Below are 60,948 nucleotides of genomic sequence, written 5' to 3'. Positions count from 1 at the left end.
TCAGTGTTCTCTCTTTGGTGATGATTTTGTACTTGAGCAGAAAAGTATGACAGCTACTTTTTTGTTTGTTTATTTGTTTTGTTTTGCATGGCTCCTTGGTGCTTCTGCATTTGTGCATTTGTGGGATGGTGGACTGGTTTAGTTTGGCTCTCCAGATGAAAACTTCCTTGATTTTCCATCTCGAATGAAACAAACTTCTTCAAAGTGACAGACTGAAAACTATAGCCCACCCATGTTTAATCATTAATAGTGAGCCCTTCCATGAACTTAGGTCCTGATTTTGGAGTTTGGAATCTGACCTTTCCCCTATAGATAAACACTGTTGCGGCAGATTCTGAGAAGGGTCACTTCCTTGCTGGCTGCCACCAGGAGAGTCTGCTTCTCAGTGACTCCTGGGAAGTGGATGCAGTAGAGGGTAGCCAGGCAGCATGATCATCTTAGCTGTGTTCTTCCTCTGCTTCTTCTCCTCATACTCTGCCTCTGTTAAAGGTAAGTGTATGCTGCCTTCTCCTAAACTTGAATCTCTCTCTCTCTCTCTCTCTCTCTCTCTCTCTCTCTCTCTCTCTCTCTCTGTGTGTGTGTGTGTGTGTGTGTGTGTGTGTGTGTGTGTGTACACACTGGAAGAGTTTCTAACTACACACTTTTTGAAAATATATAAGGTTGGAATATCTGGGGCTAAGTGACTAAGTGGACATGAAAAAACTTAATTTCTGGCTCTATTTTACAAGAGTGGAGGTCTCTTTTCGTTTCAGCCCGCCATCCCTCAGACCAGTGTGTTTCTAGCTTCAGTTTTCCATTTCTGGAAAAGGAGTGAGATATTGTTACCTGCTGCTGGTGAACACACAGAAGGCAGTGCCTTCATTTGAATTGTAAAATAGGATTTATAAAACCCAGTCCCAAAATTTCCTCCTAGTTGCTTAGCAATGGGACACCAAGAAAGTCAGACCCAATGGGGGGTGGGGAAGGGCATTTGATTGCCAAAGAATTATGAATGAAATGGTAAAGCATGTATGGAATTCTGCTGGCATTCAAAAAGAATAGAATAATCTAAGTCAGTGAATGAAAGAAAATAAAACAGTGTGATATGGATTTAAGAAATAAGACATCTTTAGAAATAGTGTTACTAGTTAACAGTTTCTGTTTTAAGATGAAAATCACTTAAAAATATATGAATTGATAACATCAGAAAAAAACAAGAGGAGAGCATTTCACAAGGAATGGTTTCAATGTCATGTTTCAAATGTATTGATATGAATTCTTCTATGAATCCACCAGCTTATAGAATCTTTGGGCTGCGGATTGTTGTCTCGTATAAAGATGTCACTCTTTATAATTCATAAAAAGATACACTGTTAAAAGCACCTGGTCTAAAGGTACCCTGTTATGGTAGGGGGTCTCTTCTAGTGGTGTGCACTGTGAATGAGTGACATAATGTGATCACACACGAACTTCTAAAATCTGTTTGTAATCACTGTGACTTGTGACATAAAGTGAATGTGAAATTTCTACATGGAAAAGGAATAGCCATTACTACAGCAAGATATAGAGGGTTAAAATTCAGTTATTTCACCAGGGCAAAAAGATTCTTAAACTAAAGGGGATACTTTCAGCACTTTCAAAAAGCGTTAGTGTTTAAGATACAACCCTTCCTTAGGTGAAAAACAAAAACTTGTACATCATATTTGACTTGAAATTGTTAGAAGGCAGTGTTTTATTGTTTGTCTAATATGATGTAAACAGTATACTAACCCAATATCATGATTATTTTGAAAAAATGGAGATATAGTAATTACTGTAGCATCTTTTTAAATTTCATTCTGTAAATGAAAAACAGCAAACACACACACACACACACACACACCACCACCACCACCACCACCAGAAGACAGGCATGCCACCTGCGCATAGGAAAAATGTGGCTTAGAACATGACAGCTTGTTGTGTACAAACTGAATGACAAATCCCAGTTTTTAGAACCCAAAGCTTATGCAATTGAGAGGCTATCTTTGATAAAACACCACGGAAGTATCTTATGTTTCCAAAGGTTACTGAGGAAAGATAAGGAACGTGCACAGATTGCTAGGGCCTCTTTCAAAGTCTTCCAAGGACCTGGGCAAGTGAGGGGCCCAGGGCTTAGGCTTCTCTACACAAGTTCCTTCATTTCAGTTCAAAGACTTTCTTATACTAAATATCACAAACATACAATACAGGGCACAATACAGGACTCAGTTCTCTTCATCTACCTGAAGTAACCTTCGGTAGTAGAGGACCGTGATTTGATGGCAGATTCTTTGCCCTCACAGTAATTGATATTTAACAAGCAAATGACATGAGGTGGCTCTCCCTTCCTACTAACCATAGGATGATGGGTAATATGGAGGGCAGTAATTTATTGAGTGTGGACTCCAAAGCCCCAAGTTTCCCTTGGCTGTTACTGATTGTAGCTGGTAATAGTGGAGCTGTTCTCAGCGCTGACTTGCTTTTTTTTTTATTTTTATGTAGGGCTTTTACTTTCTATTTGTTTTGTCTTTACCTCATATTAGCTTCTTCATTGCTGGTCTCTTCTCAGTCCCTGACCCCATCCTTATTTTTAATCCATTTGCACATCCCATCTCTCCTTCTGCCTTCCACTTTTCTGTCAGATTCTCAAACTCTTTAATTTCTTCCCTTATCTCCAGAACACATCTCCTGGAGCCTCACTCTAACTCACCTCTGCTTTGCCTCCTTGCTTAAGCCAAGGAGCAATGCCATTACAGCGCCTCGACCTTTGGAACAAAATGCCATCATGTCCACTCTAAAGAGCGGTAGCTAAAAAAGTAACCCTGGAGCACAACTAGCCATTTGGACCATCTGAAACTCAGCAGCTGATGAACAGGACAGACCCTTGAGGCCTGTTGAAAGAGGTAGGAGAAGCCAAGGGAGATCAGGGCCCTTCCTGCTCTGGGCATCATGGTCCTGGTGCAGTCAAGAGCTGATCTGGCCTGTGCTCCTTGTTACTGGTAAAGGAAAGGCTAAAAAACATCAGCATAAAGTCATAAAGTTACTTTTGAAAGCTGTGGACTTTAAGAAATAGTCCCTCCTACACATTTTACATAATGATTTTCATCAGAAGGCTCCTTCACGTAGTCCATAAACTCAGATTTCCTAAAACCCAAACTTCAGAGTCCATAAAGTCAGTCTTTGTCAGCAATCATGTACTGCTCATCTTTTGCAATTGCTGCGAGGATGTGATAAGACAGCATGCGCCCTATATGGAATTGTATAGAACACACACACACACACACACACACACACACACACACACACATAGGTCCAAAATATCCTACCTGGCAACAAAGTAGTTGAACTGCTGCAGAGCACCCATTTAGAAATCAGAAGAGGTGGAGAAAGGAGAGGCTGAGAGAGTTATAGACTGTGTCTCCTTCAAGGTCTTCGAACTCCATCTTCCTTCTATATGTCGTGCCCCAGGCTGGGCTGACTTGGGGTTTGAACTTTGTTTTGTGTGGTGCCAGTTCTCCTTCATCTGTCACCTGCCTCTTCCGGATGCCTACCGAAACCGTGTCCTCCCTTTGAACCTGTGTCAGATCATGGACCTAGAATGAGGTCAGAAACTTCTTTCAGCTTCCCACCTCAGCCCTATGGACTTGTCCCTGAGTCTCCCTGTGCCGAGGCACCTGTTTAACCTCACCTTCCTCTGCTGTGTCCTTTATGTAGTCGATTCCATTTCTTTCTCCTCTGTGTCCACAGGAACCCTCTTCAGGGCCTTTGCACTTACTGCTCCTTGTGAGAATGGAGTGGGAGGAGCAGAGTATGACTCTTGCTACAGATGTACACGAGGCCAGCCTAAAGCTGACCTTGCCTCACAGAGGTCTACCCATGCCTTTCCTATTAAACTTACCTCCATTAGCCTGTCTGTCATTCTATGGTATTTGCTCATACACTTATTATATCTTATTTTCTAGCTCCTCGTCACATAAGTATTAGCTCTATAAGGGGAGAAAATTTGTCTCCTTGTTTATTAGCATGGCAGTTGACCTAGAAAATTGACCATGTCCTGAGAGTTTCTCAGAGCATCATTGTTAAAGAAAAGAATGAATTCCTGGCTCCTTTCCTAGGAATGAAAGAGAAATCAATCTAAAATTTTAGAGGTTTATGGTAAAAGTAAGAGCATGACCTTTAGGACCAGATAGCTATAGTTCCCATCACGTCACCATTATTAATTGCCTAAGTAATCCTGGGCAAATGGTGTCATCTCTGTGCCCTTCAGTTTCTCATCTAATGAAGAAATAGTAATGCCCATCTCAGAGCCAGATGTGGTGGTGCAAAATTGTACTTCAAGCACTTGGAGCAAAAGGCAAGAGAAAGAAGGGTTCCAGGCCAGCCTGGGCTACATTGTGAGACCCTGTCTCAAGAAAGACAGACAAACAACAACAGAACAAGACTGAGCTGATTAGATTCTTTTGAAGGTCAGCACACATACTCTAGAGGCAACATGTCTTGGTCTCTTTTTCCTGGAGACTGTGCAGTTGTTGCTAGGGGTGGGTGGGCAGATGTAGACCAGGCTGGCCTCGTACTCACAAAGATATACCTGCCTCTGTTTCCCAAGTGCTGGGATTGAAGGCGTGCACCAGTACACCTGGCTATGTACATATTTCTTAAGGGGAAAGTAAGTTATGACTCCCTGCTAGAGTTCACTGGCAAGGTGACCCCATGACACCAAGTAAGAGCACACACACTGAATCCTTCTTGACTACATCCAGTGAGTGACACACAGAAAACATACAAAACCAGCTTCTGTGATCATAACCTTTGTGTGTCTTGGGAATGAGTTAAACTGAGTTGGAGACTGTGTGAACTTCTCCTTTGTGGGTTTTTGTTTTTTGTTTTGGCTCCCAATAGTGACTTCAATGCTATTTGATATTAAACCCCCTGTCCAGATTTAAGCTAATCTTAAGATTTTATGTAATTAGTTGTCTTTTTTTTTCAGGCACAGTTAATTTAAACCTACTTATAGGTGACTCTTTGATGTTCCAATTTTCTTTAAAATATTATTATACAGTAATATATCTGTGTTTATTTATTTATTTACTTACTTACTTACTTTTGGGTTTTTGAGACATGCTCTTACATCGTAGCTTAGGTTGGCATGGAACTCACTATTCCAGGCTTGCCTGGAATCATTATATTGCCCAGACTACCCTCAACCTCATGGGTGTCTTCTTGTCTCAGCCTTCAAAGTGCTGTGATTATAAGTATGAACCACCACAACCACCACTGAAATGTTCTTTGGATGTTTGCTAATTAAGCTTATGGAGAAAACTACAAAGAAAAAACATTCTTTAAATGCAACAAGTATGCCAAATGAAAGAATGGCCTTTTTGATGACTAACATTTTTTGACACTCAGCTGTTGGAATTAAAAAATGTATTAATTATGGTGCTGTAAAGATGGAATGGTGATTTGGTTAAAAGCACTTGTTGCTCTTCCAGAGGACCTGGGATTGGTTCCCAGCATCCACATGGAAACTTACAACTGTATTTAGCTCCAGTTCCAGGAAATCCAGTGCCCTCTTCTGGCTCCCTTGGGTACTGCATGCATTTGGTGTACATACAATGCAGGCAAAACACCCATACACATAAAATTTTAAGTAATTACAAAAGATCTTACTGAATTTGTAAAGCAATTCCTGTCAAGACCACTGCTTCAACTTTTAGTCAAGTGATTGAAAGCAACATGACTGTTGCTTTAAAAACTGTCTTATGTTCAACCCAGGCAATATGAAGATGACTTGATAGTTGATAAAAAAAAAAATGGTTTTCTGAAATGGAAGTTTGTTTGTATGTTCATCAGTAAACTTACTTATGTGTGGTTTTTAAGCCCATGATTTTAGTCGCTGGAGAAGCACGTCCTCTGTGGTTCAGCAGGTGCTTGTTAAGCTCCACTGAGCCTCAGTGAACTGGAGAATGCAGTGGTGGTAAGACAGTATGTTCTCAGGCCTGACAAGAGCCTGATGATCGCAACTTGACCTGTGCCTGTCTTTTAATGCAGGTCACACAACTGGTCTCTCATTAAATAATGAACGGCTGTACAAGCTCACGTACTCCACCGAAGTGTTTCTTGATGGGGGCAAAGGGAAACTTCAGGACAGCGTGGGCTACAAGATCTCATCTGATGTGGATGTTGTGTTACTGTGGAGGAACCCTGATGGTGATGATGACCAGCTGATCCAAGTCACGGTGCGCATTTCCTGTCAAAATGAAACAACACTACACTAAGGCTCGATGTTAGAAACGCAGCATCCAGCAGCACTTGTTTTGTGCTATTGGGTATACTTGGCTTGTTATCTTTCACAAAAACAAGTGAAGCATCCATAATTTTGAAGTTGTTGCTAATCAATAGTGAGTTTTCTCCAAATTGTTGAAGCAGGCTGAGTAACTGAAGTCTGACCTCCAGTTCTATATATCATCTTAATATGAATGGGGACATTGTATTGGAATCTATTCAAAATGTCCTGGGAAGAAGGGATTTGCAATGCATGTCATGCAAGGAACCATGGAGACTGAAATGGAGATACATTAGGAGAGGCCTCATTTAACGGGTAGAATTACTAATGAGGGACAGGGCCTCTTATAGAAGGAACCAAGTATTCCACAGAATGACAGTGTTTGGTCGGCCATGATGATTTAGATTTGTGAGACTTTTTCTAATGTTGATATATTGTAATCCTACTTTCCAAGAACCTAACAGCAATGGATTCCTTTTAAAGTTAATTGCTCTTCTTCAGGTTGCTGTCAGATAGGTGCACTGGAACAAGTACATGGAACAAATAGCTTTTTTTTTTTTTTTTTTTTCTGTGTAGGGTTTCTCTGTGTAGCTTTGCGCTTTTCCTGGAACTCACTTTGTAACCCAAGATGGCCTTGAACTCACAGAGATCCGCCTGCCTCTGGCTCCCGAGTGCTGGGCTTAAAGGCGTGCGCCATCACTGCCCAGCACAAATAGCTTTTTATAGTAAGATGTGTTGCAGCCCCATTGACAACTTGCTGCCATTTCTTTGGGTGTTTCTAGTGGTGGTTGTATTTTCAAAGTTGGATCAGGACATCACCATGCATTCCTCTGAGTCATTATCACTAGAACAGCAAACTTCCCTGCAGAAAACATTGCCTGCCTCCTTGTTCTGTAATTCTGCTGCTGGCCTTCACTTTACAAACACAGGAGGCAGAATGGGCAGGGAATGTTTTCAGACATGTTACAGACAGGGAAAGGAGGAGGTAAACAGCCACTGTTTAAAACCAGTGAGAAAAGTGCCCGTGACACAAAAGAGCCAAATTCAAGGCACATGTGTTATAACTCAAGGTCACAGATTTAAGTGTTCTCACCTCTGACTAGTTAAACTAGCTATGTTAAACACCTTCCATTTTAAAGTCAATGACAGGTGACACTTGTAGCTTAGTTAAAGCACCTGTGGAGTAATGTGAGCGACAAGTCCTGTGAATCAACGTTTGAAGAAATGACAACCTCAGTTGGTCTCCTTTACCACTTTCTTTTTAGGAGACAGATGTGGGAATTTTTTCCTAGTTGTGTTCTTTTCTTGACTTAGATAACAACCGTCAACGTTGAAAATGTGAACCAACAGAGAGGAGAGAAGAGCATCTTCAAAGGCAAAACTGCACCAAAGATCCTAGGAAAGGACAACCTGGAGGCGCTGCAGAGACCCATGCTCCTTCACATGGTCCGGGGGAAGGTGAGGCTTCGGCTTTCTTCCTGTTTCCTGCTCTGCCCCCTTTCAGTGGGTAGTGCTCTGAGAGACTCATTGTTACCACCTGTTTTCAGTGGAATCATTTCAAGAACTGAGGGGCGAAGGCTGCTGAATAAATGTCTCCAAAGGAAATCAAACCATGCTCTGAATTTTCTTTCCCACCCAGCTTCTCTCTCTCTCTCTCCCTCTCTCTCTCTCTCTCTCTCTCTCTCTCTCTCTCTCAAGTCTTTGTAATAGAATGGCTTCTGGGTAAGAAACACTGCGTTTAAAGTGCATCTCTTATTAGCTATTAAACTAGGAAGGATTACAGAACTATTGTAACACAGAAAATCATTGCAGCTGGTTAGGTAAGTTCAGGAAAGTAGACAGATTAGAATGAAAGGTAAGAGTTTAGGTAAATAATATTAATGTGTGAGGGAATCTGTCTGGGCAAAGCACAAAACTGACATCTTCCTGTGTCATGTTGAAGGCACGGCAGCTTTCAAAATATTTAGACATTCTTTAGAAATATGACGTGGAAAAGCACTAAACATAGCAAAATGATGAACGAATATTGTAATATCCATCTAGAAGTCCAGTAAGGAAATTCTGTATGCTTTCAGAAGTTTTCCTTATGATTTAAGTCTAACCCATTTTATGGTCCTACTGTGTTGGAACTGAGAAGCAGTTGTGAACAACAAATGATCAGGCACTCCATATTCCAGTTTAGGAAGGTGAGGGCATCTTATTCACAATGGAAGGTGTGAGCTCAAGTTTAGGCATGAGGTAGATTGGGAGAGTTACAGTTGTCATTTTACATGTCTCCAAGGTTCAACCTTCTACCTCAAAATAATGATGAGAAGTACTTTAATGTAAAAATGCAGAAACCTCTGCAAACCAGGATGCACATTTGTTATGAGGTACTCAAAGATGAAGGGCTCAGAGGCAGGCGTGTGCCACATCATATAAGAAGGGCTTGGAGGCACATAAACTCCAAACCCCAATCTCTCAGAATGCCTTTCTCTTTCTCCACCTCTCAGAATCTTTCCCTCAATTCAAGCTTTGTTCCCATATCCTGCTTTCTTTTGTAACATTCACACCCTCTTGGTCAGCTGGAAACAGCCATGTGACTTCACCACACTCTTGGTGCTTTGGAACCCACGCATGGCCTTCCCATTTCTCTTTTCGCCATCCATACTCATTGCTAAGTTACAGCTTCCGGCAGAGAAAGTGCCCAATCCTGTTATATTCCAGCCCCTCCACTCTCCATGTCTTTCTTCCCCTTCCCCAAAGTGTCTCCACCTTGTGCTGACTGGTGTGTCCATAAAGCTTTTCCTAACATCCTCCAAGCCCACCACCCCTTGAGGTTATTTCTGTTCAAGTTTGTCACAGTGCGTTGTAATTCTGTCTTCTGTCCACAGTGCAGCGGGTTTCTCATGAGCAGCGTCACATCTTTCTCTTAGTGCACTCAGCAGCTTGACTATTGTGAAAATTCAATGAATGTTTGTAGAGTAAAAGGATGACCACCAAGGTTGATGAGAGGCTAAGAGAGCCAGTCTTGGCTTATGATTCAGTTAGTGATAAGTAAAGGGAACACAGTGCCTTTGGCGTGCTGAGCTCTGCCTGACCACTGCCACAAACATTGTCCCCTGTGCCAGTCACAGACCTAGCAGGTTGCTGCTGTGTTATACTCCTGTGGCAGATGAGGAGCTGCCGTTCTGAGAAGTTAAGAAGATTTCCAAAGGCTACAGAGCTGACAGGTCACGAAGTTGACATTTGAAGCAGAGTCTGTGCCACTTCTGTGTGCCACTGTTCTCTCTTCGACTTCCTGGGTCGCCTTGGAGAACTCTCTATTTTATTTTTCACCGTATGTATTCACTCACTTGATTTGCATATGGCTCAACTTTATTAGCACAAAACACAGTTATTTTCTTCTCTGGACCTCCAAAGTGGCAAGCTTCTTGAGTCCATTAAATATTAATTGCACTTATGGTCTTGACCAGAGCCTATCATTTCACAGTGCCTTTGCCAGAAGCTGAGTGCAAAGTCTTGCAGCACACACACACACACACACACACACACACACACACACACACACGTAAGAACTCAGTGCCTTCACTGTTCAAAGGCTGCATGAAGCTGCCACATCACTATTTTGGTGACATCAATGTGCCAGCCCAATGGGATGTGAGGATTTGCTGTAGCCACGGGTTAAAGTACATCATTATATATCTCTCAATTGTACAATAAAGTACTTGGGAAAGGCTTGACACTGTGGACTAAGAAGTCGAAAGGAATTTCCGGCCACATCGATGTTAGAAAGGTCATTGTCATTTCATTCCAAGGAGAGCAGCTGCACAGGCAGGGGATGTGCTGATGGACAGCTTTCTTAGAGGACATTTCTGCCCTAGGCCAAATCTACACAAGACTTCTGCTATTTCAAGAGAATCTTTTTGTTTTCCAGAGCCCCCTTTCTCTTCTCCTCATTTACAATGCCCATATTTACATTAGGAAAGAACCCAACAGAATACTTAGCTGCACGTGCATTGTGCATTTTCTGTTTCCCACAATCACTCATTGACTATATGGAAGTGCTTGGGTACCATCTGATTTTGTCCACATGCAACAAAGTTGGGGAACATGGCAGTTACCTGTTAAGTTCATTAACACTGACAAATGAAAGTTACCTGTTTGGTTCTGGTTGTCTGTATTGATAAAATTAAGTTTGCCTCTCATTTTGCCTTGTTTCCTGGTGTGAATCTGCTATCTAAACCTGGCTCTTCAGCTCCTGCTCACACACTGACCCTGCAAAGGAGCTGTGGGTGCTACCTGTAAAAATCCCCTATGTCTCTTCATTTGCTTCTGTCCCATACTGTACTTCTTAACTATGCTCTGTCTTATAGGAAATATCAAAGATAAAATGGTGAATCCCTGTTTGCAGAGATCAGTTCAACTTATTTTTGTTGTTTAGGCAAGGATGTAAATTTGAACTTCTGTTACTGAGTCCATGAATTACAGGGGCATCTTCTTCCTAAGGGAAAGCACAGTTCCCAGGAAAATGGCCCCAGATTTCATCACAGGATGCTGGTTCTCCTTCCTGGCAGTCTGCCTAGCCTCACTCTCAGTTTGAGCTCCTTGTGTGGAAAGCTTAGCTTACTGTTCTCTGGACTCTGATGACTCTGGATTCAGATCGGAGGCCTGAGCATTTGGGTATTTAGAATTCATTTCAGAACTAAATGAAGTTATCGTCAGCTTTATCGCCTGAACACCATAAAACGTATTCAGTTCCTCTTGTGAAATAGTGAATTTAAGATTACTTCTATGACAGTCACATGGGTCAAACTTCAAAGTTCCAGTTTATTAAGATTATCATTGTTCAGTAATTTGACGTTTGAAAATGGATAAGGATGTCATCTTTACTTTGGGTCAGATTGGTCTGTCCTAGAAATGAACAGTTTCAGCTTCTGAAATAACAGCCATGCAAAGGACAAAACAAAAGGTGTGTCTACTTTTCTAGTTGTAGGAAAACAATAAATATCAATGGAAAAAGCCAAACATTTTTGGTTATGTCTTTCAGTTTATGCTTTTCAGATTACTGACTTTGACTGTTCCTGCTAAAGGAAGGAAATCCAGTTTATAGTATAGAGCATCAGAGAGCCAGCTTGGATCTGAGAAGTTACCAGTGGTTTGTTTGAGAATATGATCCCTGGATTTTCAGACAGTGAGGTCACTGTCACAGGTCCCTTTTAACCAGCACAAAAAACACTGTTCCAACACTGAAGGTTTATGCAGTGGAGTGACTAAAACTGATCGTAGATACAGTAGCCAGAAAACCTGTCACTAGGCAGAGTATGTCTAGGAAGTAAAAATAGAGAGTTGAGGCACTTAGAAAGCTGATTCAGGCACAATATTATCTCCTAAGAAGACATGAGAAATTTTTAGGTAGGCTGAATTATTCAGATTGGTATTAATTAAATTCACCATATTACTGAACTTTAAATTCTATGTTTGTTTGGTTTTTGAGAAATAGGAAAGCATTGGGAATTTGGGTGGCAGAAATGTTCTGCCCCAGCTTGTGTAGACCATAGTAATTTTTACAGAGAAGGCATGTCTGTCCTCTGCTTCTAAACCGTGTGATGTGCTTAAAGTCAATCCAAGGTGAAAACAATAAGCTGCCCCCTAAACACTTCTCTTTGCTTTTTATGCTGTTTCTTAAAGATGGGCTGACTCATTAAAATGATAAAAGATGCAGTGCCAATAAGTGCCAAGGATAAAACAGAGCCAAGTCACTTCCTCCTCTTACCAAATCACTCTTCTCATTTCAACCCTTCCCTGCCTTCTAGTGAGAACCATGACCAGTAGTCATGGGCAGGCTGTGCAGTCCAGACAAGCCTGCCAGTCCTCCAGCCTCTGCACTTCTACCCAGAGCAGCAGCGATGCTCAGGGAACACTTGGGCCAGCTGGGTTCTATTCATGGACGAACCTGGGCGTTGTCAGAGCCATTTCGGGAATCTGAACTGCCACTTGTGGTGACTGTCATTCCCTTCTTTCTTTCATTAGTTTGTATTTCAAGCAGAATTATAAGAGAAAAGTGTGTGATGTGAACGAAAGGAATGCTCTAGTTTTTTTTCCTTGCACAGCCCTGGTTTTCACAGAAATTCCCGATTCTGTAATGACCATCATGTTCTGAACCATCATTTTCGGCTCCTGAGTCTCACTTCCTGATGGCCTAGCTTCTTAGAAATCACAGCTTTGCTGACAATATCTCACACAATCAGTAGAGGTGAGAACCCGGCCCTACAGATCTGATAAACAATGTACCATTACTTCATTTTTATTTCTCGTTCCCTTTAGGTCAAAGAGTTCTACTCCTATGAAAATGAGCCCGTGGGCATAGAAAATCTCAAGAGAGGCTTGGCTAGCTTATTCCAGATGCAGTTAAGCTCCGGAACCACCAACGAGGTACTTAGTGATGAGTCTAAGAATTCAGCATCTTGGTGAGGGGAAGGGTGCTCACCTGTAATCTCAGCTACTTGGGAGCTAAGACCAGATTTTAGGCAACGGTCTGCCCAGACCATATAATAACCTTATGACACCCTGGATAACTTAATGAAAACCACCAGATCTCCACCATTCTTATAAAAGCTGGATATATACACTTGTATGCTAGTATCCTGTACAGCAGAGATAGGTGGATTCTGAGAGTTCATTGGCCAGCCCTGCTGACCCAAACCATGAGCTTAAAGTTCAGTGAGAGAACTGGTCTCAAGGGAATAAGGCAAAAAGTGATGGAGGAAAACACCTTATGCCCTCTATGTATGGCCTACGTTCATGCATATGGATGTGTACACACATACACACAGATGTACATACATGCACACAGGTGTGCACACATGCATTTATCACATACATGTACATAACACACACATACCTCCCAAGCAATAATAAAATATAAGAAGGGCTGGGGATATGGGTCAGTAGCAGAGAACTTGTTGAACATTCATGAGGCCCAGTTCAAGCCCCAACACTACAAAATAAATAATTAGACCAATAAATAAGTCAGTCAGCATCTTGTCAATAGGCATATCAAAATTGTTTGTAAGAATTTCTGCCTGTTGAAAGTCCACAGAAAATTAAAAGCACTGTTCTGTTTTAGAAAAGTTGACTTAAGTTAGGTAGTCAGATCTCATTTACATATGAAATTATTTATTAATTAAAAACAATTAAGGAATTATAACCAATTATATTAAAGGGACTTTGGGTAATTGATAGATATACAGAAAACTTTGGGGATCCAATGGCTATTAGATGTCTCTGTCCTGCTTCCTTGTGGGGAGCACATTAAAAATATGTTCCCTGGATTTATCTCAAGGATGCTGGAATTGTAGATAAGCAAAGAGCTGCGTATCTGCAGTTTAATAATCTCAGATATTTGAAATGCAGTGTCAGTGTGCAGAATCACTACTTTACCCCACGTCCCCTGATTCAGTAAAGAAATTGAAATGAGTTAGAGAATTAATGGGTCTCCAGCTATCAAGTCTGACCAAGCTGTCCACCATTTTCCTGGTTTTAGTTCATCCAGCCCATGAGTGGAGGGCCGAGGGAGTGCGGCTGGACTGCTTGCTAACACAGCAGCAGGTGTGGTGCCAGCTTGGGGCCAAGGGGAAAGCTTGGAGGAGTGGAGCAGAGCCTGTACTGGGGTGCTTTTGTCTAAACTCAGTTTTTTATTATGAATGGCAATGAATTTAGTTAATCCCACCAGTTTCAAGAATTTATGCCCATATTTCTTTGTTAAAATCACACACCATCTTGCTATAGCCTTTTAAAACACCTCCCCCTCCCTAGATAATTACCCATATGACCAGAGATTTCAGTTATGGTCAGGCAGTTTGTCCAAATCCTAAACTCAGAGAGAAGTAGGAATTGCCCATGGTTCCTGGGACAGCTGAGGAGGTGTTTTAAGACTCAATGAAAGAAAGTGAGAGTCAGCGTCCTGTAGGAGCCTTTGAGGATTTCTGTCCTTTTGTTTTGTCCTCCTGGGGTGGGGTGGGGTTCTGCCATGGCATATTAGGAGCCCAGGAATCAAGCCTCTTTCTGGGAGAATGCAGATGGTCCACACGACATCCCAAGTATTATGCTCTTACTTCCTGCTCCAGGTAGATATCTCTGGGGATTGTAAAGTGACCTACCAGGCTCAGCAAGACAAAGTGATCAAAATGAAGTCCCTGGATACATGCAAAATCGAGAGGTCTGGGTTTACAACACTGAATCAGGTATGTATGGCAGAAAGATACTGCTTTCTCTGGGGCATAGAGATTTAAATTGTAGAAAAGAACAAAGCAATGTAACTTGAAGACATTTATCATTTTTAATTTAGGTTATATTTTCACACGTGCCAAATGAATGGATATTTAAATGTGTTGTGGGTGTGGGTGATGGGCAATGGTGTCAAAGAGGCACTCTTGAAAATCGAGAGGGAGCTGCTATTTGACTCAATTAAAGATTAAGAATAATTACTTTCTACTTATCTATCTATTCATTTACTTATACAGGTGTTGGGTGTCAGTTCAAAAGCTACATCTGTCACTACCTATAAGATAGAGGACAGCTTTGTCACAGCTGTGCATGCAGAAGAGACAAGGGCTTTTGCCTTAAACTTCCTACAAAGCATTGCAGGAACAATAGTATCAAAGTAAGACAATGCCAGAATTCTTATTTTCCTCCATATATTATTATGTTCAACTTTTTCTTCTATACATTATATTGTATGTGACTTGTAAATAGGTGTGTGAGTGTGTGTATGCATGCATACATGGATTCTTTATTTCAACTGAATTCCTTGAAAAAAATGAGTTCAACCTGTTCACCTTCATTTTTCACACAATCTAGATATGTATACAAAATACTAGTTTTTCCTATCTTTTGATAGCAGACAAATTTCTAGGAGAGCATATAAGAAAAAAATCACTACTGAGACCATTTTCTGGAAATTAAGCTTTGCCGACCATGTTGGCTAACAGATGACACGTGATTGATTGCCTTGAACATGATTTTCAGAAAGCAGGTCTAAACTCAGAAGGGCTGACATCCCATGTCTTGTTCAGCATCCAGGCAAATTTTCTCTCGGCATGATATTTTGAAAGTCTAGACTTAAACTTCCAAGCCTTTGAATAAGACAGTTACACCAGAAAAATTACATAATTTTGTTGGGGTTTAAGGTATCCTTGGAGACTCTGCAGCTCGAGTGTAGATGGAGTGAGTTAGTTGGTTATTTTCTTGCTGAAATAATTGCAGCTTTTGTATTATTTCCTCTCTTTCATGTACATACATCCATTCTTATAATGTGCTGTTACCATTTGGTGTCACACAGGCAGAAACTGGAGCTGAAGACGACTGAAGCCGGTCCGAGGATGGTACCTGGGAAGCAAGTTGTGGGTGTAATTAAAGCACTTGATTCCAAGTACACAGCCATTCCCATAGTGGGGCAGGTCCTCCAGCAAGCCTGCAAAGGATGCCCTTCTGTAAGTGTGAGCAAACTCGGCACTGATGCTGGATTGTTTGCCCATCATGCCTCCCTCCCTCCCTTCCTCCCTCCCTCCTTCCCTCCCTCCCTCCCTCCTTCCCTCCCTCCCTTCCTCCTTCCTCCCTTCCTCCTGTCCTTCCTTCCTCCTGTCCTTCCTTCCTTCCTTCCTTCCTTCCTTCCTTCCTCCTGTCCTTCCTTCCTTCCTTCCTTCCTTCCTTCCTTCCTTCCTTCCTTCCTTCTTCCTTTCCCTCTCTCCTCCCTTCTTCCCTTTCTTCCTTCCTTTCTTCTCTATTTCCCTCCCTCCCTCCCTTCCTCCCTTCCTTCCCCCCCTCTCTCTTTTTCTGCAGCAAAACACCAGCTAATTCTATAAAGGAATCAATCATTTTACTACAGATAGCAGGTGATTTACCACACCCTTGAATTAACAGTCACGGATAGATTTTAACATCCTATGCGATGAGGTTTAAAAAAAAAATACTGAAGCGGGGAAATTAAGTTATTGGCTTGTTCCAAAGCTGAAAGATGCCACTGGCTAGAATTATTGTATTTTCAAAACCATTGTATTATAACTATAATGTGTGAGAAAATGACCTTTTTCTCAATACTGCCCATTAAGCATAGATACAGTCTCTATACAGTTCAGATCCCAATAACAGCATGACACTGGATTTCACACAAACAATACTTTACAAAGAGTAGGGAGCTCAAACTATTTGAAATGTTGATTTTCAGTGAGATTCAAGTAAGTTAGAAAATGGGTGCAACTCTGCAGTAGATCTCACTTTGCCCCTCCCAAATACCAGATACCCTGCTGTTAATTAAAGTTCTGCACACCTTCACTAGTGTGCAGATGTAATTATAAACAGTCATTGGGGGAGCTACACATCCCAACATCGGTTGGCTATTGTCCCAGGTCCTTCAAGTTCAGCACTAGCAGACAAAACGGTACTGTAGAGGCATGGCCTCCAGGGGAAGCAGGATGCTGTATTTGGTTCTAGCTTCATACAACATATGAGATGATCTGGGTGACCATTGTATTGTGGAGAATAGCTCCCTTTGCAAATTGTGAGCTCAGAATGAAGTGGGGCTACACTGTACCTGTGTTTTGCAGCTGGCGGAGCACTGGCAGTCTATCAGAACACACCTGGAGCCTGAAAACTTGTCCAATGCCAAGGCTGTCAGCAGCTTCCTGGCCTTCATTCAGCACCTCAGGACTGCAAAGAGAGAAGAGATCCTCCAGATTCTGAAATCAGAGAAGAAGGAAGTGCTGTAAGCCCCCATTGTAGCTTGGGGTCATCTGTCAGGAAAATCTTCTTACACTGTTACTGTCTTTTAATTATTTTTAAATTGATTTACTTTATGTGTTTGAACACTGCTACAAGTATGTATGCACATCATTGCATGCCTGCTGCCCCTGGAGGTCAGAAGAGGGTATTGGATCTCCTGGAACTGGAGTCACAGGTTGTTGTGAGCTGCCATGTGGGTGCTGGGAATCGAACCTGGTTCTTCCGCAGAAGCAGCAGTGCCCTAAACCACTGAGCTGTCTCTCCAACCCTGTTTTTTGTTATATAAGAAGGACCCCTTTCAATCTCTATCCTGCCTCCTTCTGCTGGTCTGCACTCTCTAACTGCTGTGCCACAGGTCAGTAACAATGCTCACTGGTCCAGAAGTACACCAGTTTCACACTGATTCTCATGACCATTGTTTTGTGTCCATGAGTCTAAATTAGTACAGGCTCGAGTTTATAATCATGCTCTAGAATGGGGGTTGCCCGTGCTTCTGTGGAATTGTGTTCTCAAGCTATTAATCAATTTTGTTTGTTTGATATGTTTTGAGACAAAAATTTGCTCTGTAGTCCAGGCTATCCTGAAATTTACTATGTAGCCCAGGTTGGCCTTGAACCTGGGTTGATCCTCCTGCCTCAGCCTCCTTAGTGTTAGGATTTCGGGACTGAGCCACTATGAGTGTGAGCTCAGTATGTAGTATTTATATTCATATTCATTCATATATTTATTAGTGTGAAAAATCAGTTAAAATTTTTATCATGCCCAGACTGAACTAACCAATGATATTTTTATGATTAGTTTCTAAGTAGAATCTCTCCATGGAAGACAATAACACATTTGTTGTGAATAAAATAGAGCTATACCATGATTTTTTTTTTTAATTTTTAAAGGGAAAAAACTTCTCTCTTACATATGAAGTTAAAATAGTTATCCATTTTCTATCAATAATGGTGCTTTAGTTAAACTAGGCATTTAAGAAATGTGTATATTTACAAATCTAATTAGAGAAAAGTATTCAATTTGGGACTTCAGATTCTATGTATTACTCATATAGAAAATATTTTGAGCTTAGTTTATGATTTTATTTACATAATTTTAACTTAGAAATCTTGAAATTGTATTTTGTTAGGCAAGTACAGTGTAGTAATTTGTACATTCTGAGAAAAGAGAGCAAGAATTAGAGATGTCTTTAAGCAGAATGGAGAGGTCTTTACGAGAATGTATCATTCATATTTTTGTTCAAAGGAAAACTGTACTTCTTTAGAAAGCTCACATCAATGAGTGAGTGAGAGATTTGTGGTAATGTCATTGTAAGCCCCGATGTCTGACGTGACCCCTGGTTTACAGCCCTCAGCTGGTGGATGCAGTCACTTCCGCCCAGACTCCAGACTCACTGGAAGCCATCCTGGACTTTGTGGATTTCAAAAGTGACAGCAGCATTGTTCTCCAGGAGAGGTTCCTCTATGCTTGTGGATTTGCCTCCCACCCTGACGAAGAGCTGCTTCGAGCCCTCCTTGTGAGTCAGGGATACCGGGAAAATAGTGACCACGGGCTGCTGAAATCAAAAAGGATAAATAAAAAGCTGCTGCTTCTTCTTCTTCTTCTTCTTCTTCTTCTTCTTCTTCTTCTTCTTCTTCTTCTTCTTCTTCTTCTTCTTCCTCCTCCTCCTCCTCCTCCTCCTCCTCCTCCTCCTCCTCCTCCTCCTCTTCTTTTTTGGTTTTTCAAAACAGGGTTTCTCTGTATAGCTTTGGAGCCTGTCCTGGAACTTGCTCTGTAGACCAGGCTGACTTCAAACTCACAGAGATCCACCTGCCTCTGCCTCCTGAGTACTGGGGTTAAAGGTGTGTGCCACCAACACCCAGCTATAACAAAAAGCTTCTTAAGCATAAGCAGGCTTTAAAAGTGGATCCAATCAGAGAGGAGGCCAAAGAGAGAGCCCTCCTAGTACTCACATTCAGAGGTCGCTGGCCTCTTTTCTGTGCATTAATCACTAACAGCACAGCAAATCTTCTCACTTAGGGTCTTTGCAGGCCCAGTGACCAGAAAAACAATGCTTTATGACAGCCTGAAGATTATGGCCACCTATCTTATCATGTGGTAAAGAAGAAAACACTGGAGTGGGGAGTCTATGTGATGCTTCAATAAACAATTAGAGTTACTCTGACTTCAAAAATCTTCATGTTGTTTCTACATACACATTGGTGTCTCTGGTTCATATAGACTAGACTAACCTAAATAATCAAATCCCTGAACCCCGAAGGGTTCACAGATGGAGTAGATCACTTGGGATCAGGCATCCTAGTAATCCTTCATGCAAAACTAGACAACATGTTTCTAAGTGTCTCAAAAACAAAATTCTGAGTTTGTTGTCTAGAAACACAAAATCATTTCCCTAGGTGTTTGTTACTTTGTTAACTGAAAGCGTCCCTTTGGAATGCTGAGGTGTTCTGATAATCTATTATTTGATCCCTGCTTGGCCACAGAGTAAGTTCAAAAGTTCGTTTGCAAGCAATGACATCAGAGAAACAGTTATGATCATCATTGGAGCTCTTGTCAGGAAGCTGTGTCAGAATGAAGGATGCAAGCTCAAAGTAAGTGCCACTGTCTCATGTCACTGCTGTCCAGACTGCCCAGTGCACTGCCATGCTGCCAATGCTGCCACTTCGCAGCCCCCAACCCGCTCCCCATTTCCTTTGTGCCTGGCAATCATTCCCATCTCACTTACCTTACAGTTCAATAAAGCTTTCTTGTTGATTTCTGTCTCTCACTGGGGTGTAAGCTCCACACAGTGATGAATCCTTGTTTTTCAATACCAGTTGCTTAAATGATTCCTAGTATATAGATTGTACTCCATAAATACTGTCTAGAAAGCAAATCACCCATTAATCTTCCTCCTAATACACATTTGTTGATAGTCTTCTATGTATGTATTTAGGCATTTTTTTGTCTTTGTTTTTATTTGTCGTAGACAAATTGTGTGTGTGTGTGTGTGTGTGTGTGTGTGTGTTTGTGTGCACGTGTATGTATGGTGGAGCTCAAACTCATGGCTTTGCACATGCTACTATTGAATTTCATCTGCAGCCTCGCCTACTTTTGAAATAGGGTCTCACTATGTAGCTCAAGCTTGCCTTGAATTCGCCAAAGTGGGCATCAGACTCATACCCTCCTACCTCAGACTCCCAGGTGCTGGGATTACGGTGTGTTTTCATACTCTGCCTCCCCCTGTACTTTTTTTCTAGATATTTTGCAGTTTCAGATCTCAAGTTTAAATCCTTAATTGATTTTGAGCTAATTCTTGTACAGGAGTTAGTTAAGGATACACTTTCATCCTGTTGTATGTGAATGTACATTATCTCAGCCATATTGAAGACACTGTTTTCCCCTATTGTATGTTCTTGGCATTTTTGTGGAAAAAATCATTTGACCATTGCTGTGTGGGCTTATTTATCCCAGGTTGATCCCATAGGCTATCTTTTTTTTTTTTTTTATAAATTTATGCCAACACTATGCCATTTTTGTGACTGTGGCTTAGTACTGTATTTTAAAATACAGTAATGTGATGTCTCTATCTTTGTTCATTTTACTCAGTAGCTGTGGCCATTTCATGTCTTTTTTATTCTATACACATTTTAGAACTATATTTTTTAGTTCTCTGAAGAATGTCATTGATATGTTTATATGTTTTCATTGAATATACTTTGGATCTTATACATATTTAATTCTTCCAACATGGGATATCCTTTTACTTATTAGTGATATCCTCAGCTATTTCAATCACCATTTTCTAGTGTTCAGTATACAGTGTCTCACTTCCTGGGTTATAAGTATGCTAAGTGTTTTTTGATGCTATTATAAAAGAGCTGTTTTTGTAACTTCTTTTTCAGACACTACATTGTTAACATTTGGAAATGCTACTGATTTTGTTGGTTGACATGTGTCCCGCCACATTCCTAAATCCATGTATCAGTTCCAATAGTGAGATAGTGGAGTTTGTAGACCTTCTATGTGTAAAGCCATGTGAAACAGGTGGTTTCACATATTTATTTTCCTACTTAATGGCTGTTATTTCTATTTCTTGGCTAATTATTTTGGCTAGGACTTTAAGTATAAGATAGATAGTGCCTACTAAGCATTCTTGTCTTGTTCCTACTTGTAGAGAAGCCTTCCACTTTTCCCTGTGTAATGTGTTAGTTATGAATTTACCACACATGGCTTTTATCACATGGGACATTCCTTGGACACCTAATTTGTAGAGAGTTACCAGAATAGAATGTAACACTTTGTCTGATGTCTCTTCTTCATCTGTTGAGATGACCATATTGTTTTGGCCTTCACTCTGCTGATATGGTCAGTTACATTTGTTGATCTGCATATGCAAAACAGTGGCTGAGTTCATTACTGGGATGAATCTCACTCAATCATGTAGAATATGTATGTTGGCATTTTAGTGTACTCTTGCTGATTTGAAATGTTAGTTTATTTTATGTGCATGCATGTTTTGCCTGCATGTATGTAATTGCACTGCATTTGTGCCTGGTACCTGTGAAGACCAGAAGAAAGGGTTGATGCTCTGGAATTGGAGCTACCAATGATTGTGAGCTGCCATGTGGCTCTGAGAATTGAACCAAGGTCCTCTGCAAGAGCATCAAGTGCTTTTTAAGTGCCGAGCCGTCTCTCCTCCTCCCTGCTGCTGTTACTTTGTTAGAAGTTTCCAGTCTATGTTCAGCAATGAAATCAGTTTCTGGTCTTTTGGTAGTGTCTTGGCTCTGGCTCTGGTATGGGGCCATGCTTTGCCCAGTGGCAGTGGTATTTTTCTCTTGTCGTTGGTTCTTTGTGAGAGTTTGAGGAGGCCTGTCTTTAAATGTGACGCCATCTGGTCGTGGGCCGTTCCTTAATTGCACAGTCAGTCTTGCTCATTACCGGTGTCTTCACACTACTGAGTTTTTCATCATTTAGTCATGTTTGTTTGTTTCGAGTAGCTGGCTGTGGCCCTAAGTTGCCTAGTCGTCTGTGTACCACGTGCTCCTCACGGCTGACTCTGGGGACCTTTTGTGTTGTCTCATCAGTGATGGCGTCTCATCTTTCATTTTTGATTTTGCCTATTTGAGTCCTTTATCTTCTTTTCTTATTCTAGCATGAGGTCTGTTGATTTTGGTTATGTTTTTAGAAACTCAGATTTTATTTTCATTGATGTTTTTTGCGTGATTTTCTACTTCATTTATTTCTTGTCTGGTTTTTCTTATTTTCTCCCTTCTGCCAATCTCGTTTCTTTTGTTCTTAACAGCAGTTATTTGAAACATAACATGTTGTTTATTTGAGATCCCTTTTGATGTCAGCAAGTATGCTGTAAGCTTTGTTCTCAGGGCTGTTTTTACTGCAACCAGGAAGTATGTTGTATTTCCATTTTCATTTACCTGAAGGTGTATTTTAAGTTTCTCTTTGACCCAAAAGTTTTTCAGGAAGATATTGTTTAATTTCCACATATTTGTTAATTTTCCTTGATTTCTTTCTCTTATTTGACTTCTAGTTTCACATAATTGTGGCTGAAAAATATTTGATATGGTTTCAGTCTTCTTAAACTTGTTAAAACTTACAGTGTACCTGATATGGTGCTGCATACCTTTAATCTCAGCACTTGGGAGGCAGAGGGACCTGGAGCTCTCTGGTCTACATAGTGAGCTCCAGGCCAGCCAAGGTTACATGGTGAGACCCTGCTCACCCCTCAAAAGCCCCCAAACAACAACAAAAAAGCCCCCAAAGTTGTAGTATAACCTAAAATATGATGTAGCCTGCTAATTTTCTCTATATCCTTCAGAAGAAAATCTACTGTGTAGGTATTGGATGTGATGTTCAGCATATGACTTGGAGGTGCTTGCCCCAAGTGGAGTTCATGTCAGATGCTTCCTTGTTGACTTTGTCTGGGTGACCTGTAAAGTCTGTGTGTTTCTTGGGTTGCAGTATATCTCCTTTCAGATCTCAGATGCTCACATATGTATGTCTGTAATTCTTACTGTTCCCTTGATGACTCAACCCTTTACCACAATTGAGTGATCTTCTTCACGTCTTTTGAGTGGTGTCCTTAGAGGCTATGGAACTCTACAACTTCCTTCTTGATTGGAACTTTTTCTGCGATGTGCAATCTTCATATGTGAGCTTTGGTGATAGGAATTTACTTGCTGCTAATCACCTAGAACTTTGTATCTTAATCATATTTGTGAAAGCATCTTTGCTTGCCTGAGTAGGCTAGCAAATATCTCATCTGTTACATTAAAAAAAGAGAAAATAACTCACTTTGTAAGCATAACTAAATATGGAGAACCAAGTAGATTAAAATCTAGCAATATCCATTAAAAGCCTGTTTTCCTGTTTTACAAGATTAAAATGCTGAATATTATATACAGCCCCATTTCCCTCATTCTTATTATGAGCAAGGTTTCAGTCCCCATTTTCTTCTGCTAAAGAAAGACATCACTGGGTTGGGGATTTAGCTCAGTGGTAGAGCGCTCGCCTAGTAAGTACAAGGTCCTGGGTTCGATCCTCAGCTCAGAAAAAAAGAAAAAGAAAAGAGAAAGACATCACTGTGTTGTTTTTTCTTCCAAATGCTTGTTATTAAAAACAATAGAGAATCATTCTTGAGACTCCACAGGGTGCAGCCAAAGATAGACTGTGTGATAAGCATCCGAGAAAGGATCACTAACAACAGGGATGTTAAAATTTGACAGAAATCAAATTTAGCATCACATCTAATATATTAGACAATGACAAATCTCTACATTTACAATTCCAATAATTATTAAATGGCTGATTTTTTAAAATCAATTTCTGTGTTGAATATCACATTGTGGCAAAGAAAAAAAAATCCACATATAAAAGCACCCAGTCAGCATTATTTAGTGAGCATGAACTTCATATTTTACAATGCATGTGCAGTAACCATGTATTCATCACAGCATGGCCAATCACCCAGCAGCCACATTATATTGAGTACAAAAAATCATGGAGAAATGACTCAGATAAGCAGGAGGGTACATATAGATCATGTGCAAATATTGCTTTATTTTATCTAAGAGTCTTAAGCACCCATGAACCGTGCTATCACCAGGAGGTTCAGGAGCCAAACCCCATGAATGCTGTAGTATTTAACAATGAGCAAAGGGATCTGGGGTATGGAAGCATAGCTGCCGTTGTTTGAGGTACTGCGGCAGTTTCCTCCATATAGAATAACTGAGCTTCATCATTGGCTTTTTGTGTTTGGAGTGTGTTAAAGACTAAATGCCCATTATTAATTATGCTCTGCTTCTCTAGAACATGTAAGCAAGCATTTGAGAAGACTTGGTACCTTTAGCAAGCTTTACTTGGCAGCCAAAGCAAAGTTCCTGAAAGTTGATTTGTTTTTTTGTCTGAGTGTGTAGCTGGGCATTTGTCTAAGGTGTGTGGTGTTTTAGGCAGTGGTTGAAGCTAAGAAGCTAATCCTGGGGGGACTTGAAAAACCAGAGAAAAAGGAGGACACCACGATGTATCTGCTGGCTCTGAAGAATGCCCTGCTTCCTGAAGGAATCCCACTCCTTCTGAAGTATGCTGAGGCTGGAGAAGGGCCCGTCAGCCACCTGGCTACCACTGTCCTCCAGAGATATGATGTCTCCTTCATCACAGACGAGGTAAACACATGAACAGAAGGTGGGAGAAAAAACACTTCTGGGGAACCAAATGCCACCTCCTCTCAAGTTCCTCTGCTTTTGTTTTTGTTTTTTTTCTCATAACAATCTCTCCCTTATGCTTAGAAATAACTCTGAAGGTGTGGTTAAGGCTATTCTGATTCAGCCTTACATTTTGAACAAAGATGACTTGTATCCTGAGACACATTTTCTTATTTTAAGAAACAAATGCTAGTAGTTGGCCAGGTAGCTAAATTCTCTTTAGAAATATCTTTGCTTTTGTATTTCAGAACACTGTTTAAGTTTTCAAACGGTTGAAGTATGTGACCTCAACTACTCATGGATGGTTTTCGGGAAGCCTCTTACATTGTGATTTTGTTAGAGCAGAGAGTGTTTCAGTGGGAGCTTTCTTGACACTGAGGATGCTGTCAGCCACCGAGTGTCCTCCTTCCATTTTGTATGAAAGGTAGTTGGTTGTGAGGCATGAGGTGTGGCCTTTTAAGAAAGACCAACCTAGCTATAATTCTGGGTGGTCCTTTCCTGGTTGTTTGTTCTTGGGTAGGTTACTGAACTTCAACAAGTTTTAGAGCAAGGACAAGATTTGAGGAGATGGGAAAAGGCAAGAAACAAGAAGAACTGAAGAAAATAGCATGGTATATGTAGAATAAAGATTCAAGAGCAGTGTTGTAATCCCTCAGAGAAACCAATTCTTGAAGTATTTAAAGTAGTCCTGTGAAACCTGTATTAATTCCTTTTGGAGGCAATGCTTTCATGACCTAATTATGTCCCACTATACCCCACATCTCAAGAATTCTACCATGGTAACACCACTACACTGATGACCACATGTAAACCTTGGGGAGACACATTCAAACTGTAGAGATTGATGCAGAGTGCCAATATGGAGAGATTGTGCGTGAGCTGAGGTTGGGAATATTTGGAAACTGTTTCTCTTTTTAGTATGAACATAAAACTACTTTTAGAAATGGGCACATAAATTCTCTATTAAAAAATATGGGAAAGGAATCTGAGGTACTTTATTGTAAGAGAATACCAGTTCATATTGCCTTCTCCCCCAACAAATTCCCATTGCCGTGGCAGCATTAGATGTCTATATTAGGTAATAACAAACACTGTTGCAAAGCATATGAACTGCAAAAGCTTACAGTTGATCCACAGTTTACTACTCATGCTGTGTCTAACATGGGTTAGGGAATATGTGGCTTTGTGTCCACAGCAGTCATGAAAGAGATGCAGAAGGCATGCCAGTCTTAACTGCCTCTGCCTAAGTGCCATCCACATCAATTCTGTTCACGGTCCAGTAGCTAGCTTAGTCACATGGGATCAACCTAATTGCAGAGGAATCTAGCAAATGGAGTAAGACATCTATATCTAAATAAGCACTTGCTATTCTCTTACTACAATATCAACTTTAAATTATTACATTAATTTATTGAGTGTGTGTGTGTATATGTATATGCATGTATGTAGCATGGCACACATGAAGAGTTGAGAAAACAGCTTTTTAAAGTCAATTCTCTCCTTCCACCACATGGGTCCAGAGGATTGAACTCATGTCATCAGGTTTGGCCACAGAGACCTGTATCTGATGACCCATCTCACTGTCCCTACAACATCAACTTTAAAACTCCATGGGTGTGATAAGATTAAACATCTTCTAACAGGTGAAGAAGACCTTGAACAGGATATACCACCAGAATCGTAAGGTTCATGAGAAGACTGTGCGCACAGCTGCTGCAGCTGTGATCTTAAAGAACAATCCATCCTACATGGATGTGAAGAACATTCTGCTGTCTATTGGGGAACTTCCCAAAGAAATGAATAAATACATGCTCACCTTTGTGCAAGACATTCTGCATTTTGAAATGCCTTCAAGGTACGATGTGTTCCATATGCTTCTTCTTACTCATGCCCATTTGTATATTGATGTGGTGCATACATAGCTAATATTTATGACCTGGTCATTACACAAGGTAGTGTTACATAAACCCAATGAATGTCAAATTTCTCTAAAGAAACTCTTTACTGAGTCAGATAAAACAGCTTCCCTTTCACTGGTCGAGATTTGGAACTCTGGGTATCCACTCAGTGTGGTACATATATACATCACCAAATGCTAGGAAAGTTTTAAAGTCAAATTGCATTTTCAACAGGACTATTTTTGTAAGTAGCACAATGAGACAAAGCATTCTCAACAAATGCTCTTTCGTTGTAACTTTTCAAATGTGAAGAGTTTTTGAAGACTTTTGTCACAACTTCCCTGAATTTGCTGCTGAAGTTGTGAATCTTAGCCATGGCCCACTGTTTAGGAAAAGCTGGGGTCTGCACAGCAGTTCCCATGGACTTCCGTGTGCTTGGTCACTCCATGGACTTCCATGTGCTCGGTCTTTCGGTCCCTCTCACTGGAGTCACTTCATTCCATTTCCCAAGTGCCCCTTCCTAATTCACTCTGAACTTCCACATGCCTGCTCACTGGAATCAGAGAGGGATGTTTATCTTCTCTGCCATACGCAAGGAACACTTCCCCCAGGGAAGACTTGGTGTGCACATTCCTTAGAGAAGGGGAAAACAGGAATAAGGTTGGGTGGAAGTAAAAGACAAGAAAATCGAAATAAGAGGAATGAGAAGTTAGAAGCCGAAAGGAGGAGGGAAAAGACGTGGGTAGGAGAGCAGGCCAGCTGGAGGGAGGTGAGTGGGGTAGGGAGCAGGAAGGAAACCAGGCCTTGCTGGCCTGTATGGATCAGATTCTTCTGTTCCTCTGTTGTTACTGACACTCCTTGGAGGAGGCCCTGGTGTGTCTGCTGCCTCTGCTTTGTGAACCTAGCGATTTGGGGACAGGAAAGAGGAGATAGTGGGGCAGAGAGCAGCCTAAGAAATGGAAGGGAGCCATGGTAAGCATTTACATCAGATTCTCAGTAACAAAACCCTTAGGACTGGAAGTGATGTTAAGGTCCACCTTGCTTGGTATGTGTCTCTTTCCAGTGGAGGGTGGTTTTGTTTGTTTGTTTATTTGTTTTCCTGGCAAGTGGTGCCAGGAAGCTCACTGTCAGTTAGCAAACCTGTACCACTTTGGGGACTTCGTATTGTGTGTTCCTGTACACTGATGCCTCCATATTGGCTCTGGTTTCGTCTCTGGAGCACAGCAGAATGGGTCTAATGTTCATCCACGTGGAAACCCTCTGAATATTTGAGAACATGACCTTTTCACTTCCAAGCTAAAAATCGAATGAGCTGGTGATACCAGTACATAGGGAGATATAAAGTATCATTCCTTCTTGCAAAATGTATCTGCCTCAGACCTAGACCTGGTTTACTTTAGTTGATTACTGGGGAGGGGGAAGAGTGACATGTTGTAATTTTCCTATTACTGATTGATTAGTATGACCTGATTAGAAGTGAAAAGATCTCAATGCTGAGTACATAACCATGACACAGGCCTGAAGTAAGAGGAGAGAGCCATTCTCTGTGGGCTTTATTGAGCTTTTTCTGTAGTGGAAAATGCATAGATAGCAATCCTGGAAATTGACTGTTTTGTATCATCTGCCAATGGTGATTTTAGAAAGTGTGGAAAAAGTAAAGGTGTGCAGCCTTCTGTCTGATGTGGCTTTCTTAAATTTATATACTTTTAACAGCCCAACTATGATGATTCAAAGTGTGTTTTCTGCCCAAAGTGTCCACCAGTCAGCTGAAGATCTCATTGCTGGGCACCCTTACCCTTTGTCCTTTTGACACCAAACTAAGTTTCCAGTACTTGAGGAATGAAGGGGAAAGCCCACAGCTTGCCACTGATGCCCAGCTGGTACTTCCTTCAGTCTTGTGGCATGAGGAAAATGTGGCCTTCTTTTTGTAATACTGAGGATTTGGTTGCATTCCCAATTTGATTTGGGAAACAGACATTGCTGTAAATGAGAAGCCTTCTCTTCTGTGTTGCAGCAAAATGATCCGTCGAGTCCTGAAGGAGATGGTTGCTCACAATTATGACCGTTTCTCCAAGAGTGGGTCCTCTTCTGCCTATACTGGCTACATAGAACGTATGTGACCCCCCCAAGAGTTTCCGTTCCACCCCCTTTCATTAGCACTGCCAAACTGTTCCTGAGTCCTGTGGTTGTTTTGTTGTTAGGGAGCCCCCGGGCGGCATCCACATACAGCCTTGACCTGCTGTACTCGGGTTCTGGCATTCTGAGGAGAAGTAACCTGAACATCTTCCAGTACATCGGGAAGACAGATCTTCATGGTAGCCAGGTACCTTATGTCTCACGAGTTATTAATGAAAGAAACTGGTGTGAGGTAAAATGACATATACAGAGAGTAGCATTACAGAACATGCTCCTAAGCTAGTGGTGGTTTCTGTCATAAAGCTTCAAATCTGAAGTTGAAACCAAAGTAGTTGGGTTTGCTTCACTTTCCAGATGTCTGTCTGTAACTCCAAACACACACACACACACACACACACACACACACACACACACACACACACACAGACTTGAAGCTATGCCAGAAGTTACTAGTAAAACTTGCATTATACAGATGCATTCCTTGGGTGTTCCTAAGTGTTTAATTTTATGCCATGTTTACCCTTTTGCTCATCTCTGCAGAGACTGGTTTCTCCTACAAGAAACTTCATAATACAATGGACAGCTCCCAAAGAGTTAATTCATATTTCTCCAGTACTTCTAGGAGACAAGAATCAAGGGTCTGCATTTGAGAACTAGTTGAACTTTAGTCCAAAATTAAATGATGATTTATTGTTATTATGAACTATACCATCAGTTTAGTTTAATGACTCTCAGATTGTAGCCTTCTAACTGAAGATATTCAAGCTTCAAAAATGATCCATGGCTGTGGGAACTTGATATGAAATGTCCACACCCTTCAGTAGCACCATGGTCAGAATCTCATACCCTCCATGCCAAGGCATTGCCATTTGCTTTCTGATATGCACTTGAGAATGCCAGACATACAGTGGTTAGTGCCTGACTATGCAGGATTGAAAATATGCAAAATTCTTTACATGCTAGTCATTAGGGTGCAAGCTTCCTCATAGTGCGGTCTCGTTTCATGGTCGGGGGGGGGGGGGAAGATTGACATGGAGGGGTATGAATGTGCCCTCTCAGAACAGCAGATTGGGTGGCACTGCCATGCCTCTCCATCTCCTTTCAGAGGCTCGAGAAGATGGCAGGTCCACTGTATGAGACAGGGGTGGGGTTAAGTGTCTCCAATCATGCCCTCCAACAGAAGGCCTGTAGTTCTTGTAGTCACGGAGAAGGCATCCAAGCCCTGCTTCTGCCTCATACCAGCTAAGTGAATGTCCACCTGTCTTCACTCATCTACTAAATGAATAAAATCTTCCATACATCCAGGGGTGGTTTTGAAGATTACATGGAGAGAGCTAATTTCTATTATGTTCAGGCATGGAGGTTCGGTTTTTATTCTTGCCTAGTTACAGAAGATATTTAGGTTTGGGCCCCAGAGAAGTTCTGTTTGTAGCTCAGAGGCATCTCCATCATTATGGAGCGGGTGGGGATGGTGGTCATCAGCCTTGTGTCCTTTTCTCCCCAGGTGGTCATTGAGGCACAAGGACTGGAAAGCTTGATCGCAGCCACTCCCGACGAAGGGGAGGAAAACCTTGACTCCTATGCTGGCATGTCAGCCATCCTGTTTGATGTGCAGCTCAGACCTGTCACTTTTTTCAATGGATACAGTGATTTGATGTCCAAAATGCTGTCGGCATCTGGTGACCCTGTCAGCGTGGTGAAAGGGCTTATTCTGCTAATAGACCATTCTCAGGTAACTCTCTACCTCTCTCAGCCTGCAAGTGTTTATTGAGTCCTGGCACAATGTGTGTGTGTGTGTGTGTGTGTGTGTGTGTGTGTGTGTGTGTGTGTGTGTACATGTTTATGCGCGGTAAGCATGTCTTTGCACAATCAGATCATGTGGAAGCTAGAGGTCATCCTCAGATGTCTTCCCCAATTGCTTTCCAGCTTCTTTGTTGAGACAGTTGCTCACTGACTCTGGAGCATGCTCAGTTACACTCTGATGGCCAGACAGCAAGCCCCAGAGCTTCTGCTGTCTCTACCACCCCAGCACTGGGATTACAGCTGCGCACTACAGTGCCTTGATTTTGTGTGAGTGGTGGGGACTGAAGTCAGGTCTCATGCTTGTGCAGCGGAAACTACCCGACTGAGCCTCTCTCAGCCCACCAGACACGTTTTAAGTGTGTCTAGAAAATATATGTTACAGCTCTGTGGGTCTCGGAGATCACCCTCTGTGCATTCGGTCCTCTTGCTATTGTTGCTCTTTCTTTTTTGCTATACACAAGACCATTTGCCTTCTCTATTATTAGCTGCTTAGTGGAGAATGCCTGGGTGCAACAGAGCAGAGATGGCATTACCTGCATACTTGGTTTTCCTGCACTTAGAGCTTGGCTATTTATTCAGAATCCGGGAGCTGAGCTAGCTGGCATTGTAATGACAATGATCATGAAAATCAGTATGCTGCATCATTTTCATGATGTCATACTAGTGAAGGCCTGATGAACCACTGTGCACACCAGCCCATGTTTTGGTTCCTTCTTAGAGAAGCTTGCTCATTCATAGAGAACGGAAGTACTTTCACTTCCTTGACCTTACTCTTTGGGATTTTTTTTACCATGCTCCTTAGCTCTAAATCTTAGAATACTCCCTTTTATATGGAAGACTTTCAGTGACTAAGACACGATGGGATTCAGATGGATTTTCAGAAAAACAGAAGAGGGTTCATCCAAACAGCCTTTGAAATGAGTGTTTGATGCGTACATTTTTTCTTTAATGTTTTAATGTATGTCCAGCCTTAGCACAATGGTAGTAAAAATGGAACATTACTAGGTAACATCTTATGAGGGCATTGTTATGTACTCTAATTCACATTTATTATATTGAAGTGTTATATGGAGATTTCATTTCAAATTGACTGTGAGACTGGCTTCTTTTGTGATATGGTGACGTCATACGTGGCCGCCTGAGTTTAAGCTCGGCTTTCACCACTTCCTTGGTGTGATCTTGGGAAGGAAGCTACCGAACAGCTTCAAGCCCTGGTTTCCTAACAAAGTGAGGCACTTACAGCAGTTCTGAAGACTTTATCAGCTGTATCATTCTTCACCAAATCATTTGAGGAGTCTGTTGTTTCAGGTTCTGGTTGTGAAGTTCTGGGTTTTAAGAGCTGGGAAACCTTAAGTATCATCACATTTTGTTAAAATGCACCCCAAAACATTAGTGGCTGGAATTAAACATTTTGTCTCTATCTCTATAGCTCCTTATATAAGTTCAAAATAGATATAGATCTCAAAAACAAAAAAATAGATAGTTTGACTTTTATGATGTAATAAACATTTGGAAATAGGCAGTCCAGGGTTAACACAGTAATCCTCAGGGACCAGAATCTTTGTACTTCAGTTCAGTCTGCCTAACTCACTGTGTAGACCAGGCTGGCCCCAAACTCACAGAAATCTGCCTGCCTCTGCCTCCCAAGTGCTGGGATTAAGGGCTTGCACTATCATGCACAGCTTTACCATGACTTTTAACCTCACACTTGTCACCTTGTGACTCTGTGATGACCACTCCCCTTCTGGCATAGCACCCAGTCCCCTAAAGAAAAAGAAGGATGAAGAGCTGGATGGCCATCCAGAAGCCTGGAGAGAATGTTCTGACCACAGTGGCGTCATGTAGCTATCTCTAGCTGCAAGGGAAGCTGGATTTTCTAGCTTTATACTGGGTGTCAGTGTACTTTGGAGAAAAGCAGGTTTCTTTTCATGTGAATGAAGAGGAGAACTAGAGGTGCCACTCATACTCTCCAGTCCTCTAGTCATACATAAATAAACACTTGGTGCTGGCAGACCTGTAAAGGGCAGAGAGTGACTATTTCAGGCTTTAAGAGCCAAATGGTCTTGAAGCACCTATGCAGCCTTATGATTACAGAGTGGAAACAGACATCAGCAGTCTATTACCTGAGTAGAGCCGTGTTCCAATAAAATGCTATTTACAAAAACAGCCAGTGAAGCAGAACCAGTTTCCTGCAAGCTATAGTTTGTTAATCCCTGACTTAAATTTTCTTGTATGGTTTTCCTATTCATTAAGATACCGCACCCTAGGCAAGGTGTGGCCTATGAGAGATTGCCCCTTCAGTATTAAACATAACCAGTGTCCATGTGTGTTAGGCTAAAGTATTCAGCAGATCTGAGGTTATTTCACCAATAAGCTGCTGAGGCCCCAGGCTCTGCAGAACACTCCAGCAATGCCATCCTAGCTTCAGAAGCACATACCACTCCAGGTCAAGTGCTGACATTGAAGGAAACATTGGCAGCTGACAGCCTGTCACAGCCACCAGGGCAGATAGAATTACTCATTGCTCTGTCTCTCTCTCTTCCTCTCTCTGTTTCTGTGTGGGTGTCTCCCTCTCTCTCTGTCTATGTCTCTATCTCCGTGTGTGTCTGTCTATCTCTGTCTCTCTGTGTGTGTCTGCCTCTGTCTATCTCTCTGGTGTATATGTCTGTCTGTCTCTGTCTGTCTGTCTTCTCTCTGTGTGTGTCTGTCTGTCGCTGTATCTCTGTCTCTGTGTGTGTCTTTCTGTCTCTCTTTCCCTCTCTATGTATATGCCTGTCTGTCTGTTTCTGTCTCTCTGTTTCTCACTGGATTACATTTCAGCATGGTGTCCAAGAAAGGGGAACCTCTTAAGCTAGGAAATAACATTTTTCTTTAGTAGAAGCAGTGAGATGAGCTGTTAAAATGTCAGTGCCTAGTCTATAAGAAACACCTTCCAGTTCATAGTTAAAAAGCAAAGGGATCACATCAACCAGAAACCCAAAGTTCTGGCATCTTCTTCCTGTAGTCCATAGACAAAACATTAAATAAATGTATACTCTGGGACAACTGAGGATGTAAGTTTATACTCTATCTTATTTGCAGTATTCCCCAGAACAGACTTTACAGACTGTGGAACAAAGAGTTGTAAATATGTGACAGCTGTGTACAGCAGCTGAAAAGTCCCATCCTTAGACCCGGTCTGGGTAGTGCTCCATAGGAAGCCTCTGAGCCATTGTTTTCCTGTCAGGGAAGAAATACAATGGCTCCAGTGGAGAGCAGCATGATGTTTGACTTCTCACGCGTAAGTCTTTGGGCATACAGGTGCTCAAAAATCTGTTAGTTCCACCCATTTAAGTTTCTTAAAGAACTAGAACCTTGGCACCGTATGGTTTAGTCCCATTTCCAGAGGCAAGGGAGGGATAGGGTGGGGGAGATAGACTTGTTGGTTTGTCCTCATAAGTAGACCCCGTAGAATTCCTTGTGACTACAGATAAGAGCTCTTCCTTTGCAGGAAGAGAATCACTGAGAAAGCCAAAGTGTTTCTCCAAACCACTTGCAGTGAAAATGCTCTTCTCACACAGTCATTTTAGCTGATAACTGTGAAGAGCTCTTTTCTGTGGCCTGGATGCTTTGACATCCAGCTGATGTACAGCCATGGGAAGTTGGGGATCTACATCTCAGGGTCCTACTGGACTAACTGGATCAACAGGTCTATAGATTTCTAATGAAGAAAACAGGATTATGCAAAGGAAGGAGTATTCCTGAGGCGGGACACTGTAGGAGTTACTTGGCAACAGGCATGGGCACGCTGTGCAGCGGACCTGGTGCCACCCTGTTTTTCAGAGGTTAAGTACACATTTGGGCATGATTGTTGTGGGTTTTACAGGACAGGATGTGATTCTTTACATTAGTTATGAAGCATGACATAGTTCCTGCATCCTATGGCAGCCACATTTTTGTCCTAGAGTATACATGGCATTAAGCATTCTTAGGGATGTCCCCTTATGTGTTCCAACCCTGGCACAGAGCACTCAGGAGTGTCCTTCAGAATGAAAGCATTTTCATATCAAGGTCACACTTTCTTATTCTACTTGGGTGTGAACCAGTTCTCTGAGGTTTCCTGCCATATTTGATATTTCTGTTTGCTTGAAATTCAGAGAGAACAGCACAGTCCTTTCTAAAAAGTGCAATCATGGCATTTGTGCCTGGCAAATGCGTGGCTTTTTTGGTCTGCTTATGGCAGCTACACAAAGAAGTTAGTCATGCTCTTAGCTGCCAGGAACTCTTAACATCTTTGGAGGAATACCAGAGTGAAGGGTACAGAGCTGCATTCCCAGAATCATTATCACATTCAGCACTGCCTCATGCCACCTGATTTCAGTCTAGCACAGAACATCATCAACTCACGTCACCCCACTTAATGTACATGGAAAGTAGGGGAGTTAAAGTCTGAACACAGACAAACAACACAAAGCAGCATGCTTTGGATGATAAGACAGCTAGCCGGGAGGCCATCTTTTTAAACGGCTACCATGCCTTTGGGAAATGAAGTTGAGTTTGTGCTAGGCTTGACTACTGTGTGGAGTCATTGCCGAAGTCAATCAGCCCGGGGCAGAAGTTCAGCTGCCTCCCCTTCCTGTCCTTTTCTAGTTTACCTAGGCAGTTCCTGGAACTGCACTGGGAATTTTCTTCCTGCCTTTTTGTTTGCCAGAAGATGTAGTTGCCTGTGTTCGCCCTAACATAAAACCAGAGAAGTGCTTAAGGACTTGAAGAGATCATTTTGTCCAATTTCATGTTTCCAAAAACTGCCATGGCTGGGCTGCTGATGGAAATGCCTTCGTCTTCCTGGTCCAGGGGTTCTCAAATTTAGTTGTGTCAGAATCACATGAAGGTATCTTAGAAGGAGGTCGCTGCCCCTCCCCCCAAGAGTTTCTTAGTCAGTAGGTGTGGGGTACCCGAGAATTGCATTTTGAAACTTTTCCTAGCTAGTGCTGACTCTCTACCGAAAGCTATGCATTGAAAATGAATCACCCCTCCCAAAGAGAGACAATGACTGAAGGAAAAAGCCTTCTCGGGTGATACCCCAATCCTCCACTCTTTTAACTGACTTACTTAGCAATGCCTTCTTTTGGTGCCCAAGATTAGGGTAACAATTTCCAAGCCTTCTTCAGTGGGGGTGTAGTTTGGTGGCAGAGCAGGAGCCTAGTAGGTGAGAGGCCCTGAGCTTGCACTGGAACAAACAAGTGAGCATCGATGTAAGAGTCCTCCAGCAGGACAGGTCCAGTGTTCACTGTACAGCAGGGAGTCAAGTGTGTCTCTGTTAGAGGCATTAACTAATTTGTGCTCATTGCCGTATTTTTTGCTTCTAGGATATTCAGCTGCAATCTGGACTAAAGGCAAATGTGGAAATCCAGGGCGGTCTGGCTATTGACATTTCAGGTTCAATGGAATTCAGTCTGTGGTATCGTGAGTCCAAAACCCGAGTGAAAAATCGGTAAGCACAGTGCAAAGAAATGCAGGGCTATGTCTTGGGTGTTGTCTACACTTCCGACTTTTCCAGCTCCATGCTGTCCATTTGTGACTGTAAACATGGGGTGGGAAATGACTGTGGGAGTTCATTACATCGATAGCATCTTAGAAACAGGTCGATCTAGCATCAAGGGTCTTTCTGCTTCTAGAGACACCACAGACAATGCAGATCCACATGAAGGCTCATTCTCTTCATATTTCACTTTAGTAGTTGACTGTTCTCTTCCTTGGGTTTTCTATTGCTGTAATAAAACACCATGACCAAAAACAAGTTTGGGAGGAGAGTTGTAGTGAGGGATGGCTCGTGGTCTATCCCCAGGGGAAGTTGAGGAAGGAACACACAGCAGCAACAGAGGGCAGACAGAGTGTTGCATACTGACTTGCTCAGCCTGCTTTTTTTACATAGCACCCAGGGCCATCAACCTAGGGGTGGCAACACAATCAATAGGCTGGATCTTCCCACATCAATCACCAATGAAGAAAATGCCTTACACGCACGCCTGCCTTGAGAGTCCCTCTCCCTAAATGACTCTAACTTGTGTTTAGTTGACTTCAGGCTAGCCAGCACAGTTGGTCCCTTGGCAACTTCATGAACAAACCCATTACTATTAAACCATAGCCTTTCCTTTCTTGTTCATCCCCAAGATCTTATATTAATATTACAGTATAATACATAAATTTAAAGCTTATCTCTGTTGTTAGCATTAGGATCTCTCTTTATTTGCTAATTCCACTGGGTTAAATAAAATGATAATCTCATTTTTAACCAAGTTTAATTTTTTTTTTTTGTTTTTGTTTTTTCAAGACAGGGTTTCTCTATGTAGCTTTGCGCCTTTCCTGGAACTCACTTGGTAGCCCAGGCTGGCCTCAAACTCAAAGATCTGCCTGGCTCTGCCTCCCGAGTGCTGGGATTAAAGGTGTGTGCCACCACCGCCCGGCCCAAGTTTAAATTTTTTTATGAATGAAAATTAGAAATGAAAGAGAGGACATGCCTGCTGTTAGGTGTGGTGGAGGAGAAAGTTCACTGTATATTAAAGGGAGAGCACAGTCAGAGGCAGGGACATTGAGGAGATATAGAATGAAATGACTGAGCCTGGCCATGTGAGGAGAGCTGGGTGCGGGGAGACCCAGGAGAGTAAAGGGTAGACAAAAGGGGCTGGGTAACCAAAGTGGCTGGAGGATATAGGGGAGGGCAGCCCAGCCCCTGGGCTAGAGAAGCTTAGGGTAAGGGGTGGGATATGCCAGCCATACCCTATAACAGGTAGCGGGTGGGGGCTGCTGGGAGAATCTGGTGGCCAGGTCTGCTTTGAAATGTTAAATAGGCGCCTCTGATAGCTATTTGTCCCAGGTTTGAGACCTAATGTTTTCGTTGGGTATATTCATTGTACATAAGCACACTTTCACATAAGTATACATTGTGGATTGAGGCCATTTCCTCTCCACCCTCCCAGTGTCCTTATTGTAACTGTTCTGTCTTCTATCTTTCATTTGCCCATTCATTCACTTAAATAATACCCCTTAAACATTTGCTTGAGTGTAAGACAGTAGAAGATTCTGGTCAACAGCTAAAAGTTAAAACAACTCTGTTTTATACTGAGAACAACAGCAGCAGAAATTATTTTATAATTTGCCAGACAAAAACTAGTATCTCTCTTTTTAAAAATGTATAGGCATGTAAATTTGATTTCATTGTGAGCATAATTTGCAACCATTTAGTTGAAGTTTACAATTGCTTAAAGAAATCCAAACTTGTACTAGAATTTTTTTTTTTTTTTAACGACTTCATTGTCATCCAGGCCACATGCCCTCTTCACCCAACCTGTCTGTCTGTTGTGAGTGACCACTTCTAAACCCCTCCTGCTTGCCTGCACATGCCATCCCACTACTTTGTCAAGCATCTCTCTCAGATATCTTGGCAACCATATTCATGCCTCTAGCGAACCTTTGAGAAGTACTAAAAGGAGCTGAAATAGCTAACATGAAGCTGACACAGAGAGAGTTAACAAGAAAATTATCATAAATGTCAGTTGTCCTCTTGATGTGTTCATACTTCTCTTTAAGAAAATGTGGGTGTTTCTGGGATTGAGAAAGGACCAGGTTCCAGGTGTGTTTCATCTTGGTTCTTGGTACACACATCCCAAACAGCATTTTGTGTGGTATGCACTTAACTCCTATATCTAGAATTCAAGGTAAGGGGTGCCCAGGGAAAGAGCAACCCTTCTGTGGCCAACCTCTGCCACCACTGTGTCCTGGTTCCAACAAGGCTTTATGTGTCTTGAGGTCACTTCTCCATTTTTAAGTGTTTCCTCTCAGTCTTCTGGGGCCATGAGTTGAGACTTGGCAAAGTTCTGTTAGTCCTGTTTAGTTAAATGTGGCAATAAGTGATGTTTGTCAAAACTTCCAGGGTGGCTGTGGTAATAAACAGCGAAGTCACAGTGGACTCTTCCTTTGTGAAAGCTGGCCTGGAGAGCAGAGCAGAGACAGAGGCGGGCCTGGAGTTCATCTCAACAGTGCAGTTCTCGCAGTACCCATTCTTAGTCTGCATGCAGATGGACAGGGCTGAGGCCCCATTCAGGTAAACGCACACTCACAGGAGTTCTGGAACCATTCCTGGGTCACCAAGAGCTTCACTCAATCCTTCACATGCAGTTTAAGAATTAAAAGAATACAGAAGAAGCCAAGTAAGCAACACATTATCTTTAAGGAAGTGAGAAAATGATAGATAAAAGAAACAAACAAAAAACTCATTTTCTAACATACCAAAGATCCAATCATTTGATATGAAACTGAATCCTATTTAATCTAGAACTAACTTTTTAAGGCAACAAAGGGATTCGGTTTACTGTAGGAGTTATCACATGGTTTCAGAAAAAAATACCACATGTGCAATTTCTGTCTGGTATCTCCACAATTGCTTCCTGGTCAAGGTACATCTGGCCATCCATTTCCTATGACCCAAGGGAATCCACAGTTATTTGTACAATGGCCACCTGACCTAGTTTTGAGAACTTGGCATTCTGAATTTTTAAAAAACAGGGGAAGGTGTGGTTACAAAACTTAGGTCCTTGAAACACTGTTATATGATTGCCCGTGTATCTTCACAACTCCTTTCCATTCTGGGCCTACCTTTCATAAACACCATGTCCTTGGGTCTTATTCTTTGTAGCAGAACTATCCATAGTAGTTTATAAAGGTTTCCTTGAACTGTATCTAACCATAAGGTATAACTTGTATCTTTGAAATAGCAAGTCACACTTTATATCATCTTTTATGATAACCATGACAAAGGTGAGTACCTTATTTTACTGGTATTTCATGATCCATATAAAAATACATTAATAAATAATTCAAGTACAAATACCAGTAAGTCATATTTTCCTAGAACAAAAATAGTGAACAAACATTCAGAATATTACATATTCAGTAACATTAACTTAAGTTTATGTGTGGAATAAATCTCCATAAATATATGCAGTGACCATAAACCCAGCCATGTGGCTAGCTAGACTGGTTCACCATTTTACTTGGGCCATAGATTGATAATAGCTCCCTCTCAACATTTTGCTTTTAAATCCTGTTGGACCCCTTGAAGGGGAGTGCACTTGGGGTGGGGCTTCTGGAATGGGTAGTGAGAGGCAGCAAGACCTGTGAGGCTTAGCAGCATCCCAGGAATTCAGTCCTTCATTCCCGAACCAAGCATGGTAAGACTCTCAACTTCCAGCCAGGCACATGTGCTTATTGGTATCAGAAACAAAAGAGAAGAAAACAGTGGGAACATGGTACAGGATAGTACCTACAACCCCTCTGCAGACTGGTTTCCAGAGCAGGGCAGAAGCACCCTGGGACCAGCGTGGATGTCTGGACTGTGTGTTAACTCTGCCCTTCTTCTTGTTTCATAGACAATTCGACACAAAGTACGAAAGGCTGTCCACAGGCAGAGGCTATGTCTCTCGAAGAAGAAAAGAAAGCCTGGTGGCTGGATGTGAACTCCCACTCCATCAAGAGAACTCTGAGATGTGCAACGTGGTGTTCCCCCCTCAGCCAGCCAGTGATAACTCAGGTGGATGGTTTTGAAACTGACGAGTGGTGTTTCCCTTGGATCCATTTCTTTGAGAGTGACATGCTTCAATGTGCCTAATCTTTGCTCTCTGAGAGCGCAGTGTTTACATATTTACCTGTATTTAAGATGTTTGTGAAGAGCAAAGGAGACCTTCAATTATTAAATTTGAGCCTATTCAGGAGATGCCCCACAGTGTTGCTGAGTCACCACTTGCAACAACATGCCTACTTTTTGTACTTTGCAAAAGTCCTAGCGGCTACGCTGAATCTAGTTTTGTTCTAAGAAGAAACTAGTGTCTGTAAAAAACAAAGTCAAGAAAACGAAAACCCCCAAACCATAAAAGCGCAGGCAAATGTGAATTGACTCAACAACTTTCAGCCCAAGTGAGCCCTTGACGGAACCTTACGCTTGCTTTCTATGAATCACATTGCCTAAGCAGGCAGGAGCAGAGGGGCCTGAGCAAGCCATTTTTCTCCCTTTTCTCTTGATTTACTTTTTTTTCCTGGTGTATTTTTTTTCCAGAAGGTTCAGAGAGAGGGTAGAGTAAAGACTTAAAAATTTTTGTTAGTCAATCTCAGAATTAATATTTATGTTTTCTGTTAGTTTTATAAGCATAAAAGAGACAGGATTAAAGTGTACTGTGACATGTCTCTGCTGGCCCTGCAGTGAGACCATTTGGAATTATTTGGAAGTCATTCACTTTGGAATTAGCATACAGGAATAAAAAATAATTGAGTCTTGGAGCGTCCATTAGATTTTTCTCAGGCTATGTCTTTCTGATGCTGTCATGTGGTACACAGTTCTTTGTAGGGACACCCTGTAGTCACCATTTTGTACCTCAGTTGTTTGGTGGTAGAAGCACCGTCTGTTTGTCTAGTTTGTGCAACATCCAGTAGAGGTGGGAAGAATTGTTGCTTCAAGGAAATGATGGATTTGTATTTCAAAACTATAACATTGAATAAAGACTGCCTTTATTTGTATGAATTAAAAGGCCACACCAAACATTTAAATACATTTATTAACAAGGGAGATGTGTTTATTGTAACAACCCCCCACACACACACACACACAAAAGTCAGGTGCTCATCTGTCCACTAAACAGACACATAAAATGGAAGTTTAGCTGAAGTAGAAAGTAGAAAGTGATGATGAAATAAACATATGTAATTTACTGAGCGTCTTTTGTCCTGCTTTGCTTTGAGTTTATGGTTCTCTGATCTAGCTGCTTATGAGCCCAGGGATACCTGAGCTAAGCCTCTGCAGCAAGCCAAGTATGCAGAGTCTCTAGATGGGCAGTCAGCTCTCTGGATGGAATAGCACCAATGTGTCAGGACCTGGCAGCTTGCCAACAATATACCACTCAGGTTTTCAACAAAGCAACATAGATCGCACACTTGTCGTGTGACTGAAGTGTGAAAAGGAGTCAAAAACTGAAGGTTGGTGGGAATGTGGAAGATGGTGATTGGTAGGAGGTACTGTCCTGACACCACAGGATGGGCAGGTTGATCTGGGGCACAAGCTGACCCCTCATGGGACTTCAGTTCTAAGCCTGTTGAATAAGCCACAGGTGCCTCTGTGAAATGTAGAGCAGCCATTTCTCTTGAAGGCATGACTGCAGAGCCCTGAGCATGGATGTGTGGTCATGTCCCATTTACCTCACTGGCTGAACCCCATCACTAGGGAATGGGTAGTACTTAGCATGCTCCAACATGCTCCAAAGAGACAAGGATCCATAAACCTAAGGCAAGCAATAACTCCTTTTTAGAGAAACAACATAGAAATTCAAGAGTACTAACTCTGCCCGGATGGGAAATGAGACATTTGAGTCAGAAACTTAACTTTGGATCCACTTGGGGTCCTCTAGTTCTGGCCACTTACTGCTGTGAGTGTGAGAAAGCCTTCATAGTGTGAAGCACTTTGAAAGCTGTGGGATTCCCTGAAGGTGAGTTTCCAGTCTCCGCTCAGCCAGCACCTGCCTACACACCTTGAGGATTCAGCCTGATTTCTCTTCCATGAATCATGACAGCCACCCCCATGTCCTTGATTGCAGGATGGCCCATGGCAAGTTGTCCCCTGCTTCTCATACTAACATTTCAGGTGCTTGGTAAGCTTTCAGAGTTCATGGCTGCTGAACCAAACAGTTAATTTATTGGTAGTAAAAGTGAGGCACAGAAGATATTTTCTGACCTAGAGAATGATAGAATTAGGACTCATTTCTGAGCAATGTCACCGTAGCATCTGCTGTTGGGTCCCACTGTACTGTTTGTCTTTTTGTTTCAAAGGTTTCCTGCTGAAAGGATCTGGGTGGTAGGTCATGTAAAGATGCAAAGCTACAAAGCTTGAGGAAGAATCCAAAGTTCTGGGAGTTCTTATGTTCCTCTATAGATCCTGGTCTAGAATTGTACAGAAGTCCCTTCTCATACTATCTGCTGTAGGTCTCTTTCTCTTCTTTTCCCTTTTCTTTTGCCAAAAGTCTCTTCCTCTTTGAAGAGTGTTTGGGCCCACAGGTGAGTTTGAATTTACAATAACATGTACATTTTTGGAATCGCTATAGAATTAGAATTTACACACAATTATGTCTTATATAGAAATCAATATACAGTGTTGTATAGTCATCATAATTGTTTTTAGAACATTTGCACCATTTCAAAAAGAAATCTGTCCCCTTTAACTATTACCTCCAACCTTTACAACTCTTACCCCTAGAGAATCAATAACCTATTTGTTCTGAGCATCTCATACTAATGGAATAAGTTGTATTACTTGTTATTTGATGGTTGGCCTCTTTCACTCAGCATTGCATTCTTAATGGTTGTCTACACTGAAACATAATCAGTACTTTGTTCTTTCTTGAGGTTGAATAACACTCCATCACGTAGATGCATCGTTTGTTTACCTATTCACTAATGGAAGGACACATGGCATGATCTTTGCTTCAAGGACCCCTAAGAATGTCCAGAAAAAATGCTGCAATGTGATAAACACTTTCAGCAAAGTAGGACCACACACCATCAACATAATTAAATCAGTAGCTTTTCTATTTACCAATAACAAGTTTTCTTAAGAAGAACCCAGGAATAAAATTCTGTTTACAGCACATTCAAAAAATTCCCAGGAATAAACGTACTGAAGGAGTTAACAAACTTCTGTAATTGTGCAAAGAAACTGAAGAAGATGGCAGCAAATAAGAAGACCTCCCATGCTCAAGGATTGACAGGATTAACATCGTCAAACGGCTACATCAAGAAAAGCAATCTACCACGTGCCTCCACCAAAATTCTCATGTCATTCCTCACAAAAACAGAAAAAAGAACTCAACAGTTCCTAAGGAAGCACAAAAGACCTGGAAGAGCAAATTCCATCCTGTCCAGAAAGGGATGCTGGAGACACAGCGGTGCCTGACCGCAGGTTACACTATGAAGCCTTTGTGACGAGAACAGCGAGGAACTAACACAGAACAGATGTGTGGACTCGCAGAATAGAACAGAGGACCCAGAAATAAACCCTCACAGCTATAGCCACCTAACTTTTGACAAAGGTATTAATTAGGCACACAGATTAGAAAAAAAGACAGCTTGTTCAACGCATGGTGCTGGCACAAGAATGAAACTGGATCCATATCTTTTGCTTTGTGCACACACACACACACACACACACACACACACACACACACACTTTTCAAAATGGGTCAAAGACCTCAGTGTAAGACTTGAAAGTCTGAAAGTGTTAGAGAGAAATTCAGACAAAATATCTCAAGACAGGCATAGGCAAGGACTTTGTGTAAAGAGAATCCAATAGAACAGAAAACCCTAAGAATTGACAAGTAGAACTGCATGAGGTTAAAGGGGTTCTGAACAGCCAATGAAACAACCAGCAAAATGGGGAGAAAATCCCACAGAACAGGAGACTGTCTTTGCCAACTACACATCAGACAAGATATTAATAGCTGCAGTCTCTAAAGGTTTTTGTTGAGGTTCGAATGCACAGTGCCTCCTTCCGGCTCCTGTGTGAGCACTTGGTGCCTGGCTGGTGGTGCTGACTTGGAGAACTGTGGAACTTTCAGGAAGTTGAGCCTCACTGGAGAAAGCAGGTCACAGACAGTAGGCCAGACACACTGCCTGTCCACTGTTTCCTGGCTGCAAACCCAATGTGCCTCACGTTCCTTCCCCATCATGGTGGACTGTATCCCCCCGAATTATAAGTTAAACAATCTCCCCCACCTTGTTCTGACTTTGTGGGGGACTTGGTCATACAACAGAGTAAACAATGCAACCTGCAAAAATTAAGCACCCCCAAACCAAAGTGATATGATCAGAAAATGGACTGCTGAACTGACAATTCTCAAAGAAAGAAATGAAAAAGCCATCAAGGACTTGGAACAACAGGGGAAGTGCAAATTAAAACTACATCAAATTCTATCTCGTTCTAGTCCAAATGGCTAACATCCTGCAAACAAAACTTAATGGAGAAAGAGCAACAGTTATTATTCCTTGCTGGTTATTATTATTAACGGTTATTACTCATAGGACTGGTAGAGTCCCTGTGGAAATCACTATGATTATTTCTCTAAAAAATGAAAACTAGAGCTGCCATATGATCTGTCAAGGATACTCTTGGGTATTTACTCAAAGGGTTCTGAGTCAGCATACCACAGAGATACTACATGTTCATAATAGCCAAGATATGGAACTGGCTCAGTTGCCCATCAGCATTGAACTGGTGCATAGTGTACATAAACACAGTGGAGCTTGGGCCAGCTACAGAGAAGAACACAATCCTGATATTGGCAGGAAAATGTATAGAACTGGAAGTCATATTATGAGCCAGACTCACAAAAGACAAATGCCACATTTTCACTTACATGTGATGTCTAGACTTCCAAGCCCTGCGTGTACGTGTGCGAGACATGAAAGTAGAGAGCAGACAATGAGAGGAAACGAGTAGGTAAAAAGAGAGGAAGACAGCAGAGGGTGATGATATTTGTGGCATAAATATAGAAGAGAGGGCTCTTGGGTGGAGGAAGGGGACCAGCCTGGCAGGGGATGTAAGATACGATGGGGGAGGGGCTGTGGCCAGCCCTTAAACATCTATGCATGAAATTGTGACAATAAAGTCCATGACTCTTTGTGCCAATTTTGAAAACATTGAAAGCTAATACAAACTTATTTGGAAGTCTAACACATGTATAACCATGTAAATGGAGGCTCAATGTTTAAGACCATGTGCTGCTCTTGCAGAGGACCTGGGTTCAGTTCCCAGCACCTCCATGGTGGCTCATAACCATCTGTAACTCTAGTTCCAGGCCAGCGTGTTGAGAATAAGTGACTACTGAGTACTCAGCTATGAACAGGATATCTATATGGCCTCCTTCCCCAAGCCTCGGGGACTATGATGGAGAGGGCCAGAAAGGATGAAGGACAAGGAGCTGTGCAAGGCTCTCTCCGGTTGCACTCATGAGCTCACAGCAGCTGTGGGGACCGGTAAACGATCGAGCCTGTCAACCTTCCAGTATATGGATGAGAGTAGGGTCATGAGCTCCACCCCTAACTGGGGAGACAGTGGCAGTTAACGGCTTCTGGGGAAGTGTGAGTCATTTTTCATTACCAGTGTGCTCCCGTAAATAGCCCTACCCCAAGCCCATATGGGCAGCCGTAATTAAACTGTAGATAATTCAAACAAAGAAACAGAAAGACAGCCAAACAAACCAACATGGGAGTAAGAAGCAGACCCCCGTGGGAGTGGGACAGACATTAGAGAGGACAATGGGGGATGAATGTGACTTTCATACATCATATATTGTGTATGAAATTCTCAAAGAACAAATAAATAGTTTTTCAAGTTCTGTTACTTACATCTTCTCAGGCTATGTTGTGCTACCTCAAGAAACCTTAAAGCAAACGATGCAACTTACAACAATATCAATGTGTTATAAATGTGCCCGAAATCCTAAGGAAAGGTAGGGAGGAAAAACAGCCAAGTTCAGCCCCCTCCTTGAGTTCAGCCCCACGATGTCTTCAGCTCTGCCCCAGGCACTATTCACCAAAAATTGGCCTCTGGCTCTGGCTGTTTCCCAGTTTGCCTGACTGTCTGGGTCATCTGAGATCCCAGAGCACAGCCAGGTCTACATCTTCATTTGGAGTGTGTAAACAACTTGTGCTCGAAGAGACCCAGCTGTATAGTTGCAGACTGTGTGATAAGATTAAAAACAACACAAAAATTCAGATTCCTAAATTCTCCACCATTGAAATGAGTTTCACTAATTATTTCTCTTCCATCCTGGGGTCACAGGTGGTCTAGAACATCAGTGACTACCCCCACCCCCATTAATGAAGGTTTAATTTATTTAAAGTTGACTTGGAGTATCACATAAACCTATAAACTATTTCCACCCTTCTATTTTTGCTAGAAAGATCCCTGCTATCATCCTCTAGGATCACACTTAAAAGTGTGCACATTTTCTTTCCAGCATAGACTTAAGGCTCAGATGACCTGATTTTTCGGTGAAAAATTCCATCCTGCTCTGGGGATCTATCCCTACATTTTTATACTTGTTCCACTCACTCTGCTTGATGTTCAGCTGTGTAAACACAGTCACAGAGCTCTCTCATCCAGTGTGAGATGAAGGTCTGAGACAGAGAGGGACTTAAAGGCAGACGTGGTCTCATATTCTTAAACTAGGAAGGTGGGCATTAGTTCAGTAACGATATCTGAGGGGGGCATGATCCATGCAGAGCACTTGGTTGATAGACAGTTCCCAGAAGTTAGGATTCTCTATGCCAGCCAAAGTCTCCCCTTCCATTTACTTCTTAGCACACATGATGTAATTGCTATACACTGCCCTAGATACTTTGCAGATATCCATCATTCCTTGCTCCCAGCTGCCCTTCCGGATACACTATTATCTGTATAGAACCCAAGCACAGAAAAGGCTAGTGAACTTCTGCATTTCATTCCAGCCTCATGGGCATGACTCTTCAGGAACAATACCTTCTTCTGCCCTTCAAGATCCACTTTTCCCAAAGAAGCCCTACATTTACTCGGCTGTTCCTTCCTAGTCTGTCATGCTTCCTCAACCCATTCCCTGTCCCATTCCTTGCTCCCAGAAGCTGTCAGGAGCGAAGACACCTGTTTCCCAAGTGCTTTTTCCACGTTCTCAGATGGGCTCAACCTCACCGACGAAACTGGCTGTCTTTGGTTGTCTCCCATCATTGTATTTGAGGTTGTTTAAGTTTATCCCTTTTTAACATGTTTATTTATTTGTTTGTTTGTTTGTTTGTCTGTTTGTTTATGTGTGTGTGTGTGTGTGTGTGTGAGAGAGAGAGAGAGAGAGAGAGAGAGAGAGAGAGAGAGAGAGAGAGAGAGAGATGTGTGATGTGTGTGTGATGTGTGTCAGGTAACCTTAGAGTCCAGAAGATAGTTTCCTATCCTCTGGAGCTAGATTTACAGGAGGTTGTGAGCTGCCCAATGTGGGTGCTGAGAACTCAGCTTGAGTCCTCTTCAAGAGTAATATGCACTCTCAACCACAGAGCCATATCTCTAGTCACTAAAAGTTTGTTTCTCTTGTATAAATATCTTCTCAAGTGAAATGTCTGCTTCTCAGGCTAGCGCTGTGCATATAATCTGCAATATCCTCTACTCAGTAGATGGTCTGTGTTCACCTGCTACTATGCAAGGCCCTGTGGCTTCCATGATATTCCCAATATGATCTGCTCTCCAGATTCCTAAGGGTCTTTCAGGAGGACAGGTCATTGTTACAGCCTCCAAAACTGAGCTGTTTATTTTGCTTTTACAGCACAGTGCTCCCATGCTACCCTTGGAAGAACAAGAATAACCAAGGATCCAAAAGCAAAGGTTAGCTCTGGAGATGCAGTCCACTTCATAGAGTGCCTACATGCACAAAGGCCTAGGTCTGATCCTCAGCACAACATAAACTGGATGTGGTGGTCCATATATGTAATCTCAGCACATAGGAGATAGAGGCAGGAGGATTAGGAATTCAAGACTATCCTGTTATATAGTACGTTTAAGGCCAGTCTGGGTTATATAAGATTCTATGTTAAGGAAACCAAAGAAAAATATATGAAAGAAACTAGGCTAACTTTCTGTTAAAAAATGAAGGGAAATTAGTATTTCTTAAGCCCTCACCTTAAAAAAAAAGTGTCCATACAAATCCCTAGCATTTACTGACTCCAGCTTTGAAACAACCTCAGAGGATAACAGTACTGGGCAAGAAATAACTTACGGATACTGCCCCACTGACATGATGTGGCAAGTAGCGCTCCTTGCTCTCAGCAGCTTTCTTGCTGCTTTCTCAGAAGGTGGCCACCCACAGTGGCCAAGGCCCAGTGGTCCAGAGCATGTTGGAGAACCACCCAAAGGCTCCTCAACACAGGCTGCCTCTGGCCAGCCCCTCCATCTCGTTAACAGGCAGAAAGTGAGTCAGTATTTGTGTCACACAGGTGACATTTCCCAGGTAATGCTCAGGCTGCGGGTATGGGAATCAAGATGGAGAGCTCCTGCTTGAGGGAGCTGTGACCCAGGGAATGTGGGAGACCCTTCAAATCACAAGACAGTCTTTTCTGATGTTTGTCCACCAGGGTGGTGAGGAGAGAGCAGCTATGGAAAGTAAGAGCTTGTGCCTGCTCTGCTAGAATGCCCTTTCCACAGAACACCGGGCCTCATCCTCCCGTCCTCAGGATGCTTTCACAAGTGCGTGCTAAGACAGAAGTTTCTAACTGAGCTATTTATGGGATGGCTTGTCATTAGAGTACAAAGTTTCTTTAAAACTGATTCCTTGCTTGTGTTGAGGATAGCCAAGAGCTCTCTTAAAATCTTTTGTGATAAAAAATTTAAGAATGTTCATGCCTTTTATTCAGTAATTCCAGTGACAGAATTTTTGTGTCGTGGAAATTATCAAAGAAGCTTGCAAAGAGTTATGCTAAAAGGTACTCACTGCAGCATTATTAGCATAGCCTCAAACTTAAAGACACTGTAGTGTGAGACTGGTTAAACATATCCTGAAATAGCAGTGTGAAGAAATAAGATGTAGCCATTAAAAGTCACTCCGGGAGCTGAGGAAATATCCCAGGGTGTGAGAGTACATACTACACAAGCAAGACCTGGGTTTGGATCCCTAGCATACATAAAACCTGGATGTGACCACTCTCGGCATTGGGGGATGGAGGCCGGCAGATTTCTGGAGCCCACTGGCTAGCCAGTCTAGCCGAAACAGAGCTTCACATTCAGTGAGAGACCTTGCCCCCCAAAATAAGGTGGGGAGTGGTGGAGTGGGCCATTTAATATTGTCCTCCTCTAATAATAATAATTAACAACTCCTCTGATCTCCACATGCATGTACAGGGGTGCACATGCTTTCACATCAACATGCATACAACACACGTCTAATTATCCTACCAAGAAACATAAAATAAAGATGTAGGCTTTCAATATTATGAAGCAAAAATGCAGGCTGCAAATTTGCATGTATCAAACGCACCTTAGAATATTTAAATTTTTCCAAATTTCCTTCATTGAATTTGCATTACATTTTAAAAAAATGTCCTATTCCTTGATGGATTGAATATTTCTAAGCAATCTGTGTAACAGTGGATTTGAATTTTCCAAAGGCAGAAGTAATAAAACAGAGGCATGTCATAGTAGTTACTATTTCTATTTTTTAATTATATTTATCTATGGTGTATTGTGTGAGTGTGTGAGTGAGCGTGTGTGTGTGTGTTTGTGTGTGTTTGTTAGTGAGTGTGTATTTGTGAGTGAGTGTGTGGGTGTGTGTTTTTGTGAGTGTGTGTTTGTTAGTGAGTGTGTATTTGTGAGTGAGTGTGTGAGTGTGTGTTAGTGAGTGTGTAAGTGTGTGAGCATGAGTGTGTGTGTGGACTTCAGTACTACAGTATGCACGCATGCTGTACTCTAATGTCCACGACTATGCTAACTTTACAGCGGAGATGCAGACTTAAAAGTCATTAATAGGAAAGCTAGAAATGATTTCAAACCCAGGTATTTCTGTTTTAAATAAATCCATTCTTACTCTCCATGCAGTAGTATTGAAAGCATATACACCTTCCAAAAACATTGTCTGTAAGGGGCATTCTGTTAACCAGGCTACCAAGGAACAGAAAAAATAAAGTTCTTTTTCTCCACACCACTTCTGGTGGGTAATTTCTGCCTCGGAATGGTGAGTCTGCTACTTGTCTGCATACTGTCCCTCACTGCCCTGTTCTCTGAACAACTTCCTGGCTCTCGCAAGACCCTTATTCTCCTGGTCCTGTCCAGACCTAGTGCTCTTGGCCCCCTGCTAGCCCTGTGCTAGATGGCTGACATGTCTCTCTTTTGGGTGGCTGCTGGCCAGTTTCCTTTCCACCTCCATGCCATTGGCAAGGCTTGGACTAACAGCTTTATAAGCATATCAGGTGTTCCTGTCATAGCTAAAGGCCTCCCAAAAATGTAACGTCTCTCATGAACCAGAGCACCTGGCCTAGCTGTCATAGGTGTTCATTTTATCCCCAAAGGAAGCTGATTCACTGGATGGAACACTGTGATGTCTGCCCTCCCTAACTCCACAATATTGCCCAATACAAACATAAAATCTGCCCACCTAACCCATTTCCCTCATTCTAGATTTATTTTTCTAGGATGTTTGACTGAGCCTAACCTCATCTAAGAACTGACTTTGGAACTCCTTCCTAAAGAGCACGTTTGAAAACACCCTTTGGTGAGAACAGTGGTATAAAATGTATCACCCAGTTAGTTCTTTGGCAAGCCTCTCTTAGAGGTGGTGGTTGCAATCCTATCGACCACATCCTAATTTTATAGTCACTGCTGGATGGAGATGATGAAAATGATTCTGTATCCATTTCTTAGCGAAGCCTTAAGCAGTGGGCAACATCTGCTTCTTGCCTCCTGGAATCCTCACCTATGGAACTCAGCCAGGACACTTCGAAGATGTGCAAGCAGTGAGGCTCCAAGAGGCCCTGAAGTCATTATGTCTGCAGCTCAGCAGAGCTCGCAGCTCACAGCAGCAACTCAGCAGGTCTGTAATGAGCAGTGGGTGAGAGAGTGCTCTCTGGTCGCTGTCTACTGTCCTGTGAGGCTGAGACAAGCCGTCAAAGCCAAGTCCTGCTTAACCTGCAGACGTGAGCTAAACATCTAGTTGCTGTTTTAATCTACTAGGTTTGGGGGTAGATGAGTGCTCAGCAATGTATAACTAGAAGAATGGGCATGCTTTGTTCTAAAGCTACAGTTTTTATAATATTGCATGCAGCAGATCTTCAATAATTGGGGCCTCATTAGGCGAATAAATTCTCTCTCAAAATGACAGGAAATTGGTCGGAAGCCAGAAAGCTGGAGCACAGAGGAGGTGAAAGGAGGGGCATAGCTCCCTTGTTGAGGGCGATGACTGAGCACAAATGAACTAAAAGCAGTGACAATGTCCTCATATCAGAGGTGGCGTGGAACTGTCTAAGCACAAGAATGCCAGTAGTCCACGTTTAAGGTGTTTGCTAATGTGGCTGTCAGCCAGTGAAGGGCCACATGCTGATGATCTACACGCCATTAACCTAAGCCTTCGGGAACTCTGGCCACACATACAGTCCCTGAGTCTGGGAATTTTAGCATTAGGGTATTGGGCTATAATGAAGACTAGCATGCTGATTAGTTTTTGTCCATTTGACTCAAGCTTTGGTTGTCTGGGAAGAGGAAACCTCAACTGCGAAAATGCTTCCACAAGATTGTCCTGTTTGCAAATCTTTGGGGCATTTTCTTGATTAGTGATTGATGTGGAGGGCCCAGCCCACTGTGGGTGATGTTACTCCCTGGGTAGGTGACTCTAGATTGTATAATAAAGCAAGCTGAGCAAGCCATGGGGAGCAAGCCAGTCAGGGGCATTTCTCTGTAATGTCTGCTTCAGTTCAAACTCTTGAGTTTCTACCCGGACTTCCCTCAGTGATGGACTTCATGTGTGAGCTGAAAATAAATCCTTCCTTCCCAACTTGTTTTTGGTCGTCACAACAGAAAACTGAGGACTGTTTGAAGCAAGATGAAATAATCTTTTCCTCCCCACATTGCTAGGACGACTAGGGAGGTAGCACAATGCAGAGAAAAATGATGTCACCTGAGGTGACATGGAGAAATCTGAAAATCCCTGAGGAACAGGAGCTGGGAGCCAGAGGTGACTCTTGGAAAAATAATGGAAGTGCTCATTTTTTTTTTCTTGTTCTGAGTAGCCCAACTCCTTCCTGTAGGCACAAAGGCTACTGGAAGTCTTTCTTGAGTGTAGGTCCAGGTGTCTTGATCATTCATGTTCACAGTGATCTCAGTTGGCTAGTGCTGTGCTTAAGAACCACGACACCACCGAGCTTCATGTGTGATACTCTTCGGATTTCAAGAATGACACCACTGCTTTGTTGGGCATCCATGTCAGTTCTCAGAATACTATAGCTACTTGGCGCCAGTGAAGCAGTGCCGACCTTGGTGGGAACTTCCACAAATGCTACTTCATGAGGTGTGCTTAGGCCACACACAGGTTAGCTTGATGATATTTACTGGGTACAGAGAACAATCCGTACCAGGCTTTTCAACTCCAGGGCTATGAGATCATAAATGTGCATTGCCTTAAGTCCCTGACTCTGTGGATATTTGCTACCATACCAATAGAAAATGAATGTGCCTGGTTGTACAGTATTTACAGAATATGATTGTTAGATGAGGAGTTTAAACTAGAAGCTAGGAGAAAATGACAACATCCAAAGCTTACTTTGTGGGTTAAAATAAAGACCAACCACGCATGCTTTCTTTATAGATACTTTTACTGGAAAACAACAACAACAAACATTTTCTCAAAGCTGTCAAAATTAAAAAAACCAATACACAAGATTGCACCATCATGTATAAATGCTGTCAGTTCAAGGTGAGCAGGCTTTTCTCATGAAATCCCATCTCAGTAGTCTTCTACACAGGCAAGAACACTTGAAAGGCAAATCTTGGAGCTGTTGGCTGGATTCAAAGTTCCCTTAGCCAGGCTCACAGCATTGTACCACCAAACCACATCACACCCAGCTAGGAACTTCTCCACCAAGATTACATTAATGAATTTAAAATTTTCACATTCTTTCCACATACCGTCATTCATAGTCTGGGGTATATAGTTCAACATTCTCCAATGTCCTTCTTTATGCACTATACAATATACACTCTTCTATTCATACACAACTTCCACAGTCTTCACATTCTCTTCATCCACCACTGTCATCACTCTACAAGAATATAATTTATATGTAAGTACATAAGCACGTATCCTCAAAACAGGTCAGGTGGGAAGAGATCATCTGCCAGAAAACAGATGCAGGCATAGTGGGTAACTCAGGGAACCCTGGAAAGGGCCTGATGCCACTAACAATAGCTTGAAAAAAGCAATTCAGAAACTTAAAGAAAAACTAAATTAGTTGTGTATATTTTATTCTGCACCATTTTGAATTAAACAGGAATAAATCCAATAATACACTTGCAACATGAAATGTTGAGTGTGTTAATAGCTCACAAGTGTTGCAGTGAATGCTCAGTTCTCTTCAGAGACATAGGGCATACACAGAGCCCCCATTTTAGAATCCTCCTTCTGAGTCTTGTGTTCACACATGTCACACACAAATGGAGTGTGATTCCGATTTGATTCAAGTTCAAGGCACTACTGAGCTAAGGCTACATGCTTTCTTAGTGAATTTATGCACTTGTGAGGCCTACGTCAGACCCAGAAATTAAAGACTATATAAGAAGTCTCTTGACAATATATATTACTTATGTATACATCTCCTTAGAAATTATGTAAAAGCCTAACAGCTTATCGATTTGATTTTTATGAGCAGTTTTCTCAAACAAACTTACATGTAATTTTCCCCCATCAACAGTACTGATAAAATACAGGGCACCTTTTTCTTTCAAGTATCTGGGTAAAATAGCATACCCTGAGAATTTAGGGTGCAAATATTACACCTTGTAAACTGTAGAATGAAACTCCTCAAGCACCACATAAGAAAATGTATACCATGATAGTCTTAAATACAAAGAGTATCGATGAATGTGTTTTCTATGCACATATACACACTTATCATGAGATTATAGTCATCTACTTAGAAACCAACTCATTGCACACACTCATTGTGGAACTATTGCAATTTACTGAGGAATCAATTCTGTCCTTCAGGCCAAGCTAGATAGAGTTCAAAGAATAGGATCATTTGGTTTGTAGCAAATAGAGGCCTTTGTTTCTACAGTGGACAAAGAGAATCAGAGCACATCAAATCTTTTTAAGAATCAAGAGTGAAAAGGTCAAATCTGAATAGAGAAAAAGGTCTTTGTGTCACTAGACATTTTCTAGTTATATAAGATGAATTTGAAATGCATGCTACTTTTTGAAATGTATCATAAAGTTGTCAAAGTATAATTCATTTTTGGCTTAATTACTCAGGGATGGTCATATTTACAGTGATGCTGTATCCTGGATTTCATTTACTCCTGAGGGTAGTTTCAATAAGTGTTCAAAGGAATACATTCTGGTCAACTGAATTTTCATACTGGTTACAAATGTGCTTAGTTTTCAAGAAGAGGGTCCAGTGAGGCCTGTTTCAACGTGACCGCATTACCAACAGGGAAAAAGGGATTGAAATCTCATCACAGAGTTCCTCATGGTCATTCTGGATACTGAGCCTCACACACGACCTTGAGAAAAAAATTACAAAGGCCAGGCCACATCCTGTTTAGATTCAAGCTCAAAGCTCTATTTAGGGTGCTTTTTTTTTTTTTTTATTAATGGTTTTACAATAAAAAACATGATGGGTAGTTCAGTAGTGAAGAGACATTGTTGAGAGTTTTCACTTCTTGTGGTAGAAGGCTTTCTAGATCCTTGGTTAATCCCACACTGGATGAAATAAGAAGGAATAGCCACTTCATTCAAACGTCCATGCAAGCTCCAGAAGTGTCAAAACAATAGAACCAGAGATTGGGATGTGTGCTTGTGAGAATTTCCCTTCTTTGTCATTTGAGGTAGGAAACAGCCCAGCAGACGATGATGCAGCTATGAGATGATCAATAGCCGGTATAAAAGGCATAAACAGGAGCTTATAACTGTATGTAAGCACTTGGACTCTTACCACACCCTTGGAGACTTGTGGGAGGGCCCAGCCTTTTCCAAAGAAGCAACAAGTAAAATTTTCCTTTTTCCCCTCAACCTCAGTTTCTCTCCTGCTCTGTGAGAATGGAAGGCTCAGATCTGCTGGTGATAAATATTGATAGTAGCCCATGGGCTCCCAGTCTCTGGACTGACACATTTTCTTGAGGAGGAGGAGTCTCTCTTTGTCAGGAGCTGGCAAGCAAACCCATGGAGCTTTCCTGCAAGTCTCCTGGGACACAAGAGTCCTTGGCATGGGTTCTGTCTGTACAAACCCTGTGCATTCCATTCTCTGCATTCAAATCCTTGAGATTTCACAGCACTGCTTTAGGGCTACAGGTTTGAGATCTTTGAAAGAAATGGGTTCTAGTTTCTTGCTCCAATATTACGTGACCTTATACTTGGCCAGTTTGCCTGAAAAATGCTGGGGTGAATCTTCTAGGAGAAGGAAATATTGCTTTCCTAAATATGGCCCACAGACATCTTCCACCCCAGAGATCCTGCTTCATAGCACATGCCTCAGAGACAAAACTTTATTTCACAGCCTGTAGGCCAGTGGCTGGGAGGCTAAAGCCACCATTTCTGCTTCAAATATTGCTCTTTATGTAAAAGAACTTAATTTTTAGAACTCGTTTTTCCCTGGTAAGGGAGGCCCTGGAAGTAACATTGAATTTGTTTGTTTTTTAGTCTGGATTTAAAAAAAAATAACTAAAAAATAGTAAAATTGTAAAAACCTTAGAAAATTTAGTATTTTAAGGCAGCATAAAATCCTTTACTTTAAGAAACACTTTTAAGTAGAAACCAAATATTGATGCTCACCAAAATGAAAATGATTATTTAAAGAATTTACCAGAATGCTTTGTCTTTAAACAAATGAGTAACTGAACAGAGATTCCTTATGGAAGTCCTGAGGTAATGCATGGGTTTTAAAAGCGTGTTCAGTTAGAGAGTAATTAAGAAATTCTTCTGTGCATCACTTAATTGAGACACCAATTAGGACAAGCTGAATGTATCCCTTCAGTCAGAATTGGGTTACAACTCGTCAGAAAAACATCCCATGGTTTGGAATCTTAACATCTGTTAAAACCTGAAGCAGGAAGTAAGCACTGTGGTTCCAGAGTTTCTACTTTGGGATGGCCAGGGCCAGAGGGAGTTCACTGCCAATTCTACTGCCCCCAAACTTCAGGCTGCAAATGGAGAGGCAGCAGGGAATCCATGAAGGGAATCATTAAAGGGTGTGTGTGCTGCACATACAACAAAGGTTGGATTCTTGAGAGCTGCAGATAGACTCCAAGGAACTCCAAGGTGATTTGTGATCCTATTATCAAGATGCTGGTTTGGTTTACAATAGGACCAATCAGATTCTATGGCTTGTTCTAAGTGAACCATTCAAACACTCAGTGTACGGTTTCCCTGGCCACAAGTGCAGAAGAGAAGGCAATGGTAAGAAAGCTTATATCTTGTATTAAAGTATAAAAAGAAATGTTTTATGGGGACAAACACAACCATTCAGTCATCTTAGCGAAACCGAAATAACAAAAACTACCCTAAGGCAGTTGTTCAGGAAAATATACAAACTTACACACATGGTTCATAAGAAATAAAAGTTCGTAACATAACTGGAAGTTCTTCAGATGAATTCATGCTGTTACGATGCAACTTTCAGATGAAAGAACAGGCCTTATTTCTGTCTTGCTCCTGAAAGAGAAGAAAGTGCAAAGAAAATATGGTCAAAGAAAAAAGATGGCTGATTCTGAAAGAACATTCCCTGTAAAGGGGCAAGAAAATCACGCGCCCCATCGGCTGTTTAATCACTTGGCTTATTTCTTTATAATATGGAACTTACATTTTTAAATGTGTTTTGAAACCATGCCTCGGAAGCTACTAGTCATTGCTGACTTCCAGAAAGGGCCATCAAATGGAGCCTGCCTCAATCAACTATTCAAAAACGATTTTGGAGCTAAATGCTTAGTTTCTCTGGAATCATTCACAACAAGGACAAAACAATATATTGTATGCATCCCTAAAATCAGCACATAAAACCGATTTTTAAATTAAATGGGGTCATTTAGAACTCCCCATAAAACATTTATTTTTATATTTTAATACAGGATATAAGCTTTCTTACCATGCCTATCATGTCAGTAATCTAATGAGATGAATGAAACACTAAGGATTCTTGGAAAGGGAATGAGCACTAACTAAATCCTGTGGAATTTCTCACAGTGTGCTGCTCTATAAATTAGATAGGCTGGTTCTAACATGTAACTCAATTACATCCACTTCAACACAGCACTGACATTGTTCCAAAGCATTTGAGAAATCCTACTTTTATAAATTTTTAGCATAATCTACTAGAACTTTGCCTAAGGAACCTTTTTTTAATTATTATTATATTTGTGTTTTAATTTTACACATCAGCCATGGGTTCCCCTGTCCTCCCCTCTCCCGCCCCCCCCCCCACCTTCCCCCCAGCCCCTCCCCTCCATTCCCATCTCCTCCAGGGCCAAGACTCCCTGGGGATTCATTTAAACCTGGTAGACTCAGTACAGGCAGGTCCAGTCCCCTCCTTCCAGGCTGAGCATGTGTCCCTGTGTAAGCCCAAGGTTCCAAACAGCCAGCTCATGCACTAAGAACAGATCCTGGTCCCACAGCCTGGGAGCCTCCCAAACAGTTCAAGCTATTCAATTGTCTCACTTATCCAGAGGGCCTGATCCAGCTGTGGGCTCCACAGCCTTTGGTTCATAATTCATGTGCTTCCATTCGTTTGGCTATTTGTCCCTGTGCTTTTTGCAATCTTGGATTCAACAATTCACGCTCTTGCAGACCCTCCTCTTTCCTGGAAACAACCTAGATGCCCTTCAACTGAAGAATGGATAAAGAAAATGTGGTACATATACACAATGGAGTACTACTCAGCAGAGAAAAACAATGACATCATGAGGTTTGCAGGCAAATGGATAGATCTAGGAAAAATCATCCCGAGTGAGGTCCCCCAGACTCAGGAATCTTTTTAGTGCCTAGAAGGAGCTATCCAAATGTAAGATTATAAAGACAAAAATAAAATGACTGCAAGTGGTGGTTGTTTAGGAGTAAGACGTCTGTATCATGAGAAAACAGGCTTGAGGAAGGAGAATCAAAGAACAGCTCCCTAACTACACGCAATCAAGTAGCCAAGCAAGGGATGCTTCAGTCCTGTGACCAAACAAACAATCAGAGCCTGTTTAAGCATGTATTTACTAAGAAAGAAAACTAGAAGAATAATGCTTTTGCAGCTCAGATGAATACACCTCAGCTATATCTTTTCGTTTCATATTTATATTGAGAAAATACATTCAGTCTAAAGGAAATGTTGGTATATGGAACTTGCAGTGCCCACAACCTAGCAGTCCCCTGGAGCTCACAGATACACAGTTTGCTAAGGTTGATTTTCTGCCTCAACTCACCCAGAACAGCACGAGGAAACTGAACATAATCACATGTGAAGGGAGAGTGACCAGGAGACTAAGAATGATTTCAATTGGACAAAAGAACTTGACAGTAGTTCTGGCTCGGCGCCATCATAAGGTCAGGTGAACAGAGTGGAAGCGAACCAATAGGAAGAGGAGGAAACTCCCCTTCAAGACAATAGCCAGCCGAGACAATATCCGGGGATTATATCCAGGGATCATTAGTCTAGATATTACTTTGTGGATATCCATAAGAGATTTTTTTCTGCTCTATTAATTTTAGAGAAATTTTGTTTGAAAATTTGAAAGTATTGATCTAATTCTGATTAAGGATGAAATAATAATAATAAGCCAATAAAACCCATCAGAGGCCTCTCAAGTGGATCCTGGGAGTGGAGCTGGAGGGTTAGCTGTACTGTGTTACCTGGAGCTCTCCCCAAGTGCCTTCCTTCCCAGGAGTTAGACCTGGGACACAGCATTCAGCAGGAATTCAGGGTGGACTTCCCCTTTGCTCCTCCCAGGCTTGTGCCCAGATGGAGAGGAAAATCACCACACGCAGCTGGCAAGCTGGACCCAGAGCTTTATAACACGCTGGAAGGCTGTGTGGGATACTAGAATACCCTGGCACCCAGCCACTGTGCCTGGAGAACAGCCAGCTCTGAGGGGACTCTGAGTATGGGTTCTGTCTCCTGACTGGGAAACTTCAGCTCTCTGTGCCCAGGCCCCGGACACCACCCTGGGTGACTGAAACAATAAGGCTGGTTTTCTGCTCTGTCTAGGGCCTGGGGGAAATTTCTTGGCATTTATGGGTTCTTGTTTCTAAGAAACTTTGGTACTTACTACATGCCATGTTCTTTGAAGAGGTGGACAGTTCCATCTTTACAACTTTCTCAAGATTATTTCCATTTTATAGATGAGAGAAGTAAGGCTCAAAGTGTGTAAGGCACTGGCCTAGACAAGGAAGTGACAGTCCCACTAACTGAGTCCTAGTTGTCTGACTTCATGTGGACCTGTGCTCTGGTCACAGTCACAACAGCTTCCCTTCAACCAAAGTGTTTCAACTCATCTTCATCCCTGGGGAGGGGAATCCTCTCACATGTACATCCCATACCTTTCCTCTCCCAAACTATCTCATCACTGAAGACATAATCTTGAGTCTAGTGTCTCTGATGTGGCTCAGGTTTCTCTTGACAACATAGAATGCTCTGGCTAGATTTTTTTAATCATGAGAAAAGCACATATAGAAGCTTGATATGTGTTGAGTATATTCAGACTTCAACTTATTCCCATCTCCCTGACTTTCTTGGCCTTTTTCTCAAACTGAGTGTTTACTCACACATGCACACACACAGTCTCTCTCTCGCTCTCTCTCTCTCTCTCTCTCTCGCTCTCTCTCTCTCTCTCCTAGTGAAATGGCTAGAATTTTCATATTTCTCATGGATAAAACTTTGATTTCCCACATGATTGAACTGAAGCTAGAAAAATTAGCACCAGGGCCACCAGCCTAGCCATGTTCTGCCATCCTCTTTGAGGCCACAGTTGTCACATAATTAATTCTTTACTGGGATGACTGGCCAAGAGACAAAATAAAGATACTAAAAATTTTCAGAGAAGTTAAGCCTGGCACAAAAGGACAGATAAAGGAAGGAGAATATTCATAACAAAGAAAAGAGAGGGTAAAAAGTAAGACAAGTGGGTGAGCGTGGACCTGCTGTAACAAGACAGGCATGGGCTTTGGGCGGCCTGCACTTCATTTACTGTGGATTGGGACAATTTATGTCTCCATTTGCCTAACAGGGATTAAGAAAGTGTCTGCTTGGTTAAAGACGCCGCGAGGCTAAGTTTTGGTAAGGAAGAAAATAAAAAGGTAGACAGAGCACACCTGTAAGCACAGTGTTTGGGAGGCAGAGGCAAAGGAAACAGGATTTCGAGGTTAGCTTCAGATGAGTTCGAGGCCACCCTTGGCTGATATGTGTGTGCACAACAGAATTCTGGAGAAAGGTATGAGAGTAAGCTTAAGGAAAGCTCAATCCAATGAAAAAGGAGAAGAGAAAAGTCAATTCAAATTGACAGGTCATTAAGAACCTAAGCAGCTGGGAGGCAGAAGCAGGTGGATCTCTGTGAGTTCGAGGCCAGCCTGATCTACAAAGTGAGATCCAGGACAACCAGGGCTATACTGTG

At 41.9% G+C, this 60,948-nt stretch overlaps 1 protein-coding gene across 1 annotated transcript; it reads left to right on the top strand.

Moving 5' to 3' along the window:
- Positions 1-428: 428 nt before the first annotated feature.
- LOC118586281 (microsomal triglyceride transfer protein) lies at positions 429-40,160 on the top strand. Its single transcript, XM_036191397.1, has 18 exons — positions 429-489; positions 6,049-6,236; positions 7,598-7,741; positions 12,590-12,697; positions 14,392-14,508; positions 14,788-14,927; positions 15,606-15,756; positions 16,870-17,027; positions 18,392-18,560; positions 19,528-19,635; positions 24,490-24,702; positions 26,385-26,596; positions 28,654-28,751; positions 28,841-28,962; positions 30,280-30,507; positions 35,927-36,051; positions 38,491-38,661; positions 39,986-40,160. The coding sequence occupies exons 1-18, from the start codon at positions 429-431 to the stop codon at positions 40,158-40,160; spliced, it is 2,688 nt and encodes an 895-aa protein (XP_036047290.1).
- Positions 40,161-60,948: the final 20,788 nt, after the last annotated feature.

This window comes from Onychomys torridus, chromosome 6 (assembly GCF_903995425.1).
Source record: "Onychomys torridus chromosome 6, mOncTor1.1, whole genome shotgun sequence".
NCBI lineage: Eukaryota > Metazoa > Chordata > Mammalia > Rodentia > Cricetidae > Onychomys > Onychomys torridus.
The sequence above is the reverse complement of the archived record's forward strand: the minus strand, read 5'-3'. Positions and strand labels throughout refer to the sequence as shown.

Bases quoted from the DNA above. Each gene is read 5' to 3' on its own strand.
- LOC118586281 (XM_036191397.1), top strand. From the start codon at position 429: ATGATCATCTTAGCTGTGTTCTTCCTCTGCTTCTTCTCCTCATACTCT. The intron at 14,928-15,605 runs GTAAGACAATGC...GGTGTCACACAG, and splicing joins GCAGGAACAATAGTATCAAA to GCAGAAACTGGAGCTGAAGA. The intron at 18,561-19,527 runs GTGAGTCAGGGA...GCTTGGCCACAG, and splicing joins AGCTGCTTCGAGCCCTCCTT to AGTAAGTTCAAAAGTTCGTT.